The sequence below is a fragment of the Nelumbo lutea genome, chromosome 5 (assembly GCF_056320005.1).
Source record: "Nelumbo lutea isolate HS-2025 chromosome 5, American lotus-T2T, whole genome shotgun sequence".
Classification (NCBI taxonomy): Eukaryota; Viridiplantae; Streptophyta; class Magnoliopsida; order Proteales; family Nelumbonaceae; genus Nelumbo; species Nelumbo lutea.
In genome coordinates, this window is record NC_142688.1 from 63,530,464 (window position 1) to 63,602,552 (window position 72,089).

Genomic DNA, 72,089 nt, shown 5'->3' on the forward strand with positions numbered 1-72,089 from the left:
TGGCTGAACAAAGAACTATGATGGATTATGCCAAGCCTACCCTCACCGGGACTGTCTCCAGCATTATCAGGCCAACTATTGCTGCCAATAACTTCGAAATTAAACCGGCCATAATCCAAATGATACAAAATACGGTTCAGTTTTGTGGTATGGCCCATGAGGATCCGAATGCCCATATTGCTAACTTCTTGGAAATCTGTGACACCTTCAAACACAATGGGGTAAGTGATGATGCCATCCGGCTGAGGTTATTCCCATTTTCTTTGAAGGATAAAGCCAAAGCTTGGTTGAACTCATTACCGGCAGGATCTATAGCCACATGGGACGAAATGGCCAGCCGTTTTCTCTCTAAATATTTTCCCCCTTCTAAAACTGCTAAAATGAGGAATGACATCACTACTTTTTTCCAGCAAGAGGGGGAATCTTTATATGAGTCATGGGAACGATACAAGGAGCTGTTAAGGAGAGTTCCTCACCATGGCCTCCCCATTTGGCTGCAAGTGCAGACTTTCTATAATGGTCTTACTGACTCAAATAAGACCATATTAGATGCTGCAGCCGGAGGATCCATAAATAATAAAACTCCTGAGGTTGCCCATGCACTTATTGAGGAAATGGCAGCCAACAATTATCAATGGCATTCGGAAAGGACTCAAACTAGGAAGCAGCAAGGCTTGCATAATGTTGACACTTATACAGCACTAGCTGCACAAATAGGAGCACTCAGTAAAAAAATAGATGAAATGCAGATAGCTGCCATGCATGTGCAGCCTCTTAATTGTGAATTGTGTGGGGGAGGCCACATCAGTACAGACTGCCAAGTTGGCAATCAGTTCAGACCATCTACTGAACAAGTTGACTATGTCAGCAATTCGTCAAGACAGCAGGGTTACCAGAGTCACCATACTTTTCATCCAGGATGGAGGGGACATTCAAACCAGTCCTGGCCAAATCAGCATATTTCCAAGCCGTTCCACCAGACTTATCATCAGCCTGAACCGAAATCCAATTTGGAGGAACTGATGACAAAATTTATAGCAGGTGCAGAAACTAGGTTCCAGAACCAGGAAGCCTCAATCAAAAACCTGGAAAACCAAGTGGGGCAATTGGCACAATTAATCTCTTCCAGACTGCCGGGAACTCTTCCAAGCAACACTGAAGTGAATCCACGAGAGCAGGTGCAAGCTATTACCTTAAGAAGTGGAAAAGAGTTGCCTGAGGTAGAAAAGAAGAATTGGGCTGAACCCAAGGCAGAAACAAGCCTTGGAACCAGACAACAGAAGACGGAACAACCAGAAGCACAACAAGGGATGCACCAACAACCACAAGTTCCATTCCCTAACAGGCTGAAGCAAAAAAAAATTGGAGAAGGAATTTGGTAAGTTTCTTGAAATATTTAAAAGTTTACATATTAATATTCCTTTTGCTGATGCTTTAGCCCAGATGCCACACTATGCAAGGTTTTTGAAGGAATTATTGGCAAACAAAAGGAAACTGGGAGATGTGGCTACAGTTGCATTAAATGAGGAATGTTCTGCTATCCTTCTGAACAAGCTGCCTCAGAAACTCAAAGATCCAGGGAGTTTCACTATTCCTTGTACCATTGGCAGTTTAAAAATTGAAAAAGCTTTATGTGACCTGGGAGCTAGCATCAATTTAATGCCATATTCTATCTTCAAGAAATTGGGGTTGAATGAACCCCAACCCACTAGAGTGGCATTACAATTGGCTGATAGATCCATTAGACATCCTAGGGGGATCATAGAAGATGTGTTAGTTAAAGTTGACAAATTCATTTTTCCAGTTGATTTCATTGTGTTAGACATGCAAGAAGATGTGGAGGTCCCGCTTATCCTAGGGAGACCTTTCCTGGCTACCGGGAAAGCAATGATTGATGTCCAACAAGGACAACTCAGCCTTAGGATACAAGATGAGGAGATAATTTTTAAAATGTCTGATGCTATGAAACATGCACCCTCTAGTGATGATTCTTGTTTTATGATTGATGCCATTGAATTGACAATTGATGAATGCTTCCAGGTAAGTAGAATAACTGATCCTCTTGAACTCTGCCTCCAACAGGGAGAACTTGAAGAAACAGAAAATAAAAAAATAAACCTCATGATAGCATACCTGAATGATAAGCCTCAATTCAAGGGAAAGGGGTTTCTTAAATTAGAGAACTTAGGCAAATTGCCCGGACCATCAGGTAAGCCATCACCCCAAGAACCCCCCACCCTTGAACTGAAGCAATTACCATCCCATTTAGAGTATGCTTTCCTTGAGGAACCATCAGATCTCCCCGTGATAATTTCCGCAGCACTGAATCCCTTACAAAGAGAAAAATTATTAAGAGTGCTGCGGGAACACAAAAATGCTATAGCTTGGAAGGTAGAAGATATCAAAGGCATTAATCCATCAATCTGCACTCACAGAATTTTGATGGAAGAGGACAGCAAGCCTTCCGTTCAGCCCCAAAGGCGCCTGAATCCCAACATGAAAGAAGTGGTAAAGGCTGAAATAATTAAGTTGTTAGATGCTGGGATCATTTATCCTATTTCTGATAGTTCTTGGGTAAGCCCTGTGCAAGTTGTGCCCAAAAAAGGGGGTACGACTGTTGTTCCAAATGAGAAAAATGAACTCATCCCTACTAGAACCATTACCGGATGGCGTGTGTGTATTGACTATAGAAAATTAAATGAAGCCACCCGGAAGGACCATTTCCCTCTCCCATTTATGGATCAAATGTTGGAGAGGCTAGCCGGGCATGAGTATTATTGTTTCTTGGATGGATATTCAGGGTATAACCAGATACCAATTGCACCAGAAGATCAAGAAAAGACCACTTTTACTTGCCCATATGGAACCTTTGCATACCGAAGGATGCCCTTTGGGTTATGCAATGCCCCAGCAACCTTTCAGCGATGTATGATGTCTATATTTTCTGATATGGTTGAAAAATTTATTGAGATCTTCATGGATGATTTTTCAGTTTTTGGCTCTTCATTTGATGCATGTTTGAATAATCTGGAACAGGTGCTTACTAGATGTAAAGAAACACATCTTGTGTTGAATTGGGAGAAATGTCATTTTATGGTGCAAGAAGGCATAGTGCTTGGACACAAGATCTCTCAAAGAGGTATAGAAGTCGACAAGGCCAAGGTGGAGGCAATTGAAAAATTACCAACCCCAACATCTATTCGTTCTTTGAGAAGTTTCTTAGGACATGTCGGATTCTATAGAAGGTTTATTAAAGATTTCTCAAAAATTTCCAAGCCATTATCTACCTTGCTTCAGAAAGAAGTGCCTTTTGAATTTTCAACTGAATGTCTTCATGCTTTCAACATCTTGAAAGACAAATTGATCCATGCACCTATCATGATAGCACCAGATTGGACCCTCCCATTTGAATTGATGTGTGATGCGAGTGATTTTGCTATAGGAGCTGTTTTAGGACAAAGAATGAACAAACATTTTCAGCCAATTTACTATGCTAGCAGAACCTTGACTGGACCCCAACTCAATTACACCACCACAGAAAAGGAGCTGTTAGCAGTAATATTTGCACTTGATAAGTTTCGTTCATATCTGATATTATCCAAGGTTGTTGTCCACACAGATCACTCGGCATTAAGGCACTTGCTTACCAAGCAAAACTCAAAACCAAGACTGATCAGGTGGATCCTTTTATTGCAAGAGTTTGACATTGAGATTAGAGACCTGAAGGGTGCTGCAAACCTGGCTGCTGACCATCTCTCCCGGTTGGACACGGTAAGCTCAAAAGAGGAGATAACCAGCAACATTCGAGAAGAATTTCCGGATGAGCAGTTGTACTCAATACAGAAATACTCATATCCTTGGTATGCTGATTTTGCTAATTATCTAGCTGCACAAGTCCTTCCTCCTAACCTTTCATATCAACAGAAAAAGAAATTCTTTTCTGATGTAAAATACTATCTGTGGGAGGAACCCTTTTTGTATAAATTGTGTGCAGATCAGATCATAAGGAGATGTGTCCCCGAGGAGGAGATGGAGTCGGTACTCCAATTTTGCCATGATAAAGAAGCAGGAGGTCATTTTGGAGCTAGTCGCACGGCAGCCAAGGTTTTGCAATCAGGTTTTTATTGGCCCACACTCTTCAAAGATGCCCATCGGTATGTGTCCACATGTGACAAATGCCAAAGATCGGGAAACATTTCCCGACGGAATGAAATGCCCCTTTCCAATATTTTAATCTGTGAAATCTTTGATGTTTGGGGTATAGATTTCATGGGACCTTTCCCGAATTCTTTTGGGAATAAGTACATCCTCGTTGCAGTTGACTATGTATCCAAATGGGTAGAAGCCATGGCTTTACCCACAAATGACTCAAGAAGGGTAGTACACTTCCTAAAGAAGCTATTCTCCCGATTTGGCACTCCGCGAGCTATAATTAGTGATAGGGGAACTCACTTCTGCAATAGCCAATTTGAGAGGTTAATGCAGAAATATGGAATTACACATAAATTAGCTACCCCTTATCACCCTCAAACCAGTGGCCAAGTGGAGTTGGCTAACAGGGAACTCAAAAGAATTCTGGAAAAGACCGTAGCATCCACCAGAAAAGATTGGTCCATCAAATTAGATGATGCATTATGGGCATACAGAACTGCATTTAAGACACCTATTGGCATGTCCCCCTACAGATTGGTCTTTGGTAAAGCATGCCATTTACCAGTTGAATTGGAACACAAGGCCTATTGGGCTCTTAAATTCTTAAATTTTGACATTCAGGCCACAGGGGCTAAAAGGCGGTTGCAATTGAATGAATTGGATGAATTCAGACTTACCACCTATGAGAATGCCAAAGTTTATAAAGAAAGAATAAAAAACTGGCATGATAAGAACTTGCTGAGACGGGACTTTTATGTGGGCCAACAGGTATTGTTATATAATTCCCGTCTCCGCTTGTTTCCAGGTAAGCTGAGATCCAGGTGGTCTGGACCCTTTACCATTTCACAGGTTTTTCCCCATGGGGCTATAGAACTCACCCACCCAGTTCAGGGCACGTTTAAAGTAAATGGTCAGCGCCTGAAACCATATTTAATGGGCAGTACTGTACCCCCTCCATCCACTGTTTATCTAGATAACCAATAATCTCTTATGCTTGCTCATGAACAAGTTAAGGAATCTTTTTGTCATTTATCTTTTTAGAATATTAGTTAGTAAAATAAAGATCTTTTTCTCAAAATTCCAATTCTTTAAGGACTCAGTTCATCATTTTCTTTTCTTCAGTTTGCTCTAGCAAGTGTGACTCCCTAACACTACGAACATTGAGGACAATGTTCATCTCAAGTGTGGGGGAGTGAGCCCGAGGCTAGGGTATGGGGGTTGAAACCATGCACCTCATGCACCCCAACACACATATGCAAGCAATGACATCACAAAAAAAAAAAAAAAAAAGACTGGAACCCCTCAAGTTCATTACTATTTATTTGATGATTTTTTTTTTAAGAAGGAATTCAATGAGTTGAGGGAGACTGATGTACTTGTTAAGTTTTTATTCTTGTAAATGACCCAATTTGATTTATGCAGGAGAAAAGGGGAGCTGAATATGCCTTTCAGCATGACTAGCCCTAACTATCTTCATGTGTATGGAAGCCCTTGATTTTATGGTTAATGGTCAAGAGAGCTAGTGCACATCTGAAGTGCTAATTCTTGAGGTTCAATAATTGCAAAGAAGGACAAAAGCCCAAATTGACTCCGCTATTTTGAGTTGAATAGTAAAACTAGCAGCTCAGAACATGAGTCCTACCTCAAGTAAGTTACCAGTGTGAGATGGAGCATAAGATGCACTCACACCATAAAAAAAAAAAAAAAAAAAAAAAAAAAAAAAAAAAAGAGAGAGACAAGTGTGTGAGATGGAGCATAAAATGCACTCACACCGAAAAAAAAAAAAAAAAAAAAAAAGAAAAGGGTGAGATGGAGCATAAGATGCACTCACCCTTAGAAATAAGTAATTGTGGTGACAACCGAGGTTCAAAGGGGCACTCTAAAGTTGAACTCTCATTGAGATTTAGTTACAGATGTGAAACTTAGTGAAATTTGATTATTAACCTTGATAATTAAGGAGCTGATTTATATATGAATTAGGAGTGAAGGCTAGACTATGATGAAATTCATATTCTCCTTTCCTCGGATCTGATACATATCTTAAATGGTAATTTACAAGAATAAGAGTTGAGCACTTACAAAAGTTCCCCGACTACTCAATGCATTTCTATCTTAAAAAGTTCACCAGGTAAATGGTGAGAACAGAAGGGGGGAATGTTAAGTTTATGGCTGATGTCTTTGCTTGAGGACAAGCAAAAGCTTAAGTGTGGGGGTATTTGATGAACTTACAATTTATCTATAATTTTTGAGGACTTTAGCATGGATTTTTATGCCGGTTTTATTAAATTTTGCCTTAATTTAGCTTAATGCTAAGAATAAGTTCAGGGATAATCAATCCAAGAAAAGGAAGGAAAAAAGCAAGAAAAGAATGTTCAAAAAGACCAATTTCAGTCCAGCCCGGTCATGGAAGCAAGAGAGAGCACTTCGGCCCAAAAAGAGCAAGTGAATTCCTTGAGAAAACCCAAGAAAATAAAGCCTAGCTATGAGGAGAATTCGGCCCAGCAAGGAAGGCCCATTTTTAGCCCAAATAACAGCCTAGAGTGTAGCCCACATGAGCTCAAAAGCAAGCTAAGTTGTAGCCCAAATAGCAGCCCAAAGGGAGCTAGGGGCGGCAACTTCTAGGAGTTTCTTGAAGAGAAGGAGGGTGCACTCTAGAAGGTTCATGAGGGGTGTAATACACCCCATTCTAGAGGCTTCAAGAAGGGGCAAGAGCCCCCTTGAAAAAACTATATAAGGAGGCCTCTAGGAGGGGAGAAAGTTGTTCAATTGCTTGAGAGAAAGGCTCTCCCACTCTTAGAGGTTCAGCCACCTTGAGAGAAGAGAAGAGAAGAAGGCTAGGCGCAAGGAAGAAGAAGAAGAAGGGCTGAAGGAAGTTCAAGACAAGCAAGCTAGAAGAAGAAGGTGAGTTCGAATTGAGGGATTGTGATTCAAAGATTTTTTGTAATAAATCATTTGTAGTTTCATTCTCTTTTGATTTGAATTCAGTTTCTTAGTTATATGTTCTTTCTTCTTTCTCCTTGTTTCCATTCTTCCTTGATGTATTTCAGCTTGTAAAATTTCAGTTCAGCAATCTAATTCTTTTTGATTCATTCAAATGATCATGCATTGTACTTGATGTTTCTTGAATAAGGGTGTGATTGCAGATCAATTCGGCCAACTAACCTTCAAAACTCAGATCTGAATTCTCAGATCTGAGATTGCAAGATCTGAATTGCTTGAAAGAGAATTCAGATCTGCAAATTTCAGATTGGGCGAATTAATCTACAGCTTGGAATTCCTAGAGTGCTTGAGAGAGACTCTAGGAATTCAGATCTACTATTCAAGAACTGAATTGAGTGCAAGGTTAGAGATAACTTGCACAATTCAGTTGGTGATCAATTCAGATTTGAATTGATGCCTTAGAAGTGTTTGAAGAAATGCATGCATGAGGATTAGATTCTTGCTAGAGATAGAAGAACCGTCACTCATGCATAGGATGAACATGCACTTGAGAGAGGCTGTTCATGACCTTGGGGTTTCACCAAACCAAGGCTCAATCATGATTCATTCGAATGATCCAAATTGATAGATTGCTGAATTCTGAGATTGACATTTACTGCTTACTCTTCTAACCTGAATTGAAGGCAATTGGACCAATGATTTAGATAGATTTTAATTTAGGATTTCTTAGCTTTCATTAGAGTTCTGATTTATTTGTTGATCAGATAAGAAATGTTCAATTTAGTATTGGTAATTGTTTCCTAAATCCTCGTGGGAACGATACTTCACTCACTACTTTATTACTTGAACGGCTAGTGCACTTGCTAGTGTCACAATGAGCCACACATCACTCTCAAATCTACAAGGAAAAGACAAAAGCCTTCCATGATAGAATGATTTCAAGGAAAGATTTCTCAGTTGGTTAGAAAGTCTTTTTCCTTTCTAGGCTTAAACTCTTTCCTGGTAAGTTGCGATCTCGATGGGTTGGGCCTTTCATTGTTACTAATGTTTTACCTTATGGAGCAGTTGAGATTCAAAGTCCAACCACAGCCAAAAGGTTCAAGGGAAATGGTCACCGTCTAAAACCTTTTTATAAAGGATTTCAAGTATACAATGTGGAAGAGGTATCTCTCGAAAGCCCAAATTATACAAAGGTGCAAAATTCTGTTCTCCTCACCCACCTTCCACTGCATCAGGGAAGACCCCTTATCTTTATACTTCTACAAGTTTTATGAAATTAAGTGTGTGTGGGGGGGGTGGGGGGGGGAGTATAGGCTTTAATTGATTTTTATTTAAAAAAAAATCAAAATCAAAACTCAACTCTTTTGAAATCAATTGAAACAATATTTTGGGAAGATTCTTGTGGACCTAATAATGATGTACAATTAAGAAGTACACGACCTATCTGAAGCCATTTCCTTTTAAGCTAGTCCTAAATTCAGGTTTAAGTAAATAAGGTAATTATTTTACCATTGCTACAAATGGTAGGATGGAGCATAAAATGCACCTACCGGTCAAGTAATCCGATGGTAGGATGGAGCATAAAATGCACCTACCAGCCAAGTCATCTGATGGTAAGATGGAGCATAAAATGCACCTACCAGCCAAGTCATCTGATAGTAAGACGAAACATAAAATGCACCTACTAGTTGAGTAGCCCAAAAGTGAGATGGAGCATAAAATGCAATCACTTCTACAGAGGAGAGAAAAAAAGAAAATAAAAACAAAATGAGAAAAGATAAGGATGTTTCCCTAGTTTACTACCTGGTTTGCAGTAGCAAAAATTGGATTGACCGATGGATGAGTCATGTATGACTTGGTTGTGTTGATTTAACAGCTTGCAGTAGTTAACCTATAATATTTGTGGAGAAAGATGAAGGGGAGTTGAGTTTAAAGATCTGTAGGATAGTTGTTTGTTTTGTTTTTGCTTGAATTTTGTCTTGCCCGAGGACGGGCAAGGTCTAAGTGTGAGGGGATTTGATGAGAATGAAAATTATCATATTTTTATACCGTAATATTCAGTCTTTTATACTTGTTTAGTACCTAATTGGACTCACTAGTCTTGTATTTCGATTTAGGGCACGAAAGAAGGCGTTAGGTGAAAGACAAGGCTAATTGTGTAATTTTGCATAGTTTCAGCGCCGTGTGGTAATTTGGGAATAACTCTCCCATCCGGATTCTGATTGAGAAGATTCAAGATGCATTGGAAAGATAACGAAAAAGTCTACAACTTTCATGTTTTGAGTTTTGATAGATTCGGACTGCATAGAGGTCAAAATCGGACCCGAAGTCTAATGCAAATTCGTAGAGAAGCCCAGTTCGCAGCAGAAGCCCATTTCACAAAGAAGCTTTGCAACGGCCCAATTCGTTGAGAAATCCCAATACGAATTTAGTATATAAGAATAAGAATCATCAAAGAGTCCTATTAGATTCAATTTTCTGCTGTATTTCTAGAAAGATAAAAGAGATTAAGATTACCAGTTAAGAGATTGGAGTAGATTAGATCTAATCTAGGCATTATCTATTAGAGAACTAAACTCCCAATGGAGAAAGAACTCGTTAGCGGAGTAGGAGACAACTCTCTCCTAAGTCTATATAAAGGGGGCAAACTAGCACCCAAGGGCACCATCAAATCCTCCAAGAGAGCTTCAGCCTTCAAAGAAAGCAATCAGCAACCAAGGAGGAAGAAGTAGAGTTCGCCCCTTTCATCTGGAAGTTGCGATTTCATCGTGAAGTGTCTGTAAGGTTTTATTTTCTGGTTGAAGGGTTAGGGAAGCTTTGATTCTATAAACATTGTGAGATCTAATTGATTTTTATTTCAATTCATGTTTTCTGCGATTTTCTGTGAAGATTATTTTTATTGATTAAGCAAGAAGGGCCTCTTGCTCATTCAATGAGAATAATCTATGGCCGATTGAACCTCCAATTTCGTATATGATTGTAGGTTTAATCAGGGTGGCAACTTACATAAATTAATTGCAAAAAAGTTTTCAATCTATGTTAGGAAAATATATGATCTGGTTTAAACGGTCCAAGCTTGTGAGATCGCTGACCAGAATTGGGTCTCTCCCCTCTTAATGCTATTAATAGATTAAATCCTAAAAGCTTGTTTAGGACTGTCTATTAATAAGAGAAGCAATCAAAGAGCTTGTTTTGGTTATCGAATAATATGAGTAGAGGCTGGTTGTTAGAGCTTGTTAATGGTTATAACCAATTTATTCATAACATATGAATTCATCATTGTATCGATGATCAATGATAAGAATCAAATCTGAACTTGTCCCTTCAACCGGAAGCTATCTCCCATCGATTTGATCATTGCTTTCTATTATTTTATTTTATTTCATCTTATTTTCCTTATCTTCACAACCCTCTACTTCGTTTGTTTGGAAATAAATCCACCCAATCCCTGTGGAGACGACCTTGCTCATCACTATATAAAAATTATTCACTTCGAGCAAGACTTTTTGTCTTTGGTTGGATTTGGTACCTACCACCAACCACTCCAGAGACAAATGAATACCACTCAACATAGCTAAACCTAGCTGTTACACATTTAGTATAGCTACGATTATTGAAATGCATTCCCTCATATCACATGTAACTGAGTTTAGAAAAACCTAGGTAGAACCAATTGCACCATATCCAAAACTAATCAAACCCTAGCCAACCATCCTAGCATCAATCAAATCCAACACAACAAAAGCCAGAACTGTCTTTTGACAAAACACTTCTAATCGAGAAACATGGTGGCTAAGAACCTCACCAAATGATCAAAATGCTGAAATGTTTCCCGATAGGAAGTGCTTTGTCATAAGACAAGTGTGCTGAGCATACAAAATCAATCAACCCCATCGACAAAATCAATCAATTCCGAATTTTGGAGATAAAATCAACAACCAAGTGAAAGACAAACTCAAAACAATGGCTCCCCACATGTCACCTAAATAATACCAGAATACATCAAGGACATAAATGCTTATCAGTAAGCATACTTTTACCAATAAGCAAGGGCCTAATCTACCAAATTAAAAAAAAAAAAGAAACATATCACCACCACACACCATCTCTAGGAATAGAAGCGATCACATAGCCCAAACAAGTGAGCATACACTCCCAACTAGGAAACCTCTATTTGAAAATCATGATGAGTTGCAAAAACAAGAAACCATGACACACATGAATTTCCACAAAAGCCCTCTTTCCATGAAACAAGGAACCCAATAGCATAATAACCCCCTAACTCGAAACAAATTCTTCACCTTGCTATAGACTTCCAAAATGAACCAACGATGCAAATGCTTATTGATAAGTTCACACTTACCAATAAGCAAGGGGATAATTGTAGGTCATGTTGTTAACCTTGACTTCATTAGAAATGAAGATATTAAACCAACATTACAAGGACACCCGTGATGAGTTTACAACTTGGAACAAACTTGCGATGAGCTCAAAGTCAGCACAGACCTGCAATGAGCTAAAAGCCACAATACCTATGATGAATTCGAGGACACCATCAACCTACAATGAGCTCAGAGCCATTGCAAACTAACGACAAATGAAAAAGCAATGACTAGCCCGTATCATTCGTGACAAGACACCTACTAAGATTAAGTTGGACACGTCATACTAGTCTTGACATTATCCGCGCCATGTCAATCTAGGAGATCTATAAAAGGAAGTAGCAAACACGTATTATGAGAATCCCTAGACGAAAGGAAATTTCTTCCTAGAGAGATCTCATAAGACAAATGACAAACCCCTAGTAGTATCACCTTGGCAACTGACACAGAATTAAAAATTCCCGTCCAAATAGGAATCAAATTCTTTTCGCTCCTTCCTTTCAAGACCTCAAGATCTCTCCCTATAAAAGGAGGCACGAATCATAACAAATACATAGCTTTGACAATAGAAGCCCTTAAGTCAACCCTTGCTTCCATCCTTCCTTTGTCCTTCAAGGAGACCACCTCACTTAGCCTTACCACACCACTCACACTAGGGGCTCTCAAGGCTTTGTGAGGTTGTGCCTAAGGTTGCTAGAGCCATCTTCCAGTTTCTAGGGTATGTAAGATCGCTCTTGGGGTTGCCAGGGTATGTGAGATCGCACTTGGGGTTTCTAGGGCCTTCTTGGAGTTGTTGGGGTATGCAAGATTGCGCCTAGTGTTGCTAGGGCCTTCTTGAGGTTGTTAGGGTATGTGAGATCACACCTAGGGTTGCTAGGGCCTTCCTTGGGTTGCAAGGATATGTAAGATATCACCTAGGGTTGCCATGGCCTTCCTAGGGTTTCTAGGGTGTATAAAATCACGCCTAGGGTTGCTAGGGCCTTCCTAGGGTTGCCAAGAAATGTGTCATCCCACTTGGGGTTGCCAAGGAATATGGCATTGCACTTGGGTTTGCTGAGGCCTTTCTAGGGTTTCCAAGGAATGTGTCATCACACTTGAGGTTGCTAGGGAATATGGCATCACTCCTGGGGTTGCTAGGGCCTTCCTAGGGTTGCTAGGGAATATGGCATCGCTCATAGGGTTGTTAGAGCCTTCCTGGGGTTGCTAGGGAATATGGTATCGCACTTGGGATTGCCAAGGCCTTCTTGGGGTTACAAAGGAATCTGTCATCGCTCTTAGGGTTGCTAGAGCATTTTTGGGGTTGCTAGGGAATATGACATCACTCCTGGGGTTTCTAGGGCCTTCCTAGGGTTGCCAGGGAATATAGCATCGCTCCTGTGGTTGCTAGGGCCTTCTTAGTGTTGCCAGGGAATATGGCATCACTCTTGTGGTTGCCAAGGTCTTCTTAGGGTTGTCGGGGAATATCGCAATGCATTTGGGGTTGCCAAGACCTTCCTGGGGTTGCTAGGGAATGTGTCATCACTCCTGGGATTAACAGGGAATATGCCATTGCTCTTAGGTTGCTAGGGAATGTGTCATCACTCCTGGGGTTTTTGGGCATCGTGCAACATGACTTAAAACTTTTTGAAAGAAGATAATGAATATTAATCTAGATAACAATAATTTTAACATAGATGAGGACATTGTGCTTAGAGCATGTTCATAGATTAAAAGAAATTGGAAAAAGAAAAGATAATCCAAATAAGGGCCTAACAGTAGAAAGTTGAGACATTAGGTCATTAAATTCTTTTACCTACGTGTTCGTTGCATTAACATTAGATGGATCGAATGTAAATGTGTGTGTGTGTGTGTGCTGCCATTGTCTATGTTCCTAATGGCCCAAAGCAAGTTGGTAGGGATTCTTGCAAAAACCTAATTAAACGGATTGAAACCATTATAAGATGCTTTGTGCGATGATTGTTTTGTGGTGTTCAAGCAACAAACCAACAGAATGAGAGCTCCTAGTATAATGGCGGTCAGTTTAGAAAGAATCTTTTAAATAAGTAAAGAAGAATAAAAAAGACATGTTGATGTACTGGGCTTCATAAATTTTGTAATATTGGTAACATGAACTATAGAAGGCATTAGGAATCAACAAATTCCAAAAAAACATCACAACCTTATTATTAGAAAGAGTTGTTTTGGTGTTCTGTGGAACAAATCCTATTGGGCAAGATAATATCTGTAACCAAATCTTTTTATATTGTCATTAAGCACTAGTGTGTGGAATCATATTGATCTTGTGTTAAGCTCCTCTGGATGGTATAGTATTTTAAGAAAGAGTTAACATTGGAGGAAAAAGAAAAATCATACCAAGTTTGGATTAGAAATTATGTTAGATGAATGTATTGCCTTGTACTTTATGGGTTTAAACTGCCCTATAAATTAGAGCAGGTTCCTCATCAAGTATTGTAGCTTATAGTAGACATAAATAATGTGAAAGATAAGCTAGGTGTTAGAGACAAAATATATATTAAAAAAATGGAAGTGAGCATTCAAGTAAAAGGATTATTGGTTGGGGATCCTAAATTAGGGGTTAGAGGGCTGAAAATAGATTATACATTGGTGGCCACCGAATTAAGAACAATTATGATTCAAGGGGAAAACTAAATGGCTAAATGTGAACAGTTATGCACTAAACACTCATAAAAGAAAGATGAGGCACATCATAGATGAGCAAGTTAATATTTAACAGATGTACACAGTCTTGAAGGGATCAAGCATGTGGAGTTTAGATAGTTTACAACCTTCAACTTACTTCGATTCCTTATCTCATCATCCTCAAGAGATCCTGGTTTAAGTGTGGCTAATAGGGGAAGGAGTGAAATTGGGAGGGATTATGTATTTGTAGGCTTCTAAGTCCAATTCCTCCCTTGGAGGTAAATCTTCAAAATCGCACAAAGGGACAGGCGTCTTTCTTAGAGGCAAGAAGTATTAAGATTGCATTAGGTCAAAATTAACATGATACTTTCACTCTTCTTTTATTTTTTAATTTGTGTTAAAAAAATTGTAGAGCACCTCCATGTGCATCTTTCTCAACATTAACATCAATAACAATAATTTTGATCATAGGGGTTTCATTCTCAAAATTACAATAAAAAATTCTCAAAGCAGCATTCCAAGAAAAAAAGAACAGGGTTTGGGCATCAATAGTGAAAGCACTAATCAAGGCATGGAAGTGACATTACTTGAATCCCTTTGCGATAGAGTGAAATAAAAAGCAGATTAGGTTGTGGAAGTAGTGTACCAATTAATATGATTAGAGAAATCGCAGGATGGAGGAATTAGGAAAATCTGCATGATGCATCGTTCTACGGGATAATTGACGATGGCCAATTGTTTTCTTGAATGTCTCCTACTACCTCTATTTTGTAAGCTTGCGCTATGGAATCCCCAACTTCATGATCAATCTTGATTCAATACTTGGTAATCAGAGTGGCTTATAGCCAAAGCTATGGAGTTTTCCACAGGTAGGCTAAATGTTGCTTCCCCCCAAGAAAATGCCATCTCTATCAGAGATAGATCAGAGATTTGAGCCAAAGATTCTATTGTTGGTGTGGTTGTAAGGTGACGGAGGTTGGTCAAGTCTCCAAAGGTCCACAGAAGGCGACATGAAAGAGAGAGAAAAAACATGGGGAAGAGAGGGAAGAACCAACACCCTTGGGGGGGGGAGAGTTGTTCCCCCTTTTATAGAGAGAAACCCAAGGTGACATGGAGAAGGATCTAAAAGGAGACCTTCCTAATTAGGAAAGGGGCCTTTATCTTTACGTCAATTATTAAGGGAGCACCATTAGGGTTTTGCCACATGTCAAGTGAGATCCTTTAAAGATAAAGTTTCCTTTTTCTTGAGAATTCTCACGTGGCATATGTTGGCTATGTCCCCTTATGGGTTTCCTAGTGGCCACATGTTAAAGGACAAGATCTAACTAGTGATGTTATTTCAAGTCTTAGGCGGCGCCCATTGTTCACTATGGGTCCCAATAGGTGTTTTATGCTCATCGCAAGTCTTGGATGGCCTTCCATGCTTATCACAGATCTTGGGTAGCTTTTAAGCTCATTGCAATTTTTGTAATGGATATTAAGCTCATCACAAGTCTGCAATGGTTATTATTAAGCCTACCATAGGTTTTGGGAGGTTCTGCGTGTTGTTAGATTTGCGTTCATGGCCTTGCTTTGATATTTGTAATGTAATTGATGTGATAAAGAACTACATCTACTTACAACAAGGAAACCCTCGATACACCAAGGATTCTAAGGAATCTTTCAGCCCTTGGAAACTAAGCTCTGAAGTTGTCATCCTTGGAACTTTAGAGCAGTAACCAAGAGCTTGTTGTAGAATGCTAGTGGTGAGAAATGTAATGACTCTGACTAGAGAGAAGGAGATTCAGGGTTGCTAGAATCTGTCTATGGGTTGTGGCTATCATTCCACTTCCTATTGGTCTCCTCATCTTCTCCTCTTTGAGTAAGGGCAATGGTGGGAGGAGGAAGAACTTGAGGCCGAGTACTCCCTCCCTTGCGTTTTTTGGTTAAAAGAATTTAAAAAAGGAAACTAAAATTAGGAAAGAAGCCAGGTGTAAGGGGAAATGGGATGATGTGGCAAGAGTGTTTAAGTGAATGGGAGGGAGCTCATTTCCCTAGGCTCATTCAATGCCTTGGGTCCACCCCACCATCCCCTTTTTATAGGGTTCAAGTAGAGGTAGTTTGGGTATTTCTTGGTTTGTAGGGATAAAATGGTCTAGGATGTGTAAGTTTAGGGGTATTTTGGTAAGGAAGGTGTGTGGGGGTATTTTAAGGGTTTTTAGGGATAAAGTGGTCCAAAACATATAAATTCGGGGGTATTTTGAGAAGGAAGGAGTGTGGGGGCATTTTAAGAGTTATTTGGGGTAAAATGGTCCAAAATGTGTAAATTTGGATGTATTCTTTGAAGAAAGGTGTGGGAGTATTTTGAGGGGTTTTAGGAATAAAATGGTCCAAAATGTATAAGACTAGGGGTATTTTAGGAAAGGAAGGTATGTGGGGGTATTTTGGGTATCTTAAGGTTTTTTAGGGGTAGATGGTCCAAAAAATATATATGTAGGGGGATTTTGTAAAGGAAGATGTATGAGGGTGTGTTGAAGTTTTAGAGGGGGGTTCTAATAAAAGTTATAACAAGGGAATATTCTGACCCAAGGGTGATGAAGTTTTTAGGTGAAACTTGGTGGGGTGGGGTTTTCGAGGGTTCAAGACTAGTTAGCGTAGCCAAATGGGTCTACAAAGGTCTACATCTAGGGGATTTATGAGATTATGGTTCTTGAACAATGAGGATGGCTGAAAAGCAATCTTGCTTTGATCATGGGGCAAATGGCGAAGAATTGAGATGAAATTCGACAAGCAAGGATGGCTGAAAAGCAATCTTGCTTTAGTCATGCAAGGTGTTTAAAAGAAGATTTGCAAGTTATAGGGGGAAGTATCCACTTTTTGGGTGCTAATTATTAAATAGTGTATGTCCTTAGCTCTAATTAGAATGATGTACATAAACATTTATTTGTAAATGAATAAAGTACATTGTTGTTACATGTTGATATTGGTATGTTTCTATATATTACCCCTTAAATTAGACACTTAAGAGACTTGTGTTAGTTTATAATGTTCTCAGCCATTGAATAGACTTGTGGAGTTTATTTTGACAAGGCTGACATTGGCATACTGTTAAGGAGTTAGAGCAACTTGTCTCAGTTGCTAGGGTTAGACCCCAAGCACAACCAATGGGTGTTTATCAGAAGCACTAAACCTGAACCAATTTCTATATGCCCTGAACCTTGGAGATAGATGGGCAAAACTAGAAAGCTACACATATCCATAGACTTGATTATGGTACTAATACACTAGTTGTTGAACTGGGTTATCTTTGATATGCCAACAGTGAAATCCATTAAGGTTCAAATACTTGGGTATGTTGGGGCAGTCTAAGAATTCACTTGAGTGGATGATTAGTGATAGGATTAGCCCCTTTATTGGACAAAGTGAACATCAAAGTCTACACTCTTTTTTATGGAAACGTAAACTGCCAGAAGTGGATTTTACCTGTGTTTGAAATAGTAGTATATATATATATATATATACTACTATTTTATGAAAAATGTTTACAAAAGGTTTTAATCCCAGGATCCATCTGAGCAAAGCATATGACATTGCACCTTGTAGGCAAGGGAGATGTCCTTTCCTGTCAGGTAGTGTTTTGATCATTATGGGCTGAGAGGTTAAGTGTAAGAGACCATTACAGGGTTGATTACTTGATGGTCTTTGTCTCACATGAGTCCATCATCCTTGGGTCTTTATAGGGTGGTTGAATCCAATGATCATTTAGGGGTAAATGCTGGGCTTAAACTGAACCAATGTTGATTGGGTCAGGGGTTCATTGCCCTAAGTAGTGAATTCAGCCTAGCCTCCTCTTTCAAAGGTTGGGCCAAACCCATATGGGCTCATGTAAGACCATTGTGGGGTCCCACACCATACAATATCAAGCCTCAAATGGCCATGCAACACCTTGGGTTCTGAGCCTTTGAAGTAAATGGGCCTAAGGCCCAAAATTAATAAGATAAATTACGTTGTCACATGGTTGTCATGTTCTCTGTGTCGAATCTGGGTTTGGTATTGGGTATGGAACACCTATCCTCTTAAGAGAAAGCTTATCTCTTAATAGAGTCGAGATCCAAATCAGGTTTTGATGATCTCCTAATTAGGTTAGAAGAGTGCTCCATAAGGAGATAAAAGAAGAGGCGGACCAGACTATAATACTTCTCTCTCTTATTCTCTGTCCCCCATGTAACCCTAATTCCTAGGCTTTCAAGAACTGAATTTTGGTAAGTTTTTCTTCAAGCTTTTTCAAGAAAAACATTCAAGAAGATCATGCTCACTCACCCCATTTGATCCAAGCAAGTCGGATAGCAATGTTGGAGAAAATAGTGTTGTTGAACCGGTTTCATCTATACACTACATCATCTTTAATGGATGCTAGTTTTAGGACTGATTTGAGTGTGAACTTCTACCTTGGGATCTACGCTTGTGGTATTCATATTGGGTATATTTTTATCTTTTGATTTGGTTTCAAATCTTGTCCAATTTAGTGCAAGATCAAGATGAAAAAATTTAGTTTTTCAAAACACTGGAAAATCGATTCCTAAAAGGGTTAGAAAATTTTTGAAATTTCGTGCAACCATCTAGCATGGTTTATCCATTCATAAGATAGATTCTAACCCTTCCAAGACTTACATTGACCAAAACTGAAGCTGACATAAAAACATTTTTATGAAAGTACTTTTAAGAAAGAACTTTTACAAAAGTACTTTTATGAAAGCACTTCTATGAAAACACTTTTACAAAAGTAATTTTATGACAACTACTTTTACGAAAGTACATTTCTGAAGGTAATTTTTTATGAAAAGTTATTTTTAAAGGGGATGGGAGATCCATCCTATGGATGCCCGGATCTTGCGGAATAGAATGGGCGAATTTCAAAAATTTCTCCCATTCCCACTAGGAATCAAATTCCCTATTTTAGAAAAATCACATTTTTCAAGGATTTGTCTAGAACCAAGAACTGAACCAAATCTGAACGGAAAACAGTAGGAGAGGGTTATACCTGAGACAGAGAAATAATATCTCCCAACGAATGTGTTCATGCCCAAGGAAGGATCCAAAGACTGCTCCCACTGAAGATGGCGTATTGCAGGATGGAGCAGAATCAACAGTGTTCTTCCCAAGAACCTAATCCTTCGCAAGAATTAGTAGGACGACACGTGAGCACAGCTTCCTATCAGTCCCTTCACAAGAAACTAATATCAAGATCCAATCTTGATTTCTCTCACTGAATTGGAGATCGAACTGGTAGGTATGGCGGCGGTAGGAAGGAGGCGGCAAGAGAGAATTTTCGCAGGGTTGCTGAATTCTCTCTTCTGTGATTTCAGCTCTAAAGAGAATAAGGAATTGAATTGAATCTCTAAAGGCTATCGCCCCCTCCTTTTTTTTTTAAACCCTAAAGGGATCTGGAGGGAATGAAAAAAATTACGCCCTAGTTTAATTTAGGTCAAACCAGAGTGGCTCTCACTGACTATCATAAAGCTAGATTTTGGTGGGCCTAAATCGGCTAGGGTTCCGCATGTGCCCTTTTCAGGGGTATGGGGCCCACCATTGAGAGGGGTCATCCAATGACTAGTAGAGACACCGTGGCAATGATGTGCATTCAGCCATGGTGTGCGCAAGAGCCACTATCGAATCAGCATGGGCCAAGCACTTATGGCCCATGAACGTAGCACATCACACATCCATACATCACATGTAGGGAAGAATTGATCCAATCAATCAAACATCTGTAAAGCCCATTTAAAGCTCATTTTTAAATCCATAATATTAACCATTAATATTATCTAGGTATATGGGCCAAATTAGAGTTAAGCAGTTTGGCCCATATAGCTTTATCCGCAAAGTGGGCTTTTAGCAGTTTTAACAAATTAAAACTGGGCTTTTACAGGTTGGGCCGAATTAAACATTCAATTAATTATCAATCCTCAGGCCCATTAGTGGGAAAACTTAGGGTTGTCATCAGCCCTAATCGAACCCTAGATTCGGTCCAACCAGTTTGGACCAATCTAGTTCGAATGGGTCTAGGGTTTGATCTTTAATTAAAGACTTAATTCAACAAATTAATCTGAAATTAAATACTGATAAAAGAATAATCAAGAATCAGTCAGATAGGGCTGTTCGCACAATCCATCCTGCAAAGCAGAGGTTAGATCACAGTTTGCAGTTTCATAAACTGCAAATCGCAGATAGCGATTCTCTCATCTACGAAATCTCCTTCCTTGCGCCGCCATCTTCGATCCAAAATAAAAATAAATAGAAAACCTAATTTCTATCAATATTACATCAGATCGAATACCTATACATTCAGTCTAAAATATATATATATATATATATATATATATATTTACAAACCAAATGTAACAAAATAAATCAAGAATCTGCAAAATCGCAGGTTCACTGCGCCAATCAAGATTTCGATCACCATGTGTACGAACAGCCCAGAAATCAAGAAAATTACAAAGAAAAATTCTAAATAATAATCAGATTTATAAAATTTAATTTCGGATCAATCGCCCATCATCTGGAAACAAATTTTCTAGAAAAACCCTAAATCTGCGCAAATCGGGTAGAACGCCTTCTGCCCATTTGCGCAGAGTCAGATTTGATCCAATTTGGTTCAAGACTTGAACCATGGCTCTGATACCATTGAAGGAGATGAGAGATCCATCCTATGGATGCCTGGATCTTGCGGAATAGAATGGGCGAATTTCAAAAATTTCTCCCATTCCCACTGGGAATCGAATTCCCTATTTTAGAAAAATCACATTTTTCAAAGATTTGTCTTGAACCAAGAACCGAACCAAATCTGAACGGAAAGTAGTAGGAGAGGGTTATACCTGATATGGAGAAATAATATCTCCCAACGAAGGTGTTCACGCCCAAGGAAGGATCCAAAGACTGCTCCCACTAAAGATGGTGCAGTGCAGGATGGAGCAGAATCAATAGTGTTCTTCTCAAGAACCTAATCCTTCGTAAGAATTAGCAGGACAGCACGTGAGCACAGCTTCCTATCAGTCCCTTCACAAGAAACTGATATCAAGATCCAATCTTGATCACTTTTATAAAAGCACTTTCATGAAAGTACTTTTGTGAAAGCACTTTTACAAAAATACATTTGTAAAGGCAATTTTTCGAAAGTATTTTATAAAATCACTTTTTTGGAAGTACTTTTATGAAAACAGTTTTATGAAAGTACTTTTTTGAGAGAATTTTTACAAAAGTAATTTTACTTTTTACAAAAGTACTTTTGCAAAAGTACTTTTTACAAAAGTACTTTTATTCATTCACTTTGAATTGGATTGAACCCAATCTGATCCATTCACATTTTAATTGGATTGGATTGGATTGCGAATAGGTGTTGTAGTTTTTTTTAATATTTTTTCTCGATTTCTCATGTTATTTTATTTTTTTATTCAATTTGAATTAGATTCGACCCAATCTGATCCATTTGCATTTTATTTGGATTGGATTGGACTTGGTTTGTTTGGATTTGGATTGGTTTTTCTTAGTCCATTTACAAATGGACTAATATTGGATTGGACCAGATTAGTCCACGATTGTTGGTCCTTTTGGCCAGCACGATGCTTGTTGCAACTATGTCATTGATTTGTTTTGTGTTATTGCAGCCCTCATTGCAAGTTGGATTCCTCACATGTTTATGGTCCAAGGTTCCCATAGCTCAATTGCATTATCTTCTATTGAGAGGGCAATTTTAGCTTGAATTTTGGGCATGAACTACCACTCTAGGAAGTGCACTATGTGATCTCCATATCAAGTATGATTATAATTTTATTTGAGATCAGATCTGATTTGATTCAATGCTAAATCGACCCTAGAAAATTGTCCAAAATTAGAGAATCTGATTCTCAATGTTCGGACTGGAAAACTTTAAAAAGTCAGCCACTGAACACTAGTTTGGTTCGACCTATATACTGATATAACAATCCAAACAACAGTGATTAAACAAATCCACTTTTAAATGCGAATGTTTGAAAATTGCAATTCTTTAACTGAGTTTAAACCTGATATAACATTTAGCTTCAAAACAAAAATCATTTTCACGCAATGATCTTTGAAACAAATTGAATTGTATCTAAATATATGCTTGCCATCTTAACCATCGGAGTGGAATTATCCCCATCGAGTTGGTTGAGATCTGCCAACAACACACACTCCAACCCCCCTACCAACTCGATCTAACACGACACATCTCATCATAAAACTGGGACCCAATATGTAGGAGTTGTGCGGTGTCAAATGATGTTGGTAGGCTGTTGAAATGTATTTTGTTGGCAGATGATCCGGACTCTCAAGATATTAGACTCTTGTTGCACGAAAATATGAACAGAAGTTACAGAACCAACATTACTGAAAGTCTGTCTGAAAATACATTTGTTCCGGAACCGAACGATCCTTTCCCAATCAAACAGGAAAGAATAATAGCTCACGAGATTAGACCACTCATCACCGCTGAGCATATAACCCATTAATAGACAAACTGGAGAAAACATGACCCACCCAAAAGCAACAAATTGTCTCACGAGCTCTTATCCTTTTACTACTTTTCCTTCTTCCATACTTGCATCTTCTTTGTATTTATTCTCTCTCCTTCCTTTTAGAAAGCATGCACACATCACATGAAATTCATAAAGGCAAACCAACCGTTAGGAGCTTTATAAATGTGCCCCACTAGAAGGATGCATTGACGAGATACTATATGCTGCAGAAGGATATATACAACAATATGGCGAGCTTCGGTAATATGAAAATGCTTGTTTTGTGTATGTTTCTTCTCACAAGAGCTTTCTCGCAGGAGCCTCAGGTGCCTTGTTTCTTCATATTTGGTGATTCGTTGGTGGACAATGGCAACAACAATGAGATACTTACTCTTGCAAGGGCCAACTACATGCCTTACGGCATTGATTTCCCTGAAGGCGTGACTGGGAGGTTCAATAATGGTCGAACAACCGTTGATGTTCTAGGTTTGTAACTGGGTTCATCCTTATTTGTTTATTTTTGTAGGACTGAACATGGTTTTTAAAACTGGACCGGACCAGAAAAATCGGGAATCGGTCACCTGATCGATTCTGGTTATCTCCAAAACCAGATTTTTTATAAAAACCACTGACCCGAGAGGTCAACCATTCAAACGGTTTTGACCGATTTTTATTTTTTTGTCAGAACGGGCTGATTATTCGGTCTGATAATCAGACCCCTGACCAGTTCGATCTCCGGGTCAATTTTAAAAATCATGGGACTGAGTCAAGATTTGCTTATCGCAACATGTTGGCCACAAGACCTTGTAGCCATACATGGAAGTCTCTCTCATATATATATTTTGTCGTTAGACTTGATCATGGACTGGGCTTCGGGCTCAACATAAACACTTTACACTGCTTTGAGCTGGGTCCATTTAAATTTTGACAAAATCTCAACTTGAGCCCAGCTCATGAATAGTTATAGCTGTCATTCATGGGAAGATATTCCCGATTATTCTCTTATGGATAAGATGTTGTCAATATATTGCGTTCAGCAGATCAATGGGTAGATTTTCTATTCTTTTAGCTTAGATGATTCTGATGAGGAGTCTGGATCTGTTCCTCACAGAGCACTCCTCACACCAACCTCACAACACATCCCTGCCATATATTGAGAATATCTCCCATACTAGTGTATTGTTATTCATAGGGAGATATTCCCAATACATGGTGGGATGTGCGAGATCAGTGTGAGGAGTATTCTGTGGGGAACAAATTCTGATTCACTGATGACCATTTTCCTTGGAAACATTTTTCTTATTTGTACTTTAGATAATTATTATCAAAAACCGGATCAACTCCCAACCAATACTCTCAGCATCCCAACAGGCCACTACATCTGCACAACAAACTAGTTAGGAGCTGATCTGAACCGCCTCCTCATAAAATAAAGGCACGGTAAAATCTGGAGTTCACATCTGCTCCCCATAGAATGAGCCCCAAAAACGTCCCATATGCACATCTCAACATGCATTGAGAAAATCTCTGATACTTGTCATTGGGAGATGTTCCCACTACACGGTTGGGATGTGCTGTGGGACGTTTTTGAGGCGCATTCTGTGGGGAGCAGATTTAGATTCTAAAATCTGTGGACCTAACATGCAGTGTTCTAAAATGAGGATCAACTTGAAATTTGGGGGATCCTCGAAGAATCGGCCTAAAAGTTTGCTGAGTTATTCTAAACATCAGTTGAATGTTTGGTTACAAAATTCTTGCCATGGGTCACATTCTTTTTAGAATGAAAAATCAGCATTTAACACAAAAATTGACACATTCTTTTTAGAATGAAAAATCAGCCTTTAACACAAAAATTGAGGTATCCTGCAGCATGAAAAATAATCATGCCCCACCTTGTTCATTTTCATTCTTTGAGGAAATTCTGCCTACAAAACTTTAGCACTAGTGGATTACTATGGAAGAACTTTTACGAAAACACTTTTATAAAACTACTTTTATACAAAATTACTTTTATGAAAGCGTTTTTGTAAAATTACTTTTACAAAAGTACTTTTATAAATGCACATTTGCAAAAGTACTTTTACAAAAGTACTTTTACCAAAGAACTTTAATGAAAGCATTTTTGTAAAATTACTTTTACGAAAGTATTTTTATAAATGCACCTTTGCAAAAATACTTTTACAAAAGCAATTTTATCAAAGTATTTTTATGAAAGCATATTTACAAAAATATTTTTACAAAACTACTTTTACATAGGACACTTGTCAGTCTAAAAACAATTCATTTTTAGGAAAAAATATTTGGTTCATAGCAATATTTTCTCATTCTGCCTATTTATACCCATTTTTGTCATTTTAGAATTTCAAATAAGAATGAGAAAGAATGATAATTAAACTAAACATGACCTTAGCCTCATTATACTTTCGCTTTCTTTTTTTTCCAATGGATGTTGATCTTCATGCATATTTGAGTAGGTATTCTTCCTTTCTAGTCAGTGATAGCCAATGAGTCAAGTTATCTGAATAGAGTTACATGGTTGTTAGGGATTTTTTTGAACTTCTTACATTGTCTTTGCAGCTCAACTTCTAGGATTTCCGAATTTTATTCCACCGTACTCAATTACGGGAGGTCGAGCATTGCTGAGAGGAGTGAATTACGCATCAGGAGCAGCTGGTATCAGGGCCGAGACTGGCATTAATCTTGTAAGTTGTAACTTACAATTGAGTCTAGAAAATTAAAGTAAAAAGAGTAATACCAAGCTCATTAGCTCGTCATTTATGTTATACATATTTATATTTGTACCTCTTCCAAATTAAGCCTAAATAAAAAATTAAAATACTATTTTGCTATTTATATTTGCTCTTCTTCTTGTTCTTCTTCTAAGGAGAGAAATCAAAGAAGCGAGAATATATGGAGACAGAAAGAGAAGGAATAATTGGATTAGATATATGGTTGTGATTCTCCACCGTTGAGTTCTTGTTAAATACATGAGCCAAAACAGTTTGAAATTTTTTATTGGTTCTCCACTGGTTGTGATTCTCTGCTTTGGGTTCTTTATTGTTTTAAATCTTCACCAACAAGTTCTCTGGTGAACAAGAACTTACCGGTGAGTTCTTTGTTTTAAATTCCAATGAAATTTTTTTAGGTTATGTTTGGTTTGAGTGAAAAGGTAACGAAATGAAAGAAAAGATAAGAAAATTAATACAAGATTTGTAATAGTTTTCCTACCTTTCCTTTCCTTTCCCTATATTTTCCTTCAAATCAAACATAGTCTTAAAAAAAGCTCAGTGAATTGCAACCAAAACTCAAGCTACCAGTGGTCACTATGTCCCATTTAAAGGTATTTAAATCAATACATTAGAAAAACAATGATCCATTGACATAAAAGGACTTTTTGAACAGCTAAATTCCAATAGTTTGTCTTTGCCAAATTTATGAATAAAAATCCCCTTGAATGGGGTGGATATTCCACCTTGTTTGAACAAGAATCCCCTTGTGATTCCCTACGTGTGAGTTGTTTGTTTTGAAGGAAACATTCAGTTTATCGTTATTTGATTCTTTGATAAAGGATAAAAGAGTCTTACGTATGTTTAAATCCATTTTAAAATTTCAGAGTCAATTTCTTAAAACTTTAAACTCTTTTACCTTTTACCATATATTTTTAACTATAATTGTCTTATATATACTTCATAAAATTTTTCTAAAATGTAGCAAAAGTCATAAAAACCATAATTTTTTATATATTATTAACGGTATAATTAATTTGGGTCTGAACTGATTTTGAATAACAAGAAGCACTTTCGAACTAATTATTAATCAGGATAAATACCATATAATCGAGTCGGTCCGTCTGTTGGTTCCGCAAATAAACCCAAGCCATGAAATTCTGACAAATAGGTTGTATGAATGGTAATAATGTAGGGGGATCACTTGCCGATGGATCAACAGCTCCAGAACTTCAGATCAACAGTGCGGCAGATGAGGCGGATGTTCAGAGGGAATGACAATGCTCTAAATAATTACCTAAGCAAGTGTCTTTTCTACTCCGGCATGGGAAGTAACGATTACCTCAACAATTATTTTATGCCAACCATGTACAGAACCAGCCAAGAGTACACCCCAAGAGCTTATGCAGCTGCGCTTCTCGAACAATACACGCGCCAACTAACGGTGCTTACTTTCTCTTTCGACCACATTTGAGTTTTGAGCATGGTTTTAAAACCGACCCGGAGATCGAATAGGTCAGGGGTCTGGTTATCGGGTTAAATGGTCCGATTGTTTGAATCGAATGGTTAGTTTATTCTGACAAAAAAATAAAAAATAGAAATAAAAAATAGTCAAAACCGTTTGAACGGTTAATTGTTGGGTTCAGTGGTTTATTGACCAAAATCAATATTTTTTGAGAAAATTTGGTTTTGGGGGAATTTTTTCGGTCCGATCCAGTTTTGAAAACCATGATTTTGAGATTATGATCACTTTGAAAGGAGTATAAATACAAATATGAACAGTATAAACACATGCAAAATAATACAAAATATAGGATTTTGTACTTTACATATTTGTATTTATACTTCTTTCAAACTGAGTTTTAAGACATGATCTTTCTTTCTTCAGGCCTGGTTTGTTTTTGATGTAATTTTATTTATATAAAACTATGGGATTTTTCCATTTGGAAGGAGTACAAATAGAAATATGTAGAGTGCAAAATCCTGTATTTTGTATTATTTTGTATGTATTTGCACCATACATATTTATATTTATAATCTTTCCAAAAAATTGTGCAAAACAATAAGTATGCAAATTCTGATTTAATGCCTGTTTGGGAGGATTTTCACAAACACAAGCTTCTGGTTTTGCAAGGTGGGCTCCATACAACCCTAAATACACTTTAATTGATCCAAGAAAATTATCTAGTGAAATTATTCTGTCAAGTTATTTTTAGTAACTTTTTCAAAGTGGTTCGGTGAAAGCAGCTTAATCAAAGCTGAAGCCTTTCCAAATTGGCCCTTATTTATTTATTTATGTACAATAAATAAATACATAAAAAATAATACAAAATGCAAGGTTTTGCATTCTATATATTTGTATTTGTATTCCTTCCAAACTGAGCCTAATGTGTGAATAAAATGTCAGTATTTCATGAAGCGTGCAGACTAAAAATCCAGGGAGGAATCTAGGATGCGAAAGTGATTTGGATGCAAAATATGTATCCAGTTCAAATTTGCACTAGAGACAAAGAGAGTCAACAAAAATAAAATTGCACGGCAAATAGACAGATCTTAATGAAGAAAATTAAGAATGCTTGTTTCTTGCTTTCGATATTTCAGGAACTGTATCAATTGGGAGCACGCAAGGTGGCTGTGGCTGCGGTGGGTCCAATTGGCTGCATTCCATATGAATTAGCACGGTATGGAAATGGCAGCCAATGCAATGAAGGCATCAACAGAGCAGTTTCTCTCTTCAACTCAGGCCTTAAAAGGACGATTGATCGTTTCAACAGCGGCCAACTTCCCGGGGCGAAGTTCATTTATGTGAATTCGTACGATAGTTCGAGAGATCTCGTTGTTAATGCAGCCTCTTATGGTAACCATCTTTTCATCTTCAGTTGAAATTAAATCCGTTTATTATTGGATCAAAGTCTAGAGCTGTCAATGGGTTGGGTCATGGGTGACTGGGTTTACCCGATAGAATCGAACGGATCACGTCTGTTCTGATTTTAAGTTTTGTCCCAATTATAATTGGGTCGAGACTGGTTTTTTCTTTTTGTTTTAAAAATGATTAAGACCAAAACAATTTATAAATATATAAAGGTTTTATCGTCTTTTTGTAATTTTTATTATACCTTTAAAAGGGTAAATTCCATGCAAAGTATAGAAGATAATTTTAATTTTTAGTTGAAAAGCACTTGGTTTTCTCAACATTTAAACAGTTTACTATTTACTGTCCTTTTTATTTAGGTTATATAATCCAAAGATGAATTTTCAAGTTGTTAATTATAATATGGGTAATCATAAGTGTAAAATATAATCTAACTGGGTCAGATCCGATTAGTTTTCCATTGGATCAGATTGGTAAAGTTTGATAAGAAATCTGATGGATTCGAATCGGATAAGTATTATTTGATTTGAATTGTAATAAAAATTTGAAAATATAATATAAACAATATATTATTTTATTTATATAATATAATAATATATTATAATATATGTATATTTTTCATAACTAACCGATCGGATTGGATGATGATAGATTGGGTTAGGATATATTCGAATTCAATCTATTTAACTAAACATATTAACCTTTTCGATCCATCCAATTTATTAAGAATAAGGGAGATATCATCTCCCAAATCCAGCTGTTACCGGATCGGATTCGAATTTCGGTAGAATCTGATCCGACGCACTTACATCCTAACCGGATGCAACTTTGTTGGATTCGCGTTGGGATTTGGTTAAAAGTAAAACTCCTTAGGCGCAGCCAAAAAGACCGGGATTGAGGTAGGGTAAATTCTTCGCATTGGATATCCCACTTCACCATGCATTGTAGATAGGTAACAATTCCGATCTGCTACACTTAAACCTTACATTAACCAATGAAAAATCATCAAAATTCACTGTAGGACTTTTGATTGGTCACTCTTAAACGTCATCTGAGAGTTTTCATTGATTAATGTATGTCTTATTGTAGCAATCTAGAATAAATAGTGATGAGTTTCATTCCAGATCTATTAGTCACAAGTTGTTCTAACATTCATATCCACAGAACACCACTGCCGTGTATTGAGAATATTTTCTCATGAACGATAGGGGTGATGTTCTCAATACACAACTGTAATTACTGGTGGAGAGAGATGTAAGAACAATTCATGAGTAACAGATCCGAGCCCGATGAATTCAAGTCTCATAGAAGTAATTTTAACTGATTTTATTCAGTTATTTTTAATTACTCTTATTGATAATATGATATTTTGATAACATTTAAATTAATTTATTAGCATCAATCCATATATGATGTCAATTCAAATTTGATCCCAATAGGAATAGGAAGATGTTTAGGGGTGCAATTCAGGTCCATCCAAATTACTCCCCTACATAACCATGGGCTGGGATCGAATTTGAATTTTAATTGCTAACAATTGAATTTGAATTTTTGGATTTGCACATGCATCTTTCTTTGATGGGCAACGATTGTTTGCATTCTATTAATGTTTTGCATAATTCAAAGCATCATCACGAACTAATTAGGTGGGTATGTTTATAAAGCTGTGTTTGGTTTGATAGAAAATTGGAGAAATAAAAACCTGAGAAACGAACTTTCCCTCAATAGAGAATTTGTTCAATAGCCTGATCCGTGTAAAGGCTCTCTCGCATCATGAAATACAACCATGCATCCATTAATACTGTTACTTGTCAGTCTGTCACGGAGTTCATGTGGACTAACAAGAATAAAAGCTGATGCAATTTAACAATCTCTCATTGGTTTTCACAAAATTCATGGTAGAGTGCAACTTGTGCTGGGTTGGACCAAGCCAATCCATCAAAGTTGAATTTGGCCGTGTTAAGATTAGGAATGAAAATTCTAAACCTGGCTAATGGTACTCCTAACGATAGTAATAGGAATGGATGTTTGGAATCATAATCAGAATACAAATAGATCATTCCGATTTTAACTATTTTGGTTGGTCAGAATTGAAATCTCATTTTCATTTGGAGTGGAATGGAATACCCCCATTTAAAGGAATGAGTGAATGACATTTTCTCCCTTTTGGAGTGGAATGGAATACCCCCATTTAAAGGAATAAGTGAATGACATTCCCTCCTTCTTTAGGAATGAAATCCCATTTCAGATGATTTTAATTTCCATTCCGATACCTGTCTGAACTAAATAGAACATAGGAATAGACTATTCAGATTCCGATTCCAACTATTACCCTAAAACTAGTTAACTCTATTTGGCTAATCCCGTCCAAAAAGTGAAATGATTTTTCAAACAAAAAATTAAAGAAATTGGATCAACCCAAACCCAACCTGATTCTTGCCCAACACGATGGCATTCAACTGAATTAAGGAAAGGCCGAGGAGTTGAACGATTTGGGTTAAGTTTGGGTTGACATAAACATAAACCAGACCATCTTGCATTCCTAGTGCAAGATCCATCGAGTTAAAAGACTTGATCATGAACGTTTTTACCTGATGTTTAGTCTTAGAAGAAATAGTTACGTTCCTGATAGACACTATGTATTGTTATTGCAATCCAACCACTAACCGGCTTGTACTTGTGAATTGCGAATGTTTTCAACAAAGCAGGATTCGAGGCTGTCACCAAGGGATGTTGTGGAGTCGGAAGGAACAATGGCCAGATCACATGTCTTCCTCTTCAGCAACCCTGTGATGATCGAAGGAAGTTTGTCTTTTGGGATGCATTTCATCCCACTGAAGTTGCCAATATCATCCTTGCGAAGAAATCATACAATTCAAACTCACGAGCTGATGTTTATCCTATGAATATAGAACAACTAGCCATGCTTTAAGTTTTGAGTTTTCTTAGATAATTTTCAACAAGAATGTTCAATGATATTACATTTATCTTTAGTCACTTTGTGTAGATGCTTTTGTTCCACAACATTTAATTTCTCTCATTATCAATATCACCATTTTAAGCTTTATCCCAACTATACGGGGTCCGTTACATCTTGCAAGAATCTTATTTCACCATTCCATTCAATTTAATGATATATCAATTGTTGAAATATACTACTACCACTGAATGCTTGAAATATCTGTGAAGTTTGTTGTCAGATCAAGCATGGAATTTCCCTACACATGGGCGTTAGTGGGTTGTAGCCTAAGGTCGCATTGGCCCAGAATTTGTCACCCCTTAAATTTCAGTGCTCAAAGGTCTCTTGCACAATTAATGTGTTTGTTGAGGCTGTAGCTGACGGATGGAGACAAAGGACCAGAAGTGGGTCTAGGAACTGCCATGTCATGCTGGGGAGAGCCGTATCGAGATTGTTGGCCGGCCGGCTGTAAGGATCAGTTAGTTTGAGGTTGACCAGGGCCGGGAATCAATTTGTAACTTTTTTTTCCTTTTCTTTTTGGTTGTATTTGTAATCTTCTGGCCAGCTTCTTGTTTGGGCAGTTAGGAGTTTTTATTGAAATGATTTGGCTGTTATTTATCCCCAAAAAAATCTTATCGTAATGAATGCTAGACAGTATACCCTTAGTTTCAATCAAGATGATGTACTTTACGATTTTTTGTAAATGAATAGAAGTGCATATTTGATTCATATTCATTCGGTATATTTTTGTGTAATACCCTTAAACTGGATACTTAATGAGACTCGTGTCAGTTTAGAATGTTCACAGCCAGTGGGTTGGTCTGGGGAGACCTATCCTGACAAGGCTGACACTGTGGTGCCACCAAGTCGGTTGGGGTGGCTTGTCTCAGTTGCTGGGGTGAGACCCTAGGTACATACAGTGTGTGATTAATTAAATCTTTGAATTGAAGTAGATTTTCAGTATTGCCCTAGACCTTGGAGATTGATGGGCAAAACTGAAAAGTTACACCCGACCCCTAGACTCAATTATGATATTGCACTAAGTGTCGGATTGGGCTGTCTTTGATGTACCAATCAGTGAGATCCTTAGTGGGGGTCAAAACCTAGGTATGTTGGGACAATCTGAGAATTCATTTGAATGGGTGATCATAGTGACATGATCATCCCCTTTGTTGGACAAAGGTAATGATCGGGGGTGCACTCTCACTGATGGAAACCAAGACTGTCGGCAGCCGATTTCAATCGTTGATATTTGTTTTGCAAAACATATTTTATATTAGACATAAAAGTATATATATTATGGTTTCGAAATGATTTGCAAAATGTTTTAATTCCCGGGATCCATACAAGAGAGAGCGCGACATTGTTCCTTGCAGCCGAGGGAGAGGCCCTCTCTTGTCGGGCAGTGTATGATCATTATGGGCTGAGGGGTTAAGTGTAAAATCATTGAGGATAATACCTGATGGGCTAATCTTGCATCTACCCACAGTCCCTGGGTGTTACAAGGTGGCTTGGCCCAAGGACCACTTAGGGTAAGTGTTGGGCCCATAGAACCCATCTGATGGGTTTTAGGGGGTGCACTGTCCATAACAGTGTATTCAGTCAGGCCTTGTAACAAAGGCTGGGCCGAACCCATGTGGCTGATGTGTAGATCAATGTTAGGTTCCCACACCATACAAAGAAGCCTAACTGGACAGCAGTTTGGAAGGCTAATTGAATACATAACCTTAAATGGGCCTTAAGCCCATTTCGAACTAGGCTAATTTGATTAGTCACTTAAGGGGCAAATTCTAAGATGGATCAGCTGATAGGATTGGGCCCAGACCCTATCCACTTAGAGAGTCCAAGATCTAAATAAGATTTAAATATAAAAGCCTCCTAATTAGATTAGGAAATGGCTGATCTAATCTGCAGATAAGATAAGGGTTATTCCTTATCACTTAAAGGGACTTCTAATCCAAATATGATTTTGGTTAGCAACTCCTAATGGGATTAGGAGCTGATTTCTTTGAGATTATAAAAGTGGCAGACTTTAGACATACAATCCACAGATCCTTGTCTTTAGACCTGAGATTACTAGAAGAGAGAATTCTGCACCCTACAAATACTCTCTTGCCGCCTCCCTGCAACTGCCGCCTCCAGCAATTCGATCTTCAGTTCTTGGGAGAATTCAAGATTTGATCTTGATACCAATCTTTTGGAGTTGTATTCACAAGCCACCCAGTTGATTTTTGCGAAGGGTCAAGTTCTTTTAGAAGAACACTGTTGATTCTTCTCTGTATCAGGTATTATCCTTCCCTACTCCTTTTGGTTCAGATCTGGTTCAGTTTGTGATTCAAGAATGATTCTTGAAAATATGATTTTCTAAATAGGGAATTCGATTTCCCAGTTGAAGGGAAAGAAAAATTTTTGAAATTCGCCCCCTTATTCTCCAATCTTTGGGCGCCCATGTGATGGATATCCTATCCCCTCAGTGGTATCAGAGTCATGGTTCATATCTTGAACCATTCTGTTTCAGATCTGAACCTGTGCAAATAGGGAGAAGGCGTTCTACCCAATTTGCGCAGATATGGGTTTTGGGAAATTTGTTCCCAAAATTGATGGGTAAATAATCTAAAATTAATTTTATATAAATTTGATTATTGTTTAGAATAGTTCTTCATGATTTTCTTGATTTATGGGCTGCTCGTACAAGAGGAGATCGAATTCTTGGTTTGCGTAGGGAGAACTGCAAGATTTGCAGTTTCTTGATTTGTTTATTACATTTGGTCTGTAAATATTTTTTTTTATTTTTAGACTCAATGTATAGGCATTCGATCTGATGTAATTATTAAAAGAAATAGGATTTCTATTTATTTTTATTTTTGGATTGAAGATGGCGGCGCAGAAAGGGAGATTTCGCAGAGAATGAGATTTCACAGATGGGACATTCGCTATCTACAATTTATAGTTTGTGAAACTGCAAATTGTGATCTAACCTCTGTTTTGTAGGGTGGAGTGTGCGAACAGCCCTGCTTAACTGATTCTTGATTTTATTTTATCAGTTTTTTAATTTCATATTATTTTCTTGAATTAAAGATTTAATTAAAGATCAAACCCTGGACCCATTCGAACTAAGATTGGTTCAAACTGTTTGGACCAAATCTAGGGTATAATCAAGGTTGAAAGTCAGCCCTAATTTTCCCACTAATGGGCCTGAGGATTGATATTTAATTAAATGGTTAATTCGGCCCAACCTGTAAAGGCCCGATTTTAAATAGTTAAAACTGCTAAAAAGCCCACTTCAAAAGATAAAGCTATATGGGCCGAACTAGGTAACCCTTATTCAGCCCATATACCTAGATAATATTAATGGTTAATATTATGGATTTAAATCGGGCTTCCAATGGGCCTTACAGATAATTAATTGATTGGATCAATTTATCTCTGCATGAGATGTATGGATGTGTGATGTGCTGCGTACATGGGCCATAAGTGCTTGGCCCATGCTCATTCGACAGTGGCTCTTGCGCACACCATGGCTGAATGCACATCATTGTCATGGTGTCCCTTTTGGTCATTGGATGACCTCCCTCAGTGGTGGGCCCCACACCTCACTAAGAGGTTACGTGCGGAACCCTAACCGATTTAAGGCCCATCGAAATCTAACTTTATGAAAGTCAGTGGGAGCCACTTTGGTTTGACCTAAATCAAACTAGGGCGTAATTAATTGTTCCCTCCAGCTAATATGAGTGCATGTGATAGGGAGATTCATATGATGAACTCTCTAAAGGCCTTCCATCATTACCATGAGGATGAGTCCTTCAGTAATGAGGAAACACACCAGAAAATGGGCTATCCATTTGCTGTTGGGCTTGTCTAAGTGATGGGTAAGCACTCACTAGACGGAAAGGTTTACTTGAAAACGGTTCTGAACCTTGTCTGACAAAGGCCAAAGGGAAAACTCATATGATGAGTGGATATGATCTTTCACAGAAAGGTGGTGGGGTTATGCAGCTGAAACAGTTGGCTCCATGCACCCTATGTGATTTCCCACATTTCCAGAGGCATCCCGTAGTCTCCGTCACTGAGAAAGGAGGGAAATCTCAGAGATGTATAAATGGAAATGGATCATAGATTAAAATCCATATCTATGAAATGAACATGAATCAAATTAGGTTGTGGACTGATGTTTGCTCTTTTATCAGAAAATGGCAAACGGATCTTTTGCAAAACTTCTTGTCGACAACAAGCTTAAGGGCCCAAACTATGCCGACTGGTATAGGAACCTTATGCTGGTCCTAGCTTCTGAAAAGCTAGACAAAGGGGCAAAGAATCCTGCCCCGGAGCGTCCGGGTGATAGGGCTTCTGAGGCCCGAAGGAGAGACTATCAAGAATGGGAGGAGAAAAACTCCCTTGCCCGGTGTTACAACATTGCTTCCTTGGACAACCCAATACAGAGGCAATTAAATCAGATCGAACTTGCCAATGACATATTGGACAGTCTCAGGATGATGTATGAAGAGCATAATCGTTCTATTCGACAAAAGGTCTTGAAACAGTTCATGACCACACAAATGTCCAAGGGCCAACAAGTTCACGACCATTGTCTTCAGATGATGGGATACATCAACGAACTGGAGGCTCTTGGATCCGGGCTAGACCTTGCGACCCAGATAGATGCTATCCTTAATTCTTTGCCTCCTTCTTTTAATCCGTTCATCATGAACTATAACATGAACAAGCTAAGTGTCAGCTTGCAAGACCTCAGCAATATGTTGCAAAGAGCCGAAGAACCGATTAGAAATGATGAGCCAATAGCTATGCTTGTTGAAGCTAGCAAGACAGGCAAGAGAAAGAGGAAGGCAAAGAATCCTCAGAAGAAAGCCACTAAGGGTAAGAAGTAGAAGAAAGACAAAGCATTAGATGCCTGCCACTTCTGCAAGAAGACCGGCCACTGGAAAAGGAAATGTCCTACCTACTTGGAATCCAAAAAAGGTAATTTCGAAACTTGTGTTATAGAAACCAATTTATTGGTAGCTTCTGCGTCCTGGTGTATTGACTCTGGGGTTTCAACTCATGCGTATAACTCACTGTAGGGGTTCAAGGTAAGCAGAAGGCTGAGTGAAGGAGAAATCACTCTCTACTTGGGGACTACTACAACTATTGCAGCCGCGGCCATGGGAACTGTGGAGTTATTTTTTAGAGAATGAACTATTGTACTGAAAGATTGTCTTTATGTACAAAACTTAAGAAGAAATTTGATTTCTGTTTCAAAATTGTGTGCAGATGGCTATTCTATCTTCTTTAGTAATACGATTACTATTAAAAAAAATAACAGATTCATCGCATATGGGGAACTGGAGAACGGTCTCTATGTTCTACATCCTTCTCTAGAAACTAACATAACCGAAACTACATCGGCTGAAATCCCCAAAAAGAAAGCCCATGATACAGTTAATCCCACGTGTCTGTGGCATTACCGACTTGGCCACATCGGTGTTGACCGAATCACAAGGTTGGTAAAGGATGGTCCTTTAGATTTTCTAACTATAGAAGATCTTCCCACTTGTGAGCCTTGCCTACAAGGCAAGATGATGAAACGGTCATTTAACGGTAAGCCTGAAAGATGTACAGGCACACTTGACCTAATACATACTGATGTATGTGGTCCCCTAAGTGTTAGGACACGAAATCAACACGTGTATTTCATCACCTTCACAAATGATTTCTCACGATATGGTTACGTGTACCTAATGAGACACAAGTCTGAATCCTTTGAAAAGTTCAAAGAGTTTAGACAAGAGGCCGAGAAACAGTTAGGGAGAGAAATTAAGGCCCTTCGATCAGATCGAGGTGGTGAGTATCTCTCTGACGAATTCAGGGACTACTTAAAGGACAATGGGATAGTATCACAATTATCTCCTCCTGCTACACCACAACTTAACAGTGTTTCAGAGAGGAGGAATAGGACATTATTGGATATGGTCCGATCGCTTCTCATACACTCAAAGTTACCCACATCCTTTTGGGGATACACATTAGAGACTGCGATTTACGTGCTGAATCGGGTTCCAACCAAATCGGTTCCGAACATTCCATATAAACTTTGGATCGGAAAGAAACCAAGTGTCAGACACTTGAAGGTTTGGGGTTGTCCAACACACGTAAGAACGAGTGCAGACAAGTTGGAATCCAAGACCAGTCGTTGCCTATTTATAGGCTACCCAAAAGGCTCTGTATGTTACCTATTCTATAACCCAAGTGAGCAGAAAGTGTTCTGCAGTTGAAATGCACAATTCTTGGAGACCGATTACATCCTAGACACCCATCGTTAGGAAATTGTTCTTGATGATGAGAGCTAGGAGTAGTGGGAGATGTCCCACAAGTTCCAGGTAGTGACCAACCTAGAAGATCCACTTAGGTATCTAGGCCACTAGTTCGTTATGGTTATGACCAGGATAGTTACCTGGTGGAAACCTTGACTAGTGAGGAGGATCCCTTGACTTACGTGGAAGTTATGTTGGACATAGATTCCCAGAAGTGGGTGGAGGCCATGAGAGCAGAGATGGACTCAATGGAGACCAATGGAGTCTAGACTCTAGTAGATCCACCCTCCAGGGTAAAAGCAATCGGTTGCAAATAGATTTATAAGAGGAAGAAGGGCCCTGGTGGTAGGGCTGAGACCTTCAAAGCTCGTCTGGTGGTGAAAGGGTACACTCAGAAAGAGGACATCGATTATGAGGAAACCTTTTTGCCTGTGGCCATGCTTAAATCCATTAGGATCCTACTAGCTGTAGCAGCATACCATGTCAAAACTGCATTCCTGAATGGAGATCTTACTGAAGATATCTATATGTAGCAGCCGTAAGGCTTCATTGCTGTAGGTAAAGAAAACATGGTATGTAAACTTAATAGATCCATTTATGGACTTAAGTAAGCTTCTAGAAGTTGGAACATCGGTTTTGACTCTACTGTCAAATCGTTTGACTTCGAGCATAATTCGAATGAACCCTGTGTCTACAGAAAGTACAGTGGAGATAAGGTTACCTTCTTGGATGACTTTCTACTCATTGGGAATGATGTGGAATGTTAACTACGGTGAAATTATGGCTTTCACAGCAATTCTCCATGAAAGATCTTGGAGAAGCCTTCTATATACTAGGTCTTCGACTCTATAGAGATAGATCAAAGCGGATAATAGGATTATCCCAATCTGCTTACATTGACAAAATAGTCAAAAGATACAGCATGGAGAACACCAAAAAAGGAAATGTTCTTTTCAGGCATGGAGTCACTCTCTCCAAGAAGATGTCTCTCATGACTTCTGAGGAGATTGATGGCATGAAAGACGTTCCCTATGCCTCAGCCGTAGGATGCATCATGTGTGCCATGTTGTGCACTCGTCCTGACATTGCTCAGGCAGTGTGTGTAGTAAGCAGATTTCAGGCCAACCCAGGGCAGGAGCACTGAGCTGCTGTAAAAAACATACTTAAGTACCTTCAAAGGACAAAAGAGTTTTGTCTAGTATTCGATGGTAGCTCACTACAGATCCAAGGGTATACAGATGCCGATTTCCAGTCGGATCCAGATGATAGAAAGTCTACATCTAGATATGTTTTCACGATAGGATCATGTGTTGTTTCCTGAATGTCAGCAAACAGGGGTCCTGAGTAGCAAATTAATAGTCCACAACCCAAGCTGAGCGCATTGCCAAAAGTGAGGCTGCCTTATGAATGAAGGTGTTCATTCCTGAATTTGGAATTCAGCACATCACCCATTCCACTGTTGTATGACAACACTGGACCTACGGGTGGATGATATTAAGAGGTAGCATTAGCGGAGAATGTGGTAGACCCATTGACTAAGCCATTGTCACAGAAAGTGTTTGAGAAACACGTGGAAAGCATGGGACTCCGTCTAGTACCTGATTGGACCTAAGTGCAAGTGGGAGCTTTTAGACAGTTGTGTATGCCCTTAGCTTCAATCAAGACGATGTACTTTATGAGTTTATTGTAAATGAATAGAAGTGCATATTTGATTCATGTTCCCTTGGTATGTTTCTATGTAATACCCTTAAACTGGACACTTAATGAGACTCGTGTTAGTTTAGAATGTTCACAGCCAGTGGGTCGGTCTGGGGAGACCTATCCTGACAAGGCTGACACTGTGGTGCCACCAAGTCGGTTGGGGTGGCTTGTCTCAGCTGCCTGGGTGAGACCCTAGGCACATACAGTGTAGAATTAATTGAATCTTTGAACTGGACCAGATTTCTAGTATTGCCCTGGACCTTGGAGATTGATGGGCAAAACTAGAAAGTTACACCCGACCCCTAGACTCGATTATGATACTGCACTAGGTGTCGGATTGGGCTGTCTTTGATGTACCAATCAGTGAGATCCTTAGCTGGGGTCAAAACCTGGGTATGTTGGGACAATCTGAAATTTCATCTGAGTGGGTGATCATAGTGACAGGATCAGCCCCTTTGCCGGACAAAGGTAATGATCGGGGATGCACTCTCATTGATGGAAACCAAGACTGCCGGCAGCCAATTTTAGTCATTGAAATTTGTTTTGCAAAATATATTTTAAATGAGATATAAAAGTATATATATTATGGTTTCAAAATGATTTACAAAATGTTTTAATTCTCGGGATCCATACAAGAGAGAGTGCGACAATGTTCCTTGCAGCCGAGGGAGAGGCCCTCTCTTGTCGGGCAGTGTATGATCATTATGGGCTGAGAGGTTAAGTGTAAAAACATTGAGGATAATACCTGATGGGATAATCTTGCATCTACCCACAGTCCATGGGTGTTACAAGGTGGCTTGGCCCAAGGACCACTTAGGGTAAGTGTTGGGCCCATAGAACCCATCTGATGGGTTTTAGGGGGTGCACTGTCCATAACAGTGTATTCGGTCAGGCCTTGTAACAAAGGCTGGGCCGAACCCATGTGGCTGATGTGTAGATCAATGTTAGGGTCCCACGCCATACAAGGAAGATCAACTGGGCAGCAGTTTGGAAGGCTAATTGAATACATAACCTTAAATGGGCCTTAAGCCCATTTCGAACTAGGCTAATTTGATTAGTCACTTAAGGGGTGAATTCTGAGATGGATCAACTGATAGGATTGGGCCCAGACCCGATCCACAAAGAGAGTCCAAGATCTAAATAAGATTTAGATCTGGAAGCCTCCTAATTAGATTAGGAGATGGCTGATCTAATCTGCAGATAAGATATGGGTTATCCTTTATCACTTAAAGGGACTTCTAATCCAAATATGATTTGGGTTAGCAACTCCTAATGGGATTAGGAGTTGATCCCTTTGAGATTATAAAAGGAGGTGGGAGTGGCAGCTTTTAGACATACAATCCACATATCCTTGTCTTCAGAGCTGAGATTACTAGAAGAGAGAATTCTAGACCCTACAAATACTCTCTTGCCTTCTCCTTCCTGCAGCCGCCACCTCCAGCAGTTCGATCTCCAGTTCTTGGGAGAAATAAATATTTGATCTTGATACCAATCTTTTGGAGAAAAGATTGGTTGGAGTTGTATTCACAAGCCACCTAGTTGATTCTTACGAAGAGTCAAGTTCTTTTGGAAGAACACTGTTGATTCTGCTCCACCCTGCACTACGCCATATTCAGTGGGAGTTTGGATCCTTCCTTGGGCGTGAACACCTCCATTGGGAGACACTGCTTCTCTGTATCAGGTATTATCCCTCCCTACTCCTTTTGGTTCAGATCTGATTCAGTTTGTGGTTCAAGAATGATCCTTGAAAATATGGTTTTCTAAATAGGGAATTCAATTCCCAGTTGAAGGGAGAGAAAAATTTTTGAAGTTCACCCCCTTATTCCGCAATCTTTGGGCGTCCATGTGATGGATATCCTATCACCTCAATGAATCCCTATGTTAGTGAAGTCTTTAAGCAGTAAAGTTGGAAAATCTTGTCAATCATGTTATGAAATATGTTTATCGGGTTCCATTTGATGTGTTTGGCAGTGTCTTTCAAGCCGGAAATCTTTTTTTATTTGCAAGTTTCACCTTCTTATTAAAACTCTTATACTTGAACTTCACACCAGGTTGTTTGCAATTCTTTTGTAATCATTCTAAGATTTTTAAATTTCTTTCAAATGTTCTTATATATGGTGCCACAACCACATTGTGTCGTCTATCCCAAATAGTAGAATGGTGCACTTAACCTCTTGATCGCTATGAAATTTCCCCTAGTCATTCCATATCAACCCTAGGCTTTTATTCTTGAATTTGCTTCAGACCTAGCTTCTCCTACTACATCAGGACACTTCTTCCTACTGTGGAAGTTATGTATACATTTGCAGTTGCATCGGGGGAGTAATAAACTATTGGAATCATATCAAGGGCGATAGCTAGTCATATATGATTCACTCTAGATGCCAAATGGGCAGATGTATAATTGAATTTGTGCTTCAACTTGTATAAGAGTTATTTCTTTTATCATTATAGTTCCTTCTTACTTATGTGACCAGGGCACTCTTAGAAGGTTATAGGGAGTTTGAATTGGGTGTTGAGTAGTTGATGAATATACTATGAACAAGAGTTGGATTTATTGACCAAGGTACCTTAGTAAAAAATTCACAATGAATCTTTATCTCTAAAAATTTCTTCCCTAGTTAATTTGCCTTATGACTTTCCTATTTTATTTGATTATATAAGACAAGCATGGCTTACCTGAAAGGATCTTCACAGTTCCTTGAATTTGCATTTGCAAATGCAAGTCAAGAAGGGAAAATTCTATGTCATGTATTAAGTGCAACAACTCTATGTTGAAAAATCAAATAGAAGTGTATGACCATATCATTTGTGAGGGGTTTAATAAGACTTACACGAATTTGGTGTACCATGGTGAAGCCTCAACTTCTAACCACAAGGCTGCTACTACAAGTGCTACAAATAGTGAGCCAGGTCCATATGATGATATGCATGGTCTGTTACATGATGCATTTGGTTATCTAAGCTCAGATGATGATTCAAATGATGTGGCACATGCATCTAGACAAGAGACCAATGATGATGCTCAAAAGTTTTTTAAGTTGGTAGAAGATGTTGATAAAGAATTATATCCAGGATGTAAAATGTTTGCCATGCTTTCTTTTCTAGTTCGATTATACCACATAAAATGTTTGGGTGGATGGACCAACGAATCATTTACCACGTTGCTTGAGCTATTAAAATAAGCATTTCCGGAGGGAGAAACATTGCCAAAGTCATTTTATGAAACTAAAATGATCATCAAGGAATTGGGTCTCCATTATGAAAAAATTGATGCGTGCCCAAATGATTGTATGTTGTACTAGGAAGAGACTGCCAAGTATGAATCATGTATTACATGTGGTAGTCTTAGGTGGGATTTAGATAACAATACATCTTCTAAGAAAAATCGAAAGATTTAAAAGAAGATATTGCACTATTTTCCCCTAACACCAAAGCTTCAAAGGCTATTCATGTCTGGAAAAATAGCTTCTTTCATGCGTTGGCATGACGAGGAATGCCTTAAAGATGGAAAGATGAGGCATCCTACTGATTCACTTGCTTGGAAAACATTTGACTTCTTACATCCTACATTTGCTATGGATAGTTGTAATGTTAGACTTGGATTAGCTACAGACGGCTTTATTCCATTCAAGACAATGAATCTTTCCTACAGCACATGGCCTGTTGTTAGTATAATATACAATTTACCACCATGGATGTGTATGAGGCAACCCTATTTTATGTTGTCATTATATGATATGCATGAAGATGGCTTAGAAGATGATATTGAAACAAATCTACAAAACATATCATGTTCTGATCAAAGCGTGGATGATGATATTAGTTGGGATAGGCCATGTATAAATGGTACAACAGTTTTACTTAGAATGAAGAGAACCATCAAACTTAGAACATGATGAAGAGTGTTGAGATGGTGTACTTTATTTGAACTTTGGTTTTTTATTTTTTTTTTCATTTGTTTGGAAGTTTGTTAATGATTTGGTAATGAACATCACCATGCTATATGTTTTATTTTCCCTTTCATTTGTTTTTGAACTATATCAAATTTGTAACTCTATATCATATTTGTTTCTTCTATATTTCAGATCTGCAACTCTTGTATTTTCCCGTTCATTCCTTTATATCATATCTGAATTCTTTATTTACCTACCAACTTTAACAATAACTTGTTATCTGTTCTTTTATTTTTATAGGAGATTTACAATTAATCTTTGATAAATATGAAATGCGGTTCCAGAACACTTGGTTGTCGAGAAGGCACCAAAGATGGTAATGCTAGCTGACAACAATTACACATGGATGCCATTGAGGCTGCACATAACCAACAAGTATCAGTAGACAATCCAACATCCAATGAGCCTCAACAACCAATTCATAGTTAGCCAAGCTTAGATAACCCACAATCCAGTCAAATGTCAGGCAAAGCTTCTGGTATGCTTGTGCTTTATTTATATTTTATTTTTTTATATATTTATGTTTGCAACATGAATATAATAAATTTCAAATGGAATGTGACTACTTATATGATTCTTTTACTTTTATAAATTCAGATGGCACACAGAAAAGAAAGCGATGCCTCCCACGATGTCTCGCCACATGGATTATGCCAGAAAAGTAGAAAATAGATATCATTACAAACAAATATGGGCAGCCTATTAGCAAGAATTCATCTAAATTGACAAATTTTTTTGGGCACACTTGCACGAATGGGGAATAGGGCCCCATCACTTATGATAGCTGGAAGGCAATGCCACAAGAACTTAAGGAGTTCATGTGGGAAGAAATAGCGGTATCTGAAAATACTTGGCTTTTGTTTTTAATGTTAATATTGGTATCAATATATGATTGACTGTTTTTGGATGTGTAGAGAAAATTTGATTTGGAAGATAGTGACAAAGGTTGGGTCTTGAAGTTGTTTCAAAAAAATGGAAGGACTGGAAGAACAGATTGAAAATGAACTACTACTCAAGCAATGGGAATGAACAACATTCATAACTTTCTATCTGCGATGATAAGGTTCTTCCAGATCAATGGTGGCAATTGGTTGAATTTTGGAAATCTGAGAAAGGACAAGTATTTATCTCTTGTTTGTTTAAGATTTTTTAAAACCTAAAGTTATCAATTCCATTCTCACAAAATTTATTGTTTGACATTTTTTTGTCCAATGATTAGGCCCGTAGTATCAGAAATAAGGCTAATCGGTCAAAACAAAAGAATGTCCATACAGCAGGGACAAAAAGTTTTGCTAGAATACGAGAGGAAGAGGTAAATCTGATTACTCACATAGGCAATCCTAATGTTCCATTTTTTTACATCTTGATAATGAAATTATCTTATATAATGTATTAATCTTTTTTTGAATGAGGTTAGCAAGTCAAGAGGCCTGATGGGAAGGAACTAACTCGAGTAGAATTGTTTGTTTTAGGATGGGACCCCGTCTGATGAGAATTTGGCACAAATAATTGCGGGTTTAACTTTTTTACTTTTATTTATTATCAAGAATATTAGATGATTCATTATCATATTAATGGAACTAATGTTTTCCTTGTTACAGTTGCAACTTAATGAATGTACAACTCAACCAATAGAGGGTTCAGATGGTGGTTGTACGAAGAATGACATTTTCTCCCAAGTTATGGGAAAAGAAAGACATGGACGTGCTCGTACATTTGAATTAGGACCATCTCCTTCTGACATATGGGGCACAACTCCTGGACGAATTGAAGCTCTAAAGATAGCATCTCATGCTACAAAGAAATCTAATGAAGAGATGCAACTTATGTCAAAGAAGGTGGAAGGCTTGGAGTTCATGGTTTTAGAATTGAAAGATGCTTTGAATAAGTTCATGTCTACTTTTCCACAGGTAACATTGTATTATTTACTTCTCTCCATATTACAATGTTCTTTAACAATTTATTAGGAAGTAAATTTTCATTACTTGTTTGTTGTTGATAGGTTCCTAACAATGTTAATACACCTATGGTTGGAACCAATCAAAACATAATGTCTTGATTAGCAAAGTCATGTGGTTCCAATACTTCATGTAGGATAATTGATGAAGGGTGATTTGGCCCGACCTAGTAATTGGGGGACACGTGGACACGACCTAACTAGTAAGATGACATCTCAGCCCGACTTGCCAAGTCCACAACAGATCCAGCACGGATAATCAAACAACCTCGGGACAAGTTCACCTTGGTGTAAGGTCGCATCAGGACCACCTCGGCCCAAGGCACTTCGACGTTCACCCTAGGTCGGATCTAAAAGAGCACTAGCTCGGGTAATACTAACAGACCACTACATGGCAACCCCGAAGATCTCACCATTAGATTCTGAGCCTCGCGGGATCACGCTACGTAACAGTAAGCATTATTTCCTCCTCACCTGATTCGGGCAGAATTGATAAGCCCTATCAGTTATCCCCCATTTATGCGGAAACGGATCTCCAACCCCAAGGGCACAAGGTACGCGTAATTTCTCTGCTCTCTAGCTCTCTACACTCTAAAGCTTTTTAGCTCGCAACCAAGTATACTGACTTAAGCATCAGAGCGACCTCGCCAGACAAACAACCCCATTTCTCTTATTCTTCTTTTGCAGATCAACCTAGTCCGCCATTTGCTAGAAGCCAAATCACCTCCAACAGGGAGCAATCAGGTCGCGCTTCATCAATAATCATTAACCAACTTGTTTATGAGGATTTTATCTACTGATAAAATTGTAATATGATTTGTGTATATATTAAGAAGAATGGGGCATAAGATCAACTACCACATCCTTTTTTTTTCTTTTCTTAGGAATTCTCAAGTCCATCTGTCATACGGAACATTACAAACAATGTTCAAGGAAATGATTCTTTGGAGGTATGAAGCATGCATTCATTTGTAAGATATCACTATTAGCAGTCTATTATCTATGTGTCACCCAAGAAAATGGTTTTGTAACTATATATTAATTAATAATATTTGTCACTTGTAGACTCCATTATTTAGAAAAGGGACGGCTGCTTAAGTTCCAAAACCATTACAATATTAACTTCAGAAATTTCAAAACGATATTATGGGATGAAACTATACTTGGGTTCATTGTCATGCCCTCAAGAAATAGTGCCGCCTTTCCCATGGCAGCATCCTCTTGATGTTGTGGAGATGCTTAGACAAGAACTAGCTAGTGAATTTTTTTTTTTTCATATATTCACCTTAACAAGATGCATATGAACCATTTTCTAGTTAGTTAATTTAATGACAAGAACTAGGTTAGTTATGTTACTTATTTCACTTATGACTGGCTTTTGTCTTCCATTGTTCAGTAGTTTGATGTCCATGGAATTTTATATGCCAAAAAAAGATGTACAAGACCGATGCATCAATGAACTAAGTTATACGAATTGCTGGTACAAACTTCTGTGAACTAGATTAAATATTTCTCATAGGTTCCATAGTACAATGCTGCTGAGCTACAACAATTATTTTCACCCTAAAACTAACAAAAACAGTCCCCAAGAGGACCATGTCAGCCCATCATTATATTTCATCAGATCCGCCATTTTGTCCCTAAACCTTTCAGTCTTTGATCCCTTTACAATTAATGCTGTCATGTTACCAATAAGATATGTACTGAGGACCATGTCAAATGAGACAAAGATCATGATGGATATCATTTCTCTGACGTTGACTGCATGTATATCTCCACAACTTGTATCATAAATAGCTACATCATTCATATAATCCATGATACAAAGAGATGTAATCCCTGTCTTGAGTAATTTAAGTGATCTTTCCTTCTTAGCATCTTGTGTGCTTACACTATACCTGCATTGCCTTCAGTGTGCCTAAGTGTGTCAAAGACTGTTGGAATAGACCAACAGAAGGCAGTTAGTTTTACAAGAGGATGCCACATCAGCTCAACTAACCAGCCACTTGTAATAATTGTCATCCACTTGTAATAACTGCCACTCAATTAAACTGTCAAGACTGTTGGAATAAACCAACAGAAGGCAATTAGTCAGTTACAAGAAGAAGCCACATCAGCAGCCACTTGTCACAACTGCCATTCACTTGTAACAGCTGTAACAGTCAAGATTGTAACATTATAAGTAGTAGAGCCAAAAAGGAATAAAGGAGGATTCTTTCAGAATTAAACACTCTTTTAGCATTAAACTCTCTCTCTCTCTCTCTCTCTCTCTCTCTCTCTCTCTCTCTCTCTCCTTCTCAAGAATTTAGGAGGTTGGCCCCTCGAAGAGCCCTGAGTTAGACAGGTTCCTAACAAAGTGTGCTTTGTGAGTCAAGTGCTGACTTGTTCCTAAGAGCCAGAAGCAGAAGGGTGTTCTACAGTGAAATCATTGTAGTATAAGAAAGGTCAACATGGACTGCTAGCACAAGCTCCACATGGGTACACTAGAAAACATCAAGATAGGGAAAGATAAAATTTGGTGAAATGGAGAATAAGAAAGTTTTTTCTTGCTTTTGTGAAAGAAAAGCTCCTTCATTTTGGTGCTTAAGCAACTCTCCTATATCAATCCCATTTTTATTTTTAATGCATCGGTTATTTCACTTACTACAACAACCTTACCACCTCTTTCTTGAATTGAGCTTTGCTGCCAAAGACTTGGATGGCAAATGTCAAATCTGAAATTACCAATGAGAACCCACATTGCCAAAGCCCTAAAAAGATTTATAGTTCAACAAGTAAAGCCTCTGTTGGCAAATGTCAAAGAACCCACATTGCCAAAAACTTGGATGGCAAATGCCAAAATCTGAAATGGACTTTCCATGTTCAGAAAGTAAAGCCTCTATTGCATAAACAAATCTAAAATATCCAAGAACCCAGATTAAGTATGTTTTCTTATCTAGTAATTAAGTTGAAGAGAAATATATTTATTTGCTTATGTTATTTTGATGGCTTGGATTTGATAAAAATTTTGATTGTAGGATATGATTAAGGTTTTTTTGAAGAGTTTAAAGAAACAAGAAGTTGTGGCTAAAGCTGTTGTTATTGGAAAAGACCCATGCAAAAAAGCAGGAGATACTGAATCGGGTCAAGATTTCTGGGAGGTATATGTTGAGGTACCAATAATTCGTAAGGAAACTATAATAAGACCCCATGGACGTCATAAGACAATTGGAACATCTGTTGGAACTACTATTACTTGGCCTCATTTTTTTTCTTTTTCTTGCTTTTCTTTTTAAGTTGTAGAGGAATAAAGGATTGAGTGAAGACTACAAGGAGCACTTCTTTTAGATTTTTAAAGGAATTTCTTTTGGACTACTGTATATTTGATTTGTACGTTCTTAAAAAAAGAAGACATCTACTCAAAAGGAAGAATGAATATATTGATGGGCTAAATGTTGTGTTTTTTTTTTGTTTTTAAAATGATGCTGGAAGTCAATTGGAATTTTGTGGATAAGGTGTATCTTTTTGGATATATAGTTTCATACAAGTTTTATGTTTTGATTGAATATATTTTCATACAGGTGTATCAATTGGAATTTTTATACAGCAATATTCACAATATATTGCCTTTTTAAAAAAAATGAAACATTTTTAGAAGTAGCCAAAAGTGCCTCTAAATATTAAAGCATATAGATTCGTTCTCTTCTTAGATTTCTTTTAGAGGCACATAAAATTACCGCAAAATCATTTAGAGGCATTCAAATGCATCTCTAAATTGAACTTTTAGAGGCACTTTTAACTGCCTCTATATAGGACTTTTAGCGTCAGTGCAATAAAGGCAATTGTATGTGCCTCTAAAAGTCAAATTTAGAGGCGGTTTGTAATGCTCAGACAAGCACCTCTAAAACATTTAGCGACAGGGCTCTTAGAGGCACATGCCTGGCCGCCTCCTATAACCTTTAGAGGCATTTTTTAAGTTTTTAGAGGCAGTTTTGGCCACCTCTATAGATGAATTTTCCAGTAGTGTCTGTGCATAGTTTTCATGAAGTTGATGAAGAAAGAACATTCTTTATTTCTTTTTAATGGAATCAGATGGATCATTTCCTTGTTGAAAGAATGGATTTTTAGTTTGTTACTTTCCCACGCATAGAAAGACACTTGCAAGCAGAATCTTTGCAATTTGAAGATTCAAATAGATGCTTACTACCTGTTATTTCTTGCTACAGTCGGAGTTTGGTTGTACTCATAATTTATATGGCCTCTGTTAGGGTTCGGTGGAAAAAAAGGGGAGAAGGGGAGATTTTGAATGATTCAAAACAGGAGTTCTAAATTATTTATTTATTTTTTTCTTTTTCTGATCGGGTGAACAGTATTCACCCATTTAATGGGAAGAAAACAATAACGGAATGGCCTCATTCAAATAGGTGATGTGCACGCCTCCTATTGGAGGGTACACGTTCACCGTGAACCTACAGGTTCACTGAATTCATTCTCACTACAGAAAAAAATGAGAAATAGCAGCAGTTTAGAAGGGATAAAGGCCGATTGCCACTAGAAATAATACTCTATAGCGACAGTCATTTAAAACCGCTGTAACAGATAATAGCGACCGCCGCTAATAAATAATGTGAAAATTTGGGCTATTTTTTCCCTCATCTTTCATTTTTCCATTGTCTTCCCGCCTTCTTTCTCTCTCATGCACTCTCTCTCTCACAGTCAACCTCTCCCTCTATTGGTGAAGATGGGGTCATTGTAACTTAGGAGGAGAAGCTCTGAGGCGCGTCTGAAGACACTGTCTTTAGAACGTTATTTGCCCCCACTCAATTTTACTGAGTCTGCTGTTGGGTTACAGGCAAATTCGTCCCCAAGATACAACAGAGCCTTGGGCGAGAATCTGCAACCCGCAAAGTTGAAGAGTCTCCAAAGAAACCTTCTGTGAGACTGTAGCAGACAGGACTGAGAGAGAGAGAGATAGTGAATTTTGAAATTGTGTTTTTGGAGTCTGATTCATGCTCCTTAAATAACTTGTGAAGAGGTATGAGGAAAAGGTAGGTGCTGGTTTAGAGAAGGCACCTTGAATAGTCACAATTTCAACCATTGTGACTGTTTAAAAAGTTATTAATAGTTGGTGACTGTTAACTTTGAATCCAGAGCCACCCATTGCAAGCCACGCGGGTGCGCGTGAAGTGCGAGCAAAGTGCACCTCTAAAGCGCCTCATTGCGCCACACACACGCGCGCGTGTGCGCGCGTTGCGCGATATCGAATCCCCATACTCTCCTCTATTAATTCTAAGGAGTGTAAATCAGCTCCTATTGAAATATTGAAAACAAAACTTATAATTTTCCAATGTGGGACAAGTTGAAAACTGGGTTTTATAAGAGAAAAACTGATTTTTTCAAACAAGTGTACAGGTGCAATTTCTCATGTAATTGACCAATCAAACCAATTGGATTTAATCTCTTATGAGATTAAAATCCAACACCTTCTCCCTCTCTCCCTCTCTCTCTCTCTCTCTCTCACTCATTTTTCTACTATCTACGACCGGTGGAGTTTGTTTCAGATTTCCATCAAGCAACATCAACTGTTGCCAAAGAAGTGGACATGTAGTGGTAGGCACTTTGTTTCCTTGAGTCTCTCTCTAGACTATAGTCCGAGCCGGGAATTATGGGAAATCCTGGGAAGGATTCAAATTCAGGTAAAGATCTTCATACGACAACAAGATCCGAAGACCTGCATGCCATTCAATCTATCTGCCTTTCCAACCCTTTACCCATCAATTATTCAAGAGAGAAGCATTCAAGAACTCCGTATCCTTACTTCCATGCATCTGGAGTTTCTTCTCTTCAGAGAATCTTGCATCCTTTTATTTTTTCCTTTTTCTTTTGTTTTCTTGGTTGGAGCCTATGTTGAATGTTTCTTGAATTGCTTGGATCTTTGTGGTAACTCTGCTTTCCTTAGAATGACAATTATTGTTATTTCTAGAAAAATTGGCATCTAGGGTTTTCTGGTTTTCTACCCAAGTTGAAGGATTAGCTTCTTTCTGTCATTTACTCAATTGCGTGAGTGACTGAAATTCAAGATTGGATTTCATTTGAGCTCGGTCAGTTATTTCTTCTTGTTATCCATCATTTACTCAATTGTTGAGATCCATCATATGGATCCAAACCATGCTAGATGGTTGGGAAAATTTTCAAATATTTCTTTCAGCCTTCTAGGAATTGCATTCCCTAGTTTTAGAAAAACTGCATTTTTCTAGGATCGTTTTTACACTGAAACCAGATCAGATTTGAAACCAAAAGGAAGAAAAAATATACCTAATACGAATTCCACAAATGTAGCTCCCAAAGTGATAGTTCACACCCAAATTGAATCTCAAAATCGGCTTCCACTGAAGATGGTGCAGCTTAGAGTGAAATTGGTTCAGCAATGCAATTTTAGCAAAACTACAATCCAGCTGGATGGGTCGATCAAGGGAGGTGCGCATGAAATTTCTTTGCAATTTTCTTGAAAAATTTAGAGAAGTAACTGATCAAAATCAATCCAAGAAACTGGAGATCAAACTAGGGTTTTTTGGCAGCAAGAGCAGAGAGAGAACTGAGAGCAGAAGTGATTATCTGGAGCAGTTTGCACCCTCCCTTTTATAAGCCTTAAAAGAGTACCACTCCTAATCGAATTAGGAGGTTTGTAATCCAAATCTTTATTTGGATCTGGACTCTATCTTAAGATAGGTCTTATCCTCTCACGAGAATGGGTACTCCAAACCCAGATCTAGACCCATATTCACCCATGTCACATGACTAAAGCTATCATGTGACATCTTGATTAATCACATTAATCATGGGCCTTAGGCCCATTAAGCAAGTTGCTCACATCCCAAAATAGTTGTTGGTCCATTTAAGTTCAATTTGTATGGCGTGGGACCCCAACAATGACCTCACATAAGACCACATGGGTTCGGCCCAGCCTCTGTGAAAAGACCTGGCCGAATTCACTACTAAATGTAGTGAACCTTGAGTCCATCAATATAGGCTCATAATGGGCCCAACATATAGAGTTAAATGTGTTAGACAGTGTATGCCCTTAACTCCAATCAGATTGATGTACATATACATTTATTGTAAATGAATAAAAGTACATAATTGATTCACGTTATATTTGGTATATTTTTGTGAAGTTACCCTTAAATTGAACACTTATGAGACTCGCGTTAGTTTAGAATGCTCTTAGTCATTGGATAGATTTGGCGAAGTTTATCCTACCAAGGCTAACACTGATGTGCGCCAAGTAGGTTGGGGTAGCTTGTCTAAGCTGCTAGGGTTAGACCCGAAGCACATGTAATGTGTGTTTGTTTTAAACACTGAACCTGGACCATTTTCTAGTTATGCCTTGGACCTTGGAGACTGGTGGGCAAAACCGGAAAGTTACACCTAACCCATAGACTCGATTATGGAACTACACTGGGTGTCAGATTGTGTCGTCTTTGATATGACAATTAGAGAGATCCTTAGAGGGGGTCAAAACCTAGGTATGTTGGAGCAGTTTGTGAATCCACTTGAGTGGGTGATCATAGTGACAGGATCAGCCCCTTTGCCGGACAAAGTGAATGATCGGGACTGTACTCTCTCTAATAGAAACCAAAACTGCCAGCAATCGATTTCAAACTTGTTTGAGATTTGTTTTGCAAAATATATTTATATGAAAATATATATATTATGTTTTAAGAAAAATGTTTGCAAAAGGTTTTAATTCTTGAGATCCATTCGAGTAGAGAGTGCAACACTGCACCTTACAGCCGAGGGAGAGATCCTCCCTTGTCGGGCAGTGTTTGATCATTAAAGACTAAGAGGTTAAGTGTAAGACCATTTAGGGTTGTTATACCTGATGGGCTAATCTCACTTAAGACCATTGTCCTTGGGCCTTCATAGGATGGCTGGACTCAGTGACCATTTAGTGTAAATGTTGGGCCCATTAAGAGCCCATACTGATGGACTCAGGGATTCACTGTGTTTGACAGTGAATTCAGCCAGGCTTTTTCACAGAAGCTGGGCTGAACCCATATGGGCTTATGTGAGGTCATTGTTGGGGTCCCATGCCATACAAAGAGAGCCAAATTAGCCAACAATTAAAAGAAGATGCGAGCCACTTGTTAAATGGGCCTAAAGCCCATATTTAATTGGATTAATTAAGAAGTCACATGACAGCTTACCAAGTCGTTTGACTTGGGCAAATTTGGGTTTGGATAAGGGTTTGAATCACCCATAGGAGAGCAGATCTTTAAGGCTTATATAAAAAGAGGAGGGTGAACTGCTCCAAATTACACACTTTTTCTCTCAGTTCTCTCCTTCTGCTCTTGCTGCCCTAACCCTAGTTCGACCTCCAGTTCTTGGACTGACAGAGATCAGTTTGATATCTGATTTTTGCAAGAAAGCATCAGATCCAATTCATGCTCATCTCTCTTACTCGATCCAAGTTGTTGGATTGTAGTACTTACTGAAGGACTGCGTTGCTGAACTGGCTTCACCCTAAGCTGTGCCATCTTCTGTGGAAGCTAGTTTTGGCATCCTCTTTGGGTGTGAACACCCACTTTGGGAACTACACGTATGGAATCTGTATCAGGTATTTTTCTCCCTTTCTTTTGGTTTCACATCTGGTCTAGTTCGTGCAAGAACGATCCTTGAAATATGCAATTTTTCTAAAACTGGGAATACAATTCTCGTAAGGGAAAAAGAAATATTTGGAATTCCACCCTACCATCCAGCATGGTTCGGCCATCAATATGATGGATTTCCCCTTCCTTCAAAATGATCATTGAGTCCAGCCATCCTATGAAGGCCTAAGGATAATGGACTTAAGTAAGAAATAGCCCATCAGGTACACATCCCTTAATGGTCTCTTGCACTTAACCTCTCAACCCACTATGATCAAATACTACCCGACAGTGAAAGACCTTTCCCCTGATTGCATAGTGTAGTGTTGCACTCTTTGCTTGGATGGGTCTTGAGAATTAAAACCTTTTTGCAAACAATTTTCTTGAATTTGCAAAAAAAAATCTCTAACACAGTTGCAATAGACTACCGACAGTTTTGGTTTCCATCAGAGAGAATGCAATCCTGATCATTCACTTTGTCTGACAAAGGGGCCGATCATATCACTATGAGCACCCACTAATGTGAATTCTCAGACTACCCCAACATACACAGGTTTTGACTCTCAAAGGATATCATTGATTGGCATATCAAAGACAGCTCGATTGGACACTCAATGCAGTACCATAATCAAGTCTAGGGGTTGTGTAAATTACCAGTTTTGTCCATCAGTCTCCAAGGTCCAAGGCATAACTAGAAAATGGTCTGGGTTAAGTGCTTCAAACATACACACACTACGTGCACCTTGCATCTAACCCTAGCAGCTGGGACAAGCTGCCCCAACTTCTTTGGTAGTACATTAGTGTCAGCCTTGGTAGCTTAAACTCCCTAAATCTATCCAACAGCTAACAACATTCTAAACTAACACGAGTCTCATAAGTGTCCAGTTTAAGGGGTAATCACACAGAAACACGCCAATGATAACGTGAAACAATTATGTACTTTTATTTATTTAAAATAAATGTAGAAGTACATCAATCGGATTGGACTTAGGTCTAATCTAGTACAAGCCTTTCTGTGTCAATGGCTTAGTTAATGGGCCATAGATCCAATCTAGTACTTTTATTCATTTACAATTATGTACTTTTATTCATTTACAATAAATATATCTATACAACAATTATGTACTTGCACTTAGGTCCAATCTAGTACAAGCCTTAATCCCATACTGTTCACTTGTTTCTCAAACACTTTCTGTGTCAGTGGCTTAGACAATGGGCCTGCCACATTCTCCATTAATGCTACCTTCTAAATCTGGATGTCCTCTCTACCAACAATCTCCCGTAGTATGTGATACTTTCTCTCGATGCGCTTTGACTTCGAGTGGGCTCTTGGCTCCTTAGCCTGAGCAGTGGCTTCAGTGTTATCACACAACAGTGGAATGGGTGATGTGTTGGATAGAACAACTCCTAATTCCTGAATGAACTTCTTCATCCAAACTACTTCCTTGGCAGCTTCACTTGCAGCAATGTACTCGGCCTCGGTCGTGGAATCTGCTATGGATCCTTGTTCGTTGTTCTTCCAACTAACTGTATAGGAACCCATCATAAAGATGTAACCAGATGTAGACTTCCTATCATTTGACTGGAAGTCGACATCAATATACATGATCATCTATAGTGAATTACCATCGAAGACAAGACAATATTCTTTAGTCCTACCAAGGTATTTAAGTATATTTTTTACAACAGTCCAATGCTCCTACCCTATGTTTGATTGATATCTACTTACCACACTTAATGAAGGGAAAATCCATCATATGGATGGCCAAACCATCTTGGATGGTAGGGCGAAATTTGAAAATTTTCTTTTTACCCTTCTGGGAATCACATTCCCAGTTTAAAAAAAATACATTTTAAGGGTCGTTTTTAACTGAATCGGACCATATCTGAAACCAAAAGAAAATGGAGAAGAATACCTTATACGGATTCCACACGAGTATCTCCCAAAGTGAGTGTTCATGCCCAAAGAGGATATCAAAACCAGCCTCCACTGAAGAAAGCGTAGCTTAGGGTGAAGCCAAATCAGCAACACAGTCCTTTAGCAAGAACTACAATCCAACAACTTCAATCGAGCAAGGGAGATGAGCGTGAAATTAATCTGATTTTTCTTGCAAAATAAGAAGTGAGAATTGATCTCTATCAATCCAAGAACTGGAGAACAAACTGGGTTTGGGTGACAAGACCAGAGGGAGAAAACTGAGAGCATAAAGGTGATCTCTGGAGTAGTTTGCCCTCCTCTATTTTGTAAGCCTAAAAGATCAGCTCTCCTAATCCAATAAGGAGCTTCCTAATCCAAATCCTTATTTGGATTTGGACTCTTTATATGGGTAAGAGTTTTCCCCTTATTCTATTGCTGATCTAAGCCCATATCCATACCCATATTCGCCCATGTCACATGACTACTTTAAGCTGTCATGCGACACCTTGATTAATCCAATTAATCATGGGCCTTAGGCCCATTAAGCAAGTGGCTCATGTCCCCTTTTATTTGCTAGCCAATTTGGCTCTCTTTGTATGGCATTGGACCCCAACAATGACCTTACATAAGCCCATATGGGTTCAGACCAGTTTCTATTATAAAGCCTAGCCGAATTCACTATCAAACATAGTGGACCACTGAGTCCATTAGTATGGTGTCTTAATGGGCCCAACATTTACACTAAATGGTCCTTGAGCCCAACCATCCTATGAAGGCCCAAGGACAATGGTCTTAAGTGAGATTATCCCATCAGGTATAACAACCCTAAATGGTCTTACACTTAGTCTCTCAACCCTTAATGATCAAGCACTGCACACAAGGAAGGACCTCTCCCTCGACTGCAATGTGCATTGTTGCACTCTCTACTTGGATGGATCCCGAGAATTAATACCCTTTGCAAATTTTTTTCTTAAAACATATTCATATAAATATATTTCGCAAAACAAATCTCAAACAATTTTGAAATTGACTGCCGATAGTTTTGGTTTCCATCAGAGAGAGTGCAGTCCCGATCATTCACTTTGTCTGACAAAGGGGCTGATCCTGTCACTATGATCACCCACTTGAGTAAATTCTAAAACTGTCCCAACATACCCAAATTTTGACCCCCAAATGATCTCACTGATTGGCATATCAAAGACAACCCAATCCGACACCCAGTGCAGTACCATAATCAAGTGTAGGGGTTAGGAGTGACTTTCCAGTTTTGCCCACCAATCTCCAAGGTCCAGGGCATAACTGGAAAATGGTCCGAGTTTAATGTTTCAAACAAACACAACTACATGTGCTTCGGGTCTAACCCTAGTAGTTGAGACAAGCCACCCTAACCTACTTGGCAGCACATTAGTGTCATTCTTGGCAGGGTAAACTTTCACAAGTCTATCCAATGGCTGAGAACATTCTAAAGTAACACGAGTCTCATAAGTGTCCAATTTAAGGGTAATTACATAGAAACACACAAAATATAAGATGAATCAATTATGTACTTTTATTCATTTACAATAAATGTATATCAATTTGATTGGAGCTAAGGGCATACACTATCTAACATATCTCACTTGCACTTAGGTCCAATTGGGTACAAACCAGAGTCTTATACTGTCCACGTGTTTCTCAAACACTTTCTATGTCAGTGGCTTGGTCAATGGGTCTTCCACACTCTCCGCTGATGCTACCTTCTGAATTTGGATGTCCCATCTACCAACGATCTCCCGTAGATCAAGTACTATCACACAATAGTGGAATGGGTGATCTGGTAGGATTCTAAATTCTAAGATGAACAACTTCATCCATTAGGAATCTTCACTTACGACAATGTGCTTACCCTAAGTTGTGAACTATTTTTCTTACTACAAAGGACCCCATCATGAAGATGTAACTAGATGTAGACTTTCTATCATCTAGTTCTGACTGGAAATTGGCATCAGTATACCTGAGGATCTGTAGTGAACTACCATTGGATAATAGACAAAACTCTTTTGTCCTTCAAAGGTATTTGATTATGTTCTTTACAACAATCCAATGCTCCTGTCCTAGGTTTGATTGGTGTCTACTTACTACACTCACAGCCTGAGCAATGTCTGGTTGAGTGCACAACATGGCATACATGATGCTCCCCACAGCAGAGGCATAGGGAACCACTCTCATGCCCTCAATCTCCTCGGGAGTCTTGGAAGATATGCCCTTGAAAAGAGTGACCCCATGTCTGAAAGGGACAAATCCCTTCTTGAAGTTCTCCATGTTGTATCTGTTGACAATCTTGTCAATGTAAGTAGATTTGGATAATCCTATTATCCTTTTTTATCTATCTCTATAGAGTCGAAGTCCCAAGATGTAGGAGGCCTCTCCAAGATCTTTCATGGTTTTCCAAGATCTATCATGGAGAATTGTTGCAAAAGCCATACTTCACCATAGTCAGCATTCCTACATCATTCCCAATGAGTAGAATGTCATCTACATATAGAACTAGGAACAATCCATATCTCCCACTAATTTCCTCTAAACATAGGGTTCATCCGAATTTTGCTCAAAGTCAAACTGTTTGATGGTAGCATCCAATCAGATGTTCCATCTTCTTGAATCTTGCTTAAGTCCATAAATGAATTGGTTAAGTTTACACACCATGTGTTCCTGACCAGGAGCAATAAAGCCTTGCGGTTGCTGCATATAGATATCTTCACTAAGATATCTTCACCAGGGGGTGGATCTACAAGAGTCCAAACTCCATTGGTTTCCATTGAGTCCATCTCAACTCTCATGGCATCTACTAACTTCAATGAATCTATGTCCAACATATCTTTCGCATAAGTCAGGGAATCTTTCTCACTGATCATGGCTTCCATCAAATAACTTTCTTGATCATAGCCGTAACGAATTGGAGGTCTAGAAACTCGAGTAGATCTTCTAAGTTGAGTGTTATCTAGAATGTGTAGAATATCTCCCATTATTCCTGAGCACCCCTCATCAAAAATAATTTCCTGATGATGATTGTCCGAGATGATCTTTTCCAAAAAGTAAGCATTTTGACTACAAAACACTTTTTGTTCTCTTAGGTCATAGAAGAGGTATCCTACAAAGCCTTTAGGGTAGCCTACAAATAGGCAACGGCTGGTCTTGGATTCCAATTTCTTAGCACTTATTCTTTTAACATGTGTTAGACAACCCCAAATCTTCAAGTGTCTCACACTTGGTTTCTTACCGGTCCATAGCTCAATGGGAGTCTTAGGAATGGATTTGGTTAGAACCTGTTTCAGCACGTATATAGCAGTCTACAATGCATATCCCCAAAAGATTATAGGTTGTTCTGAGTGGATGAGAAGTGATTGGACCATATCTAATAGTGTCCAGTTTCTCCTCTCCGACACACCATTTAATTGTGGTGTAGCAGGAGGAGATAACTGTTATGCAATCTCATTGTCCTTTAGTTAGCCCTTAAATTCATTGGAGAGATATTCGCCACTCAATCTGATCGAAGGGCCTTGATTTGTCTGCCCAACTGTTTCTCAAATTCTTGTCTGAACTCCTTGAACTTTTCAAAGCATTCAGACTTATGTCTCATTAGGTACACATGACCATACCGAGAGTAATCATCAATGAAAGTTATGAAATAACAATGCTAGTTGCATGTCCTAACATTCATGGGACCACATATATCAATATGTATCAGGTCAAGTGTGCCCGTAAATCTTTCAGGCATACCCACAAATGGTCATTTACAAGTTGAAAGATCTTCTACAGTTAGAAAATCCAAATGACCATCCTTTACCAATCTTGTGAAACGATCTATGTTAATATGGTCAAGTCGGTAATGCCACAAGCACGTGGGATTAACCATATCACGTGTTCTTTCCTTGGGGATAATTTCCAACTTAGTTTCGGTTATGTTTGTTTCTAGAGAATGATGGAGTACATAGAGGCCATTCTCAAATTCTCCATGAGTAAGGAATTTGTTATTTAATTTAATAGTAATCATATCACTAAATGGAATAGAATAACCATCCTTGCAAAGTTTTGAAACAGAAATCAAATTTCTTCTTAGTGAAGGTACATAAAGACAATCTTTAAGTCTTACAATGCCTTCTCTGAAAACTAAATCTACAGTTCCTATGGTTGTAGCTGCAACGATTGCAAAAGTCCCCAAGTAAAGGATCACCTCGTCATCACTCAACCTTTTGCTTTCTTTGAACCCCTACAATGTGTTATATGCATGAGTAGAAGCCCCAGAGTCAACACACCAGGATGTAGAAGTGACCAACATATTGGTCTCTATGATAAGAAATTCAAAATTACCTTCTTTGTTATTGGTTTCCAGATATTAAGGATAGTTCCTCTTATAGTGTCCGGTCTATTTGCAAAAGTGACATGCATCCAATGCTTTGTCCTTTTTTCCTTTTCGACTTGCTCACTTTCTTTTAAGGCATCTTCTTGCCCTTTCACTTTCTCTTGCCTGATTTGCCACCTTCAACAAGCATGGGTATCGGTTTGTCCTTCTTAATCAATTCTTTGGTCATCTGCAACATATTGTTGAGTTCCTAAAGGCTAACTTTTAGTTTGTTCATGTTGTAGTTTATGACAAACTGATTGAAAGAGGGAGGCAGAGAGTTAAGGATAGATATTCGTTAATGTACCCCATCATTTTCATGTGTGGACATGTACCTGTTGGCTCTCGATCATCTGCATGGTCATCAACAGCTTGAGGACCTTTTGACGGGCAAAATGGTTCTTCTCCTCATACAGTCTTCAAACTATCCAGAATGTCTTTTGAGACTTTGATCTTATCAAACTGTCTCTGGATCTGATTGTCCAAAGATTCTATGATGTAACACCGGGCAAGAGAATTCTTCTCCTCTCATTCTTAATACTCTCTCCTGCGAGCCTCAGAAGCCCTGTCACTCAGACATTTTGGAGGAAGGTTCTTAGCAACCTTGTCCAATTTCTTGGACATCAAAACCATATTAAGGTTACGATACCAGTTGGCATAGTTGGGTCCCTTAAGTTTGTTATCATCCAATAATTTGGCGAATTATCCATTTTCCATTTTTGATGAAAGGCAATAGATATTAGTCCATGACCTAAAAATTGACTCTTGTTATCTACATATAAAAGTCTTTTATCTATGTTCCATCTCCATTTATTCATCTCTAAGATTTCCCTCCTATCTCAGTGGTAGAGACACAATGCATGTCTTTGGAAATGTGGGAAATCACATAGGTGCATGGAGCCACCCATCTAATGAGTTTTCCCTTTAACCTCTATCAGACAAGGTTCATTGCCATTTTAGGTTAAACCTTTCTGTCTAGTAAGTGCTGACCCGTCATATCGTGAACCCCAAGATACCGTGAAAGAGTCTTCCATTTTAGGATAGGCCTCTCTCACATCAGTCTATGACGCCCCTATCATCTTATGAAGCAATCCAAATGATTGGACCAGCAAATGCATAGCCCAATTTTATGGTGCATCTCCACCCACCGATTCAACCTACCTTCATGCTAATGACAGAAGGATTCTGGATAGTCTCAAAAGGGGAAAATGATGAAGTTCCTACTGTGAGAAGGATTCTGGATAGCCCAATTTACCATGACATTCCCTATCACTTTCACTTATATTAATCTGGAGGGAACAAGTTAAAACAATATTTTCTTACTGTGATGCTACCGGTGTAGAGTTGTTACTAGTAATGCATGGTAAAAGGGGAAAAGGATGAAGTTTCAAGCATATTGGCTCTTGATTTTTGGGCAAACTTCAAGGTTCTACAATAGGCCTGATTGCGATAGTCTCGAAGATCATACAATGGGTCTAGAACTGTGAAATCCCTCAAACTACGGTTACTATGGTAACACAGGTGATCTGTAACAATCGTCCATGATGTGAGATCACGACAGTGGTAGTAAATGGGATAGTCATGATGGTGCCATTTTCGCCAGGGATTGGATAGATGAACCAGGGATTCTTATGTTGGTATCGTTGACTCTCTCATCATTGTGATCATGCTTCCAAAAGCTTTGAGAGAATGGTGATGAAGAAAGGAGAGAAAGATTTTAGCAGAGAATGATGGGGAGAAGAAGAAAGAGGGGAGACATCGATGCTCTAAGAAACCCTAGTGTGTTAGGGTTATATGGTTGTTTCCCCACAAGATTGTTCTCCCTTTTTTATATATAGAGAAACCCTAAGCTATAAAGAGAAGGATTTAATAGGAAGTCTTTCCTATTAGGAAAGAAGATCTTTTCTATTAGGAAAGGAGATCTTTCCTTCTGTTTGACTATTAGGGGAGCATTATTATAGAATCCTTTTTCTTCTAGATATTCTCCGTATGTGACCCTTTTATACTGACGTGGCATGAGTGATGTCATTGTTCGATAGGCAGCCTATATTAAACTCACGTGGTGTCTTATCACACACATAATTTAAAGACACATGTGTGACCAACACTTATTCCCGATCTATTGTGATTCCGTAACCACTATAATGGTTTTGGGTTTATCGCAACTCTACAGTGTCCGAAATTCATTGAAAATCCATGCGCGCCTTTATAAATCATTGTAGATTCATGCATGTTTAAGATTTATTGCAAGTTTATGTATGTCTAAGATTTATCGCAGATTCGCGCGAGCCGATGTTCATTGCGACCCATTTCGAGTATGAGTTCATTGCAGATTTGTGATGAACTTATCACAAACGTGTGATGGGTTATGGATTCATCGCAGGCATCCACTATGTACCTACAGGGAGGAAGAGGGGAAGAAGAAGAAGAAGAAGAAGAAGAAGAAAGAAAGAAAGAAAGAGGGGAGGAAGAGAAGTGAAAAAAGACAAAGAGAGAAAGGGAGAGAGGGAGAAAGTGAGTGAGTGAGAGAGAGCGTATGTGAGAGTGAGTGGCTGAGAGGGGTGCCGCCACCGCTTCTACTTCTGGGTTCAAATGGGAGAATGGGGGAATCTGAGATGGGTCTGACCACTGAGAATAGGTTTGTGTGTGTAAACTGTCATTATTGGCTAAAACGAGATCTTTTTAGATGGATGGGTAAATGGGGGTATTTTTACTGAAATTTGGCAGGGTAAGGTTTTTGGAGATTTTGAGTTGTTTGGTGGGACCAGATTGGTCCAAATGGGTCCAGATTGAGTAGATCTGGGAAGGGCTTGATTTAGCCAATCTGGTGCCTCATAACAGAATCTTGGTATGATAAAGGGAAAAATAAAGGCAATTTTGGGTGAAATTTCATAGGATAGGGTTTTTGGGAAGTCTAAGGTGATTGGTAAGGTTAGATTGGGCCAACTGGTCCTGGATCAGGTAGATTTGGAATCCAATCAATCTAGAGCCTTGAAATGGAATCTTGGTATAATGGAGGGGTAAACAAAGGTGTTTTGGGCTAAAATTTTATAGGTGGGTATTTGGAGGTGTCTGGGATATGATGGTGAGGTCTGATTAGTATTGGGGGTCAAGATCATAGGAATTTGGGTCAACAAGATGATCTGGAATGAAATGTTGGTTTGATGGAAGTGTGAATAGGGGAATCTAGGGTTGAAATTTATGCACTAAGATCAAGGGAATTTGGGCTTTGAGTGCTTTGGGTAACGAGAGGCATCGGAATGGAATCTTCACTTAATGGAGGGATAATCAGAGGAAACTTGAGATGAAATTTTATGGGTTGGTATTTTTGGAGATCTTGAGTTTAATGGTGGTGTTTGATCTACGGGTCAAAGAGTAGATGGGGATTGATCGGGGCCATCGGATTGATATTGGAGAGGTTTAACAGTGGATTTGGGGGCTTTTGGGATGAAATTTGGGCTTTATGGGTTTTTGGGTGTTTCAGAGAGGTTGAGTGGGTTTGATCGGGTGTTTGGGGCAAATTGAAAGTTTAGGTGGCAAACCAAGCAAAAATCGGGTGCTAACACACACCAATGACCGAAATGGCTGCCTTGTGTAGATGGATACATTGTGCAAAGTGGAGGAGATCTTGTAGAAGATAGCCAATATGTGTGTAGAATGGTAGCGTGGATAGTGTTCTTACAACTTAAGTTGTCATGTGCAATGAGTCAAATATGGGTATGGATCACCATATTATCTATAGTGATTAAAGGATTGATCAAATCAAATTTGGACACTCTTGATAACATTAGAATTGGAGTCTATATATATGAGACAAGAGGTAGAGATCGATCATTACTAGTATTACTTTTTTTAGCACCTTTCTCTCTACTCTCTTGCCATCCAAAACCCTAGTTCGAGCCATCCTTGAGAACCATTGCTTTTTCTTTGTTTCTATTGTGTTTTCATTGCAACACATTAGAAATTAAAATGGTTTCATAGCTAAAAAAATTTCAAGCCTATTAGAAAAGGAATTTGGCTGAAATTGTTAAATAGTCTATGCCCTTAGCATCAATCATAATGATGTACAGGTACATTTATTGCAAATGAATGAAAGTACACTATTGTTTCATGTAGACATGGGTATGTTTCTATGAATTTACCTCTTAAACTGGACAATTATGAGACTCATCTTAGTTTAGAATGTTCTTAATCGTTGGATACACTTAGGGAGTTTATCCTACCAAGGCTGACACTGATGTGCTGCCAAAGAAGTTGAGGCAGCATGTCTCAGCTGCTAAGGTTAGACCCAAACCACATGCAGTGTGTGTTTGGTTGAAACATTGAACCCGAACCATTTTCCAGTTATGCCCTAGACCTTAGAGATTGATGGGCAAGATTTGAAAGTTACACATAACCCCTAGACTTGATTATGGTACTGCTCTAGGAGTAAGAATGGACTGACTTCGATATGCCAATTAGTGAGATCCATTCAAGATCAAAATCTGAGTACGTTGGGGTAATCTGAGAATTCATCTGAGTGGATGATCATAGTAATAGGATCGACCCCTTTTGTTGGACAAAGTGAATGATATGGCTTATACTCTCTTTGATGAAAACCTAAACAGATGGCCACGGATTTCAACTATGTTTGAGATTAAGTTTTGCAAAATATATTTATATGATATAAATATATACATATATATATATATATTATGTTTTATGAAAAATGTTTGCAAAAGTTTTAATTCCTGAGATCCATCCAAGTAAAGAGTGTGGCATTGCACCTTGCAGCCAAGGGAGAGGTCCTTCTCTGTCAGGTAGTGTTTAATCACTATGGGCCAAGAGCTTAAGTGTAAGGGAGAGGTCCTTCATCGTAAATTTGCTCCACTAACCAATCATCTGAACCACTTCTTTGACTAAACCCCATGTTTCAAAAGACAAATGTCAAATGTTTGAATGCCCTTACAATAAGTCAAAAGTAGAATAGAGTCAAAAATCAGCAAAGTGAAATTTTGAAGGAAAAAGGAAAGAAAGAAAAAAAAAAAAAAACTGGGCCAGCTAAGCTAAACATCAATTGCGGATTTCATCCTAACCCCACTTCATTCTTCCCCAATGAAAAGTCCTACTAGATCAAGAAAGATGTATGGCTCATGGCATCGAAAGACATGAAAAGCATTTCTCATCCAAAAGAAATAAATAAACAAAGGAAAAAAAAAGGAAAAGAAGAAAAACTAAAAGGGAAAGTGCTAAAGGCCCCATTTGTCAATTCGAGCATCTAAAGCCTATGTCAAAAGAATATTTAAGCCTCCTATCTTTCGATTTTGAACCATTTCCTAAGCCACATTTCATCCCATCAAATAAGACCACCTTGATCTTTGAGAAATTAGCAAATTGACCTCAAGCACAACTTTTTTCACTAACAATGACAAAATCTAGTATAGGCCCCCCAAATGAGAAAAAAGAAGAAGAAGAACAAGAAGAAAAGTCAGACCTGGAAACACTAAACTAGGGGAAAAAAGAAACAAAAAATTAGAAAAATAAAAGGATAAATTGACCTCAAGCACAACTTTCAATCTCCATGTGAATGGGCAACTACCTCTTGTTTGAACATTTTCCCAAAGTGAATTTCCAATTGGCAGCTAACATTTCTAAGGTAAAATCTCTGAAACCAATAGTACTGCTATCATCAAATCTCACACCACGTTAAGGATAAAAGGCTCTTTTGAGTGTCATTTTTTGTTGGAAATAAGCCAATCCTTGTCAACCTCATGTCATCATCTTCTTACCCATTTACCATGCTTTTTAAAATCATCTAATTTACAAATAGTTATACCATTTCCTACACTATGTAGCATAGAAATTATTGTTTGATCATCAAATTTGTTTTAAAGTCTCTCGTGGCATCAAAGTTCATCGTGTCATTAAAATCCCTCATGGCACCAAAGTCCCTCGTGTCATTAAAATCCCTTGTGGCACCAAAGTCCCTCGTAGCACTAAAGTCCCTCGTGGCATCAAAGTTCCTCGTGGCATAAAAATCCCTCATGGCACTAAAGTCCCTCGTGGCATCAAAGTCCTACATGGCAAACAAAAAAAAAAAAAAAAACTAGCCTCACCACATAGTGATAAGCTCAATAGCATCCTTTTTCTTGCATCCATCCAAAAATCAGTTTTCAAATCATCCAAATGTTTTCCAAAAAATCCAGAATCATTCACCCCAACCATCCAAAAATCTTTCAACAAATCCAAAAATTTGTCATGCACCAATAAGAAGTTTTTTGCATAATCATCTTTTTCATAATCATTCTGTGTAAGTTGCTTTCATCTAAATTGTCCAAATACAAAAGTCATTAATCATCCAACTTTCTTTCATTGAAAATTATCAAAATCGAATACCCATCAAATATCATCAAAATCTCTTGCTTTGTGTGATCTGCCTTCAAGCATAATCGAATACCCATAAAAAATCATCAAAATCAAATACCTATCAAATATCATCAAAATTTCTTTCTTTGTGCAATCCGCCTTCAAGCATAATCAAATACCCATTGAAAATCATCAAAATTTCTCTTGCTTTATGCAATCCGCCTTTGGTAATCAAATATCTATCAAAAAACATCGAAATCTTTTGCTTCGTACAATCTGCCTTCGGGCATAATCGAATACCCATCGAATATCATCAAAATTTCTTCCTTTATGCGATCCACCTTCGGGCATAATCGAATACCCATCAAATATTATCGAAATCTCTCGCTTTGTAAAATCTACTTTTGGGCATAATCGAATACCCATCAAATATCATCAGAATTTCTCTCTTTGTGTGATCAACCTTCGAGCCTAATCGAATACCCACCGAATATCATTGAAATCTCTCATTTTGTGTGATCCGCCTTACGACATAATTGAATACCCATAAAAAATCATCAAAATTTCTCATTTTGTGCACGTCGCCTTCAGACATAATCAAATACCCATCCAAATTCATCAAAATATCTCTGGTATAATCTCTTACCATTAAAATTTATTTCCTTGTGTGGCTTGACTTCGTGCAAAATCTTGGAGTCAATCAAAAGCAATCACTTGGCCTAATCCAAAAAAAAATCCCATGTGAAATACCTTCCGAAAAATCACTCAAAGAAGAAAAAACTTTCAGTTCAATCATTCCTAAGATCAATTGTAGAATTCAAAGATCTTTTTCCCTCGATGCATGGCAGTACGTCCAGAAACATAGAAAGCTTGATAAGTTATGACCGAACCACCTTATCCTCAAACCACTTTTTATGAAATCCAGACCGTTGCTAGGGGGATTGGACTTACTTTAACATCATACACTTTACACCATACAATTTTCATCGCCTGAATTATCGAAGTTTAATGTGCAAGTAACTCCAATCTGAAGGGATCTTATTACCTCTAAGAATGACAACACGTGCTATAGCAATCACAAGACTTTTGTTAAGTTTCAAAATGATTTCAACATCAAACATAAAAAATCCAAACCTATAAAAAAAATCAAAATCCATATTAAACTTGCATCAAATATTTTCAAAAATCAAAACCTATAAAAACTCAAAATCAAATAATTAATTTCAAAAATAAGACCTATAAAAAACCCAAAACAAAAATCAAAATCCATCAAATATGTTCAAAATCAAAACCTGTAAACACCCAAAACAGAAATTAAAATCCATCACAAAACAAAAATCAAGATACATAAGAAAAAAAAAACAAACGAAAATCAAAATCCTTTCAAAAATCAAAAACCCATAAAAACCCAAAACAAAATCCATATTAAACTTCCATCAAACGTTTTAAAAAATGAAAACAAACTAAAAAAAAAGGGGGGAAATCAAAACCCATAAACTTCCGTCAAACATTTTAAATAAATGAATTCAAAAATCAAAACCAGTAAAAAATCAAATCAAAAAAATCAAAATCCATATTAAGTTGGTAAACTTCCAACAATTATTGTAAATCAACAAATCAAACAACTAATTCAAATCAAGAGTCAAAATACATCAGATATTCAAATCAAATCAAAACCCATAAAACTCCAAATCAAAGGTCAACAACCACCAAATATTCAAATCAAATAGCCAATCAAAAGATAAAATTCATTAAATATTAATCAAGTTCAAAAATCAAAACCCATGAAAATCCAAGTCAAAGGTCAAAATCCATCAAATATTCAATAGCCAATCAAAAGCCAAAGTCCATCAAATATTTAAGTCAAATAAAACCAGTAAAAATTCAAATATTTTCAAAAATTAAAACACATAAAAATTCAAATCAATAGACAAAAACCAACAAATATTCAAATCAAATAGCTAATAAAAATCCAAAGACCATCAAATATTTCAATCAAATAAAACCCATAAAAATCAAATATTTTCAAAAATCAAAACCCATAAAAATTCAAAATACATAAAATATTCAAATCAAATAGCCAACTTCAAAAATTAAAATCAAGAGCCCAAGTCCATCAAATATTTAAATCAAATAAACCCATAAAAATTGAATATTTTCAAAAATCAAAACCCATAAAAATTCAAATCAAATAGCTAATCAAAAGCCAAAGCCCATCAAATATTTAAATAAAATAAAACCCATAAAAATCAAATATTTTCAAAAATCAAAACATATAAAGATTCAAAAACCATAAAATATTCAAATCAAATAGCTAATTTCAAAAATCAAAATCGAAAGCCAAAGTGCATCAAATATTTAAATCAAATAAAACCCACAAAAAAAATCTAATATTAAAAATTCATTAAATATTTAAATCAAAATCAAGACTTGTAAAAAAACTCAAATAAAAAAACCAAAATCCATATAAACTTAGTAAAATTTCATCAAATAACAAATTCAACCTTCAAAAACCTAAATATATATATATATATATATATATATATATATATCAAATCCTCCAAAACATATAAAAGCAAACATCAAAAAATCAAACATCAACTAATGCTAGCTATTTTTGGGAGGGCACCACTATGTTTTTATCATGTTTATTTGACAGTTGCAATTGCCTTCCAAGGCTTGGGACGATATAACACATTCCAAGTAAAGGTTTTGCACTATATCAACTTCAACTTTGATTGAAATTCCAACAGCAAAAACTCCTCATCCAAACACTTGGCCCTCACAAAAATCTTCGTGTGGTTCTCTTTCTTTGTTGTTTGGCAACTTCCTACCTCCAACAAAGAGGGGCAGTTGTTAGCACCCAATTTTTGCTCGGTCCCTTCACCTACCTCTTTGTACTCCCCTTTTGCACTCCAAAAACTTAAAACACAATTAGATCAACTTGAGACTTTTCAAACCCAAAAAAAAAACCCTCATTTGACACAATCCACAGGACAAATAAGAACCATGATCAAACATCATCCCCAGACTTGGAAAAATACAACTTAGTTATACATCACTTTTCATTACTAAGCTATCAAGATCCACTATTCATCACGCCAACTTCCTTTCTAAGGGTCCCGATCCATGCAATATTCAAACTCCAACTCTCCAAACTCAAATCCAACAAATCCATCACCTCAAGACCACTATGAAGCAATAAACTAGTGAATCCCACCACAAATTTACGACAACCAACCGCAAAAACATTAAGATCCAATTATGATGGCCTTGAATGATTATCAAGATGAACCATACATTTCTTAGATCAGAACCATCCACTTGACTCCTCACCCTAATCCATGCCTACCTACCAAATTGTAGCTCAAAATCCCCTCATTTAACCCACCATCAAGCCTAAATCTTATTAGAACATATCTCATTAATTAAAGCCTACCATCCATCATCAAAACTTTACATTACAAATCAGACCTTACCATTGTGTTCAGAGACCCAGAAAACACCATCACGTCAAATTTCATGACCAAACACCTATGTTTGACTGTTGAAAAAGTAAGATTCCACTTCAGGCCCTTTTGTTGGTTGGAAAACCATAAACTAAGACCCTGATCTGAACTAAATCAGTCAATCCACAACTCTGATCAAAGATCCATCACTTCCATTAGATTCAGGATGTTCAAAAATGTCAACCCACCAAATTTCATCCCAAAATTCCCCCGTTTGACCATTCATCAAACAAAGATTCTATTTCAGCAAATCTCATTTATCCAAACATGTTAGCATAAGCTTAAAATGCTCAAAATACCAAACAAACCCCTACCAAAAGCTAAGAAAAGACAAAACCACATTTAAAAGTTCATTAAATTTATATTTTTTGCCACTGTTAGTCCCAAATACGAGACTGCAACGTCTGGTATGCCCTAAGCCCCCATTGGACGCACAAAACCCATGAAAACCACCCCCAAATCAAAGAAAATGTTTCATCAAACAGGAAAGCTTGACTGGGCACCTATTTCCTTGAAGAATCTTTGCCTGTTTTAGTAAAAAAACTTTGTTCAGTCACAGACACTGTAGCTAAAGTAAATTTCATACCTATATCCCTTCATTTTCTCCACTCGAGCTAGAAGTGGGCGGACGAAAGAGAGGGAGGAAAAGAAGCCTAAGTAAGGCCCTAGAAAAGAGAAGTAGAGGGGAAGAAGATAACTTTCCATCTTCTATAACCCCCAATTTTGCTTGAAATCCCGAAATCCCTTAAGCCAAGCTCAAGCCTCATCCCCTGCTTTCCAAACTTAACACCGGAAGCATTCAAACCAACCCCTACCTTACTCAAGTTCCACTTGAAGTCCTTTCAGTTGCTGGAAAGTTGGTTTCAAGGTTGTACATAAGAGGTAAGCCTCTCACCCTCTATCTCTCTACTTTAGTTTATTTTCAGATTGCTTAAAATCCTTAAATTCTATGAAACTTGCATTCTCAACTTCCTCCAAATTGCGAAAAAGAGGTAGAGAGGTGAGGGTCTTAGGGAAATCAGTACCTAAGACCCGATAATATCACCTCAAATCAATTTTTGGCAAAGTTGAAAACATTTTTGCTAGGTTTCAGGAGCTTTGATCAATCACGTTAATGGCGTTTTATCAGATTCTAAGCCTGAAAAATCCCATTTTGCACTGCTACAGCAGCTTAGAGAGTGGGGTGCCTAATATCTTTTCTCTCCCAATCCTAAGAACCCAAACCTCTTGGTTGTGTGCCTTTCCCATGGAAAATGGAGTCACTATCAAGGACTTAAATCGATTTTTCAAACCTAAAAATGAGAGCCCATTTCCTCTAAAATATAGGTGGAAACTCCAAATCTTTTGAGCCAGCCATGAGCTTCCCAAAGCTCATAGCTGGCGGCTTCACTAGGGACTTTAAGGACCATTGTGGGGAGACGTTTGGGCTCAAATTTGCATTCAGTTGTCGTATGTTTTAAAGCTTAGATTGTTTTTTCTCTGGTTGGCGATTGAAAATCGCACCTTAAAAAGGTTGGGCGTGATAGACCTTCCCAGTGCAGTTTAAAACCACGTTTAACACTCTCTAGCATGGGTAATCTCCTCCTTGTATGCTCAAAACCATCTTTGGGCCAAATCATGCCTGAAGCTTCACCCAGAACCTCATCGCAACCCATAACCTCATCGCAACCCAACTTCATCGCAATCCAGAAGCTCATTGCACCTTCAGTTCAACCCTGAAGCTCATAATCGCAACTCAGTCCAACCTCATCGCAAACTAGAACTTGCTCATCGCACCTCCTTCTCGCTCATTGCCCCTAAATCTTACCCATCTACCCTTCCCACGCCCATTTATCGCATCGCACCCTCTGTCATAGCGCACTAAGCCCCTTGTTTTTTTTCCTTTTTTTGTTTTTTTTTTGGTTTTCTTCCTTTTTTTTGTTTTTTTTTTTGTTTCTTTTCCTTTTGTGATCTCTCAAAATTTATAGTTTTTGCTTTCTCTATATCTGAATGTGTTTAGCTTAGTTGTGGGTAGTAGTAAATTGCATTTGTTCCTTATTTCTTTCTTTCTCTTTATTTTAAAGCATTGGGAGAGCCTAGCTTCTACTAGATCCCTAAATGCGGCCACTTGAAAACTTGTAGGATTTCTTGAAAACTTAATCATATAGTTACATTCTCCCCTTTTTTTTTCTTTTGTTCAGTTGCTTTCCTATTCAATTTT

At 38.1% G+C, this 72,089-nt stretch overlaps 1 protein-coding gene and 1 non-coding gene across 2 annotated transcripts; one reads left to right on the forward strand and one right to left on the reverse strand.

The window, feature by feature from the left end:
- Nucleotides 1–377: 377 nt before the first annotated feature.
- On the reverse strand, nt 378–484 carry LOC148852721 (small nucleolar RNA R71). The gene has a single exon (XR_016100036.1). It is a non-coding gene; the product is annotated as a small nucleolar RNA R71 (small nucleolar RNA).
- Nucleotides 485–22,762: 22,278 nt separating this feature from the next.
- LOC148852722 (GDSL-like Lipase/Acylhydrolase superfamily protein) lies at nt 22,763–31,301 on the forward strand. The gene is made up of 5 exons (XM_088947690.1): nt 22,763–23,116; nt 25,208–25,332; nt 26,552–26,800; nt 27,958–28,213; nt 30,937–31,301. The coding sequence occupies exons 1-5, from the start codon at nt 22,852–22,854 to the stop codon at nt 31,158–31,160; spliced, it is 1,119 nt and encodes a 372-aa protein (XP_088803816.1). The 5' UTR covers nt 22,763–22,851; the 3' UTR covers nt 31,161–31,301.
- The last annotated feature ends 40,788 nt before the right edge of the window (nt 31,302–72,089 follow it).

Bases quoted from the DNA above. Each gene is read 5' to 3' on its own strand.
- LOC148852722 (XM_088947690.1), top strand. From the start codon at position 22,852: ATGCTGCAGAAGGATATATACAACAATATGGCGAGCTTCGGTAATATG. The intron at 23,117-25,207 runs GTTTGTAACTGG...TTGTCTTTGCAG, and splicing joins AACAACCGTTGATGTTCTAG to CTCAACTTCTAGGATTTCCG. The intron at 25,333-26,551 runs GTAAGTTGTAAC...GTAATAATGTAG, and splicing joins CCGAGACTGGCATTAATCTT to GGGGATCACTTGCCGATGGA.